This window comes from Chanodichthys erythropterus, chromosome 23, assembly GCF_024489055.1.
Source record: "Chanodichthys erythropterus isolate Z2021 chromosome 23, ASM2448905v1, whole genome shotgun sequence".
NCBI lineage: Eukaryota > Metazoa > Chordata > Actinopteri > Cypriniformes > Xenocyprididae > Chanodichthys > Chanodichthys erythropterus.
Window position 1 is genome coordinate 18,653,373 of NC_090243.1, and position 59,619 is coordinate 18,712,991.

The 59,619-nt window shown below is 39.2% G+C and overlaps 3 protein-coding genes, 2 pseudogenes and 2 gene segments (V, D, J or C); 6 read left to right on the forward strand and 1 right to left on the reverse strand.

Moving 5' to 3' along the window:
* Positions 1–10,476: 10,476 nt before the first annotated feature.
* Positions 10,477–15,151, forward strand: LOC137013472 (uncharacterized). The gene is made up of 3 exons (XM_067377253.1): positions 10,477–12,795; positions 12,885–13,014; positions 14,352–15,151. The coding sequence occupies exons 1-3, from the start codon at positions 12,747–12,749 to the stop codon at positions 14,806–14,808; spliced, it is 636 nt and encodes a 211-aa protein (XP_067233354.1). The 5' UTR covers positions 10,477–12,746; the 3' UTR covers positions 14,809–15,151.
* A 4,314-nt stretch (positions 15,152–19,465) lies between these two features.
* On the forward strand, positions 19,466–20,136 carry LOC137013475 (Ig kappa chain V region 3547-like). The segment is given in 2 exon segments: positions 19,466–19,535; positions 19,644–20,136. Coding segments are annotated over 2 exon segments (372 nt in total).
* A 2,152-nt stretch (positions 20,137–22,288) lies between these two features.
* On the forward strand, positions 22,289–23,325 carry LOC137013474 (immunoglobulin kappa variable 4-1-like; annotated as a pseudogene).
* A 231-nt stretch (positions 23,326–23,556) lies between these two features.
* Positions 23,557–26,717, forward strand: LOC137013473 (immunoglobulin kappa variable 4-1-like; annotated as a pseudogene).
* A 4,487-nt stretch (positions 26,718–31,204) lies between these two features.
* On the forward strand, positions 31,205–37,622 carry LOC137013703 (uncharacterized). Its single transcript, XM_067377661.1, has 5 exons — positions 31,205–31,937; positions 32,027–32,159; positions 33,492–33,790; positions 34,790–35,134; positions 37,264–37,622. Exons 1-5 carry the CDS (start codon positions 31,889–31,891, stop codon positions 37,620–37,622), a joined length of 1,185 nt encoding a protein of 394 aa, XP_067233762.1. The 5' UTR covers positions 31,205–31,888.
* Positions 37,623–41,743: 4,121 nt separating this feature from the next.
* Positions 41,744–42,278, forward strand: LOC137013990 (Ig kappa chain V-VI region XRPC 24-like). The segment is given in 2 exon segments: positions 41,744–41,821; positions 41,911–42,278. Coding segments are annotated over 2 exon segments (384 nt in total).
* An 879-nt stretch (positions 42,279–43,157) lies between these two features.
* On the reverse strand, positions 43,158–45,925 carry LOC137013704 (tripartite motif-containing protein 16-like protein). Its single transcript, XM_067377663.1, has 5 exons — positions 45,784–45,925; positions 44,868–44,900; positions 44,709–44,780; positions 44,317–44,456; positions 43,158–43,574 (listed from the first exon to the last, which is right to left on the reverse strand). Exons 1-5 carry the CDS (start codon positions 45,923–45,925, stop codon positions 43,158–43,160), a joined length of 804 nt encoding a protein of 267 aa, XP_067233764.1.
* Between the last annotated feature and the right edge of the window lie 13,694 nt (positions 45,926–59,619).

A 59,619-nucleotide genomic window follows, 5' to 3' on the forward strand; every position in this document is an offset into this window, starting at 1 on the left:
CCAACCAATCGTGTAACGAGACGTCAGAGACGGGTGACGTCACAGACCAGGAAACTATAAAGCATGCCCGGATGCAGAGAATACCAGCTTCTGTGGAAAATCTGAAGCAAGCACTCGCAAGCATGCAGGGGTACGGCAAGAGACGCAGCGTCTCGTTCCCTTACTCAGGGAACCAGGGTTACATCTGTAACCCGAGACATTCCCTTTCGTGGGAACTATCGACGCTGCGTGAAATGCATTGGGAACGCAATCCCAACTGTGCCGCACTTCAAATGCTTGTTCATGTTAGCTCGAAAGTACGGAGGAGCCCGGAGTGGAGCCCACATCAAGGTTATAATATCTGATAAAAGTATGCTGGCTTGACCATCCAGCTGCATCACAAACGTCACTCATAGAGACGCCAGACATCAGAGCTCTTGATGCCGCCATACCCCTTGTGGAATGAGCACAGACGTTAAATGGAGAAGGCTGTCCGGCCGCTTTATATGCAAGTGAGATGGCCTCGACCACCCACTTACTCATCCTCTGCTTGGATGCCGGTCCGCCTTTACTAGGGGAACCATAACAGACAAACAGTTGCTCTGTTTTGCACCACAGGGCAGCTCTGTGGACATATGCATCCAAAGCCCTCAATGGGCAGAGCGGATTCAGTTTTTCCTGATCCGAGGATGTAAATGGAGGAGGATGGAAGGCTTGAAGCACAATAGGACCCAGGACATTGGTGGGGACCTTCGGCACATAGCCAGGTCTAGCATGAAGAAATGCTCTCACCATTCCTGGAGCGAACTCCAGATACGAGGGGGCCACTGAAAGGGCCTGAAGATCTCCAATTCTTCTTAGAGAAGTAATAGCAAGTAAAAATACAGTCTTTAAAGTCAGAAACTTTATAGACACCTCCTCCGGTGGTTCAAAGGGAGCCTCGGCTAATCCTCATAGAACCACTGACAAGTCCCAAGCCGGGGTCCTTGTGCGCACTGGAGGCCTCAACCTCAGTGTACCACGGAGGAAGCGTGACACGAGGGGGTCTCGGCCCACCGAGGAATCCCCCCCAACATGATAGGCTGATATAGCCGCAACATAGACCTTCAAGGTTGAATAAGATAGGCCTTCCGAGAATTTTTCTTGGAGAAAGCATAGCACAGAGCTAATAGGAGCATGGACAGGGTCCGTTTTATGTTGTCTACACCAGGTAGAAAATAAATTCCATTTATAGGAGTAAAGCTTCCTCGTGGAGGGAGCCCTGGAGCTAAGTATGGTCTCCACAACCTCGGTTGAGAGACCGGCCTCTATGAACCTGGCCCCCTCAGAGGCCAGGCCCACAGTTTCCATAGTTCTGGACGGGGATGTATTATCGCGCCGCCCGCCTGAGATAGAAGATCCGGCCTTAGGGGAAGCTCCATTGGAGAGCCGTCTATCATGGACACCAAGTCCGAGAACCATATTCGGGTCGGCCAGTACAGGGCCACTAGTATTAGGCTGACCCCTTCCTGGCGTACTTTCTCCAGGACTCGTGGGAGCAGAGCGAACGGGGGAAATGCATACAGACATAGCCTTGGCCACGTCTGTACCATGGCATCCAGACCCAGAGGTGCTGGATGCGTGAGGGAGTACCAGAGAGGACACTGGGTTGACTCTCCTGAAGCAAACAGGTCTACTTGTGCCTGACCAAAATTCTTCCAAATGAGATCCACCACTTCCGGATGGAGTCTCCACTCCCCGGGCCTCGGCCCCTGCCTCGACAGGGCGTCTGCCCCCACATTCTGACTCCCGGGGAGTGCAGCTTCCCCTGAGACCACAGGAGGATCCGACGGGCCAAGTAATTTAGTTGGCGAGACCGTAGACCCCCCTGATGGTTTATATAGGAGACCACTGACATGTTGTCTGTGCGGACCAGCACATGGTGGTCTCTTAGGTCCGGGAGAAAGTGTTTTAGTGCTAAAAACACCGCCGATTTATGTGCCAAGAGAGTTGATGGTCCTCCCAAAGACCTTGAGCTGAGCGACCACTCATGATTGCTCCCCAGCCCGTGAGGGAAGCGTCTGTCGTAAGCATTGCGTGTCGACCAGAGGCCCCCAACACAGGTCCCTGGGACAGGAACCAGGGGTCTTTCCAGACTGTTAGAGCACGAAGGCATCGTCGTGTGACTTTGATCATACGGAAAGGATTTCCCCTCGGGGAAAACCCCCTGGTCCTGAGCCACCACTGTAGGGGTCTCATGTGCAAGAGGCCAAAAGGAATTATGTTGGACGCGGCTGCCATTAGACCCAACAGTTTCTGAAACTGTTTCACAGTGAGTGACTGGCCTAACCTCACCCCTTTTACGGCTGACAGAACAGAGCTCACACGGGCAGGAGTCAGACGTGCCCGCATTATTGTGGAATCCCACATAACACCTAGATAATTGGTGGTCTGAGCCGGAGTCAGCACACTCTTCTTGGCATTGAGCCTCAGCCCAAGCCTTTTCATGTGAGACAGAACAACATCTCGATGTTGAACTGCCTGTTGCTCTGAGCGAGCTAGACCAATCAACCAACCAATCGTTGATATAGTTCAGTATGCGGATGCCCTGGAGTCTCAAGGGAACCAGGGCTGCATCCACGCACTTCGTGAATGTGCGGGGTGATAATGATAGGCCGAACGGAAGAACCTTGTACTGGTAAGCTTCGCCCCCGAAAGCAAACCTGAGGAACTTCCAATGAGAAGGATGGATGGACACATGAAAGTATGCATCTTTCAAGTCTATCGTCACAAACCAGTACTCGGACCTGATTTGGGGAATGATCTGTTTGAGTGTAAGCATCTTGAATTTTAGTTTCTGTACAGACCGATTTAACACACGTAAATCTATGATAGGACGAAGTCCTCCATCCTTCTTTGGAACTATGAAGTAGCGGCTGTAAAAACCTGACAGCTTGCTGGGAGGAGGAACCCTTTCTATAGCTCCTTTTTGCAAAAGTGTCATAACTTCCTGTTCCATAACCAGAGACTGCTCGGGGGTCACCACTGTGGGAAGGACCCCGTTGAACCTGGGCGGGCGAGACCCGAACTGTATTCTGTAACCCTTTTCTATCATGAGCAGCACCCAATTTGATATATTCAGTAGAGTTTTCCATTCTTCTAGAAAATCTACTAAGGGAACCAGTCTCTCGAGACTGGCCTCTGGTGTTTCTTGAGCACTTGGCTCGGCGCTCTGAAAAGGCACGCCGGCAGAAGTCAGCCGAATCAAGTGACGACCGACCTTCCTCGGAAGGTCGGTGGGGACCTGACGCACACTGGATGACAGATATGGCGTGGTCCCCGGAGGGCGCTGGAGGGAAGTGTATTAACGCCAAGCTTACCCACAGATATCAGGACCGCTTTTTAGAAGCCTTCCGCGCTACAATGACGGCCTGCAGGTCCGTCTTGCCCTGGGAAGGCTTCTGTTGTGCGGCTCGCCCCTGTCCCCAGAATCTACGTGGGGGAGCACGGGCGGCCACACTCACTTTTTGTTGCACTCTGTGGTGCGCTGAGGAGCTTGTTGCGGACCGAGACTGCTCCCGTTCAACAGTCTCGGCGGGGACTTTAGACCGGCGGGGGAGGAACCTCTGAAATGCCGCAGATTGTTTCTTGGTCTCCTGGAACCTCTCGACGACAGTTGTAACTGCGTCGCCGAAGAGGCCCGCAGGAGACAGCGGCGCATCCATAAGGGCAGCTTTGTCTCTGTCCCTTATGTCAGAGAGGTTCAGCCACAAGTGCCTCTCCGTGGCCACCAGGGCTGCCATAGAACGGCCCACTTCTTTAGCCATCTCCTTAGTGGCACGGAGAGCCAGGTCTGTCGCCATGCGCAGTTCCTGGATGCACTCGAATGTGGCCTCCCCGCTGGTATCAATTTCCCCCAGCAGGTCGGCTTGGTAAGCCTGCAGCAGCGCCATGGTATGAAGACACGCTGCCGCCTGACCTGCCGCCACATAAGCCTTGCCCACCAAGTTAGATGTAGTTTTAAGGGGCTTGGTGGGCAGCGTCGGTGCTTTTAGGGACGATGCCGACTCAGGCGAGAGATAGCCCGCGAGCGTCTCTTCAACCCGGGGCATCGCTGCATAACTGTTTCAGCCCCACGATGTTACTATAGACCGAAGTCTGGGGGCTGAAAACTCGATGTTGGACTGGTCTGTTCCAAGATCTAGACACCTCAGTGTGTAGATCTGGAAAGAACGGTAAGCACCGATGTTGGGGTAGTGCATGCGCGGTGAGAAAGAATGCGTTCATCGAGCTTGCTTTTCTGTCTTACATCTCCCCGCTCTGCTTCTGGCCAGCTGATATTTAATTTGGCTACAGCTCTGGTCACTACCCCTAAGAGCTCCTCATGTGCGGGGGAAGAGGATGGCGGTCCCTCTTCCCCTGCGTCGACGCTCATCACATCAACATCCTCAGATGAAGATAGATGAAGCGCCGATGTCTCTCCCCGAGGGGAAGAAACCGCTGGGCATGCTTCCACCACGGCAGGAGAGACACTGGGTCTGGCAGCTAAAGGGAGAGATAAGGCGGGGTCCGTCTCATCCCCCGCTACTAGATCCATCTGTGAACCCCACGAATGGAGCCTCCGCTTCGCCTCGGCAGCAGCGGGACCCGATCCGCGGGGAACACCGACCGAGGCACTCTCTTTATTATTAAAGAGTGCCCGGCGAGACCTCAACACTCTGAGGGTGAGCTTTTCACAATGCACGCAGACAGCTCCCTCGAGAGCTGCCTGCGCGTGCTCAACCCCCAGGCAAACGAAACACATATCGCGTGTATCCCCGTCAGGAATGTAGCGAGTACAGGGAGAAGCACACTTCCTGAATCGCTTGCCTTCATCCGCCATTTTATATATTGTGTCTTATTATATATGTATATATATGTATAGTGTTGTGTGATACTCTTGTCCTCAGACAAAGAGAGGTCGGACAAACAAACACTAAATAAGACGCACAAACAGCGATCTCAAATATATACGGGTGTTGCTGGAACTCTTGTCCTCAGACAAAGAGTGAACCAAAAACAATGGGCAGACAGACAACAATAAATAAGACACACGGGATAACATGGAGCGCTTGCTGAAGATAGCAGAAGCTGGTATTCTCTACATCCGGGCATGCTTTATAGTTCCCTGGTCCGTGACGTCACCCGTCTCTGACGTCTCGTTACACGATTGGTTGGATACAGGAGTGCTTCAATGACGATATCACGCAGAAGGTTCCCAATGTGTTTCACGCAGCGTCGATAGTTCCCAGGAAAGGAAACAGATTTATGCCTGAAATGCTTTGCTAGCGATTAAAGCAATTTTAATACATTCTGGTGATCTCTGTAATGACCTTGGCCTCTCATGGAGTTCACAGTGACATACTTGTTTCTCTTAGTGATGCAACTTTGTCATTTGATTCATCAGAAAGCCTGACAACACAGACATTCAAAATACTACAAACTGAAAACATTCTTTTAGAAAAGTTCAGATCACTGTAAAGCAGAATCACAAATTTAACAAATGTAGCTGTAAACAGAAGTTGAGTTGAAAATGTTCATCAACCCCTGTCAATCATAACACAAGAGCAGCATTTATAAATGACTGTTTCAGTAAGAATATTTTTTTGGCATCCCTTCATCACTCCATCTCGCTTTAATTCACTGCAGAAGTCCTGATGTACTTTGAGCTCAAGTCGAGTCGAGTGACAGAAACAGATCCTCCATCATGGATACAGGACAGGTGTGTCAACGCTCACGACCAATTCATACGTATTTTAGGAGCTGGCTCATATGAATTCACAGTTTGTCTAAACTGCAGGATGGGTAGGTTTAGGTGCGGGGTTAGGGGTTACGAGAACGAGTTGGATGTGCAGCATTAGTGCAGGTGATTTTGCAGCGACTCTTTACGCAAGTTATATCTTTATGCAAATAGATGGCGATAAGACACTAAAACTGGACTGATTTGTATAAAACACTGATTCATTCAGCAACGAAACAAGGGACTGTATTCATGAGTGAATCACTGAAACATTCATTCAAAACAATGATTCTTTCAGGAACTACTGTCGTTGCATCCGAAATCACATACTACTATAAATCTACTATATAGTAGGCAAAAAACAGTATGTGACAAAAGAAATATTTCTGAATTCACAGTACTCGTAAAATTGTAGGCAAAAAAGTACCTGGATGACCTACTACTTCCGGCAAGATTCTGAAGTGTGCTGTTACGCCCCGTTCTATTAAAAGAAGGGGCTGGCGTGAGGTTGTTGGATATCAGGGAAACCGACTCCAGCCGACAGATCACCACAGACAGCAAACTAAGATCCACACAAAATTTATTAAGGTGGAACACAAGGAAATCAAATAAAAGGAGCCATGGCTTCAGGGTGCCCCAAGGCCAAAACAATAAACATAACAGCTTAAAAATAAAATAAATAATTACCCTAACAAAAGAAACAAAAATACAATCAACTTCCCTAACTCCCTAACATAAACAAATCGCAAAGAAAGTCAAAATAAATGGCAGGACACCCCTACGCTCCTAAAGCATAAACAAAACGTAATTGAAGCACTTTAAACAAAACAGAAACTGTGGTTCGCGATCTGCCGACGGGAGAAGGAATCCGGAGCTCCTCACGCCAGCAGGCCAACGCCAGAATGAGCTCCCCATCTTCCGAGAGCGCCGCCCTTTTAAACGGAGCAGCCGCAAGCTCAGCCAATGACTATCTGTTCACAGCAGCCAATCCCTGCACAGACATTTGAAAGGGAAAAAACAAAACTCCACACATAAAACAAGACAGATGCCGAATACCGTAACACCCCCACACATAAAGAAAAATCAATACAAATTGATTTTAAACAAAACTGAAAGAACGAGATAAGGCATCTGCTAATACATTGTCCTTGCCCTTTTTATAATGAATCTCAAGATTGAAATCTTGAATAAACAAGGACCAGCGCATAATTCGCTGATTTGCATTGCGCATTCGAGACAAGAATACCAGTGGATTGTGATCAGTAAAGACAAGCACCGGAATAGAACTTGATCCCACGTACACTTCAAAATGTTGTAACGCCAATAATAAAGCAAGAGCTTCTTTTTCGATAACACTATAGTGTAACTGATGTTTCAGAAACTTTTTTGAGAAGTACGCTACGGGATGCTCAACTCCGTGGATGTCATCTTGCAAAAGAACTGTTCCGGCTCCAGTAGCACTAGCATCAATGTCAAGTTTAAACGCACGTGAATAATCCGGTGCAGATAACACTGGAGTACTACATAACAAACTTTTCACGGCTTCAAATGCGTGTTGACAGTCATCAGTCCACGGGAGAAGATTAGTTAAGGGCAGAGCCACATCAGAGAAATTTCAGCAGAAGGCTCTATAATAACCTGCCATTCCTAAAAAACGGCGAAGATCACGCTTGGTTTGAGGTACAGGAAAATCAACAATTGCTTGTACTTTCTGGACGACAGGACGCACTTGTCCCTGTCCAACTCGCTTTCCCAAGTACATGACGGTTGCTTTGGCAAATTCACACTTAGCCAAGTTCAACATGAGGGAAGCATTAAGCAAACACGTAAAAACAGTGGTTAGAGTGTCTATATGTTCTTTCCAGCTAGACGAATACACCACGATGTCATCCAAGTAAGCTTTACAATTCTTAACATCAGCCAATATGGTATTCATTAAACGCTGGAACGTTGCTGGTGCGTTCCGAAGCCCGAAAGCCATCACAGTATAATTTAGAAAATTGTCTGGGGTGACAAAAGCAGAGATTTTGGCTGCACGTTCAGTTAAGGGAACTTGCCAATATCCCTTTAAAAGATCGAGTTTTGTAACGAACTGAGCCGACCCCACATTATCCACACAATCTTCCATTAACGGTAAAGGAAATGAATCAGGCTTTGTGATCGCATTTACCTTACGGTAATCCGTACAGAATCGATAGGTACCATCCGGCTTCGGAACAAGTAAACAGGGCGAGCTCCAAGCACTTGAGCTCGGAACAGCCAAACCATTATCCACTAGATACTTAACTTCAGAGTCAATGATTTTTCATTTAGCTGGATTGACACGATATGCATGTTGCTTAATAGGTGGATGGTCGTTCACCTCAATATCATGTTGAATGACGTTTGTCCGGGTAGGCACATCCGAAAACAGTCCAAGAATAGACTGGATCAAATTCACAATGTCAGCACATTGATTCTCAATTAAATGAGACAAATGAGAATCAAGATCTGACAAAATTTCAGAATTATTCAGTCTAACACCAGATACTGGCATACTCCGTAGGTTTAAACCATCTTCATTCCCACAGGAAGGTGGTACCACCGAAAGAGAAGCAACTGGAACAGTAGAGCTCTTTAACTCCACTTGTTCACCCCGAGCAACATAACGCTTCAACATATTGACATGGCACACACGGGTCTTTCTCTGTCGATCATGAGTATAGATAATATAGTCAGTATCGCTGAGCTTTCACTCCACCACATAGGGTCCAGAAAATTTTGCTTGCAGAGCAGAGCCAGGGAGTGGTAGTAAAACTAAAACTCTGTCTCCCTTCACAAAAGAATGTGCAATTGCATTTTTATCAAAACGCTCCTTCATCTTCACCTGAGCGTTTAATAGAGCTGACTGAGCAAGATCTCGAGCTTTATGTAAGCGTTCTCTAAACGAGCTAACATAATCTAAAAGATTACAAGTGGGCTTTTCTTCAGACAACCAATTCTCTTTTAGCAGCTTAAGTGGACCGCGCACCACATGCCCAAAAACTAACTCCGCGGGGCTAAATCCCAGAGAATCCTGAACACTTTCACGCACAGCGAACAGCAGCAACGGTAATCCTTCATCCCACTCTTTTTCTGAATCAACACAGTAAGTTCGTAACATAGTCTTCAATGTTTGATGGAATCGTTCCAGTGCTCCCTGAGATTCAGGGTGATAGGCACTGGAAACGACATGTTTAACATGCAACTGGGACAGGACTTGATTGAACAACCGGGACATAAAATTCGTTCCCTGATCTGTCTGAACGACCCTTGGAAGTCCAAAAGTAGAGAAAAAACACAGTGAGGGCTTTCACAATTACTTTAGCTCTCAACGAACGAAGTGGAATTGCTTCGGGGTAACGAGTTGCTGTGCACATAAGCGTAAGCAAATAAGTATGCCCTGCTTTCGTTTTCGGTAGAGGCCCCACACAATCTAATATGATGCGCTCAAATGGTTCTCCGATAGCAGGAATCGGCTTGAGAGGTGCTGGAGAAATAACCTGGTTGGGCTTCCCAACCATTTGGCAAACATGGCATGATCTGCAGTATTTTGTAACATCCGATTTAATCTTAGGCCAAAAGAAATGACGCAGAACACGATAAAGAGTTTTAGCCACACCTAAATGGCCAGCCACATTATCATGCGCCACGTTTAACACTTGTTCTCGAAAGCATGTGGGAACAACGACCTGGTACAATGTGTCCCGACCTGAATTATCCGACACTGAAGGTGTCCATTTCCGCATTAACACTCCATCCTCAAAGAAATAACCAATTGGCTTGCTCATAATTTCTTTTTTATTTACAGCAGACTCTCGACAGAATTCAAGCGACTGGTCTTGCCTTTGCTCTGCTGCCAATAACGTACGATCTACAGATAGTAACATATCAGCGCAATCAACTTCAGCCCCACTGCTTGCGGACAGCGGCGTAGACGCGGGCATCTCAGGTTGGTGCTTCTTGGCGGACACATCTGACTGTAACGTACCCGATTCAGTCACGTTCTTATTAACGAGAAAACTATCAGAAAGATCAATCACGGCCGGAAATTTTTGAGATTGAGCTCGAGTAATGACACAAGCGGGAAACACCGACAAATTTGCTTCTTCCTTACACACAGCGGAAGCTTCGTAAAGTGGATTTTCGATGACTTCAGGGAGAGGGAAAACTTTCCCACCTGCCAGGTCATTTCCGATAATCAGAGTTACTCCATTTATAGGTAATTGTGAACGAACGGCCACTTTTACGAAACCAGTTACCCACTCAGATCGAATATATATTTTGTGCAAAGGAACCTTTTCTACTCCCATTTCAATTCTTTGGACTAGCACATCAAAACCACAATACGTTTTCCCTGAGAACGGCAACGCACTTCCTAAAATAAATGACTGCGCGGTACCAGTGTCACGCAACATGGTAGATGGCACGCGATCGTTTTCCAAATCAGTTAAAGAAATCATTCCCTGCCGAATGAAAGGTTCAAAAACTGCATCTATTTCTGGCTTCGATTATTTTTCTTTTTCAAAACGGGACACGCCGCAATTAAATGGCCAGCTTCGTGACAATAAAAACACTCACGAACATCAGATTGCACCGAAGATTTCAAAAATTTAGATGATTTTGAAGTTCTCTCAGAACTCACAAAGTTTGATGACTCTCGGCGAGCTGGTGCCACGAATACATTTTTGTGCGTTAGTACAAATTCTTCAGCACACACAGCAGCCTCAGCAAGAGTCAAAACCTTTTTGCTCATTCAGGCACACCACAATTTTATCCGGTAACGAATTCTTAAATTCTTCAATCAAAACAAGTTCACGAAGCTGCTCAAAATTCGTCGTTTTGCTGGCCTGACACCACTTATCAAAGAGCACGCTTTTCTTACGCGCATACTCAACAAACGTTTGATTGACATTTTTCACATGCAAACGGAACCTTTGGCGATAAGCCTCGGGGACAACCTCATAGGCTCTTAACACAGCGGCCTTCACTTTTTCATAATCGAGACTATCAGTAAGGGACAAAGCGGAACAAACTTCCTGGGCTTTTCCAGTTAAGCGACATTGCAACAAAAGAGGCCAAACTTCCTTCGGCCAACTCAACGCAGCAGCAATGCGTTCAAACGCTCCAAAATATGAATCAACCTCGGCCTCCCGAAACGGTGGGACGAGGTTGATCTGTCTACTAATGTCAAAATCCGGAGTGGTTACAGAAGGCATAGGCAACGATGAATCAGAAACATGTTGCAAGCTCTGACTGGTTCGACCAGGTATAGTTTCTGCTTTAGACTCACCGGGCAATCGGCGACCAGTATGTGACTCCAATTCACATTGTCTAAAGCGTAAAAGTTGGGTAGTATGTTCTTGACGTTTAATTTCCAAATCGAGTTGTTTCAATTGGATAGCTAGTTTCAAATCCTCCGTGCCTACCCCACTCAATGAACGAAACACCGGATCACTACTCGGAACCTGCTCTTCATCGCTTGCACTTTCCCCTGTCTCCCCACTTTCAACGTTTTGAACTGCTGTTAACACACCCTGTCGAATCAATGCAGCTTGTATTACGTCCCGCACTTCTTTCTTACGAGCCGATTTTACTACAGAAATGTCATAATAATCAGCAATCAAGTACAAATCCTCCTTACGACATAATTCTAATGCTTCATGCGAAGGCTTTTGTCGAAACGCCTCAATACTAAATTCCATTATTCTATATCCTTTTCCCCGATACTCAAGAAAAAACTGCCAATCAAACGCAAACACCAGCAAAACGAAGAAAAAAAAATTATACATACCATACGACGAACATGTTACCATCGAACGCGTCCCAATTCCTTACGAGCGGACGAGCCCCCATTTGTTACGCCCCGTTCTATTAAAAGAAGGGGCTGGCGTGAGGTTGTTGGATATCAGGGAAACCGACTCCAGCCGACAGATCACCACAGACAGCAAACTAAGATCCACACAAAATTTATTAAGGTGGAACACAAAGAAATCAAATAAAAGGAGCCATGGCTTCAGGGTGCCCCAAGGCCAAAACAATAAACATAACAGCTTAAAAATAAAATAAATAATTACCCTAACAAAAGAAACAAAAATACAATCAACTTCCCTAACTCCCTAACATAAACAAATCGCAAAGAAAGTCAAAATAAATGGCAGGACACCCCTTCGCTCCTAAAGCATAAACAAAACGTAATTGAAGCACTTTAAACAAAACAGAAACTGTGGTTCGCGATCTGCCGACGGGAGAAGGAATCCGGAGCTCCTCACGCCAGCAGGCCAACGCCAGAATGAGCTCCCCATCTTCCGAGAGCGCCGCCCTTTTAAACGGAGCAGCCGCAAGCTCAGCCAATGACTATCTGTTCACAGCAGCCAATCCCTGCACAGACATTTGAAAGGGAAAAAACAAAACTCCACACATAAAACAAGACAGATGCCGAATAGAGAATCACCATCCAGAGGAATCACTGTGACTCAGCCTGAAGCTGTGACTGTTTCTGAAGGACAAAACGCCAAAATAGAGTGTAAAACTAATACTGGGATATATAGCTGGTATTTAGCTTGGTATCAGCAGAAACTCCTAAACTCATCATTACTGGTATAAATTATCGCTATGGTACCATTTCCAGTCGATTCAGTGGGAATGGAAGATCTGGAGGGACTGATTTCACTCTGACCATCAGTGGAGTCCAGACTGAAGATGCTGGACATTATTACTGTCAGAGTTATCACTACATCAACAGTAACGGTGTGTTCACACAGTGATAAAGAGTCGTACAAAAACCTCCGTCAGTCAGAGTCACAGTGACTGAACTGATACTGCAGCTAATGTATTCAGAATTGAATGATGCCATTTTTTAACAGTTTCATTCAGGTAAATGATCTGGAGTGTGTTTGCATATTGATCAGATGCTTCAGTGCTCTGAGAGTGTTTATAGTGCTGTGAGTTTAACACTTCATCACTGACACACACAACAATCTTCATCAACATGACCTTCATCATCATCTTCATCTGGACTCTCACAGCGTTTGCTCAAGGTTTGTGGAGCACAAGTTTGATATCAATTCATTTCTTCAAGTATATTGTCAAAGTTTTGAGTTGATTTTCTTCTTGTTGTGTGTTTCAGAGTGTAGAGGACAGATCACCGTCACTCAGAGTCCCTCAATGACAGCAGCTCAACCAGGACAAACTGTGAACATCAACTGTAAAACCAGCAGAGATGTGTACAGATGGAGTGGGAATGATTGTTTAGCCTGGTACTTACAGAAACCTGGAGAAGCTCCTAAACTCCTGATTTATTATGTAAAAAAACTTGAGTCAGGAACTCCATCTAGATTCAGTGGCAGTGGATCTAACAGTGATTTCACTCTGACCATCAGTGGAGTCCAGACTGAAGATGCTGGACATTATTACTGTCAGAGTTTACACTGCAGAACAGATTCAGATGGTGATTGTGAGGGTGATCTTACATTCACACAGTGATAAAGAGTCGTACAAAAACCTCCGTCAGTCAGAGTCACAGTGACTGAACTGATACTGCAGCTGCTCACACACTTTCACACACTTTCACACACACTCAACAACAGACACTAAATCATAAAGAGATTCTCTCAGAAAGGTTTCTTTAGATCACTGTAAACTGAACACAATCACAAACTTCAGCAAATGTAGTTGTAAACAGAAGCATGTATGTTCATTCATCTTCAGCTGTCAATCATAACACAAGAGCAGCATATATAAACAGCAGCTTACGTCACTCCAGTGAGAATATTCTTCCTGCGTCCCTCCATCACTCCATCTCCACCTTTATGTCCATTTTAATTCATTTCAGAAGTCCTGATGTTCATAGTCGAGTCTTGTGACAGAAACAGATCCTCCATCATGGACACGACAGATGTGTTTACCTGCAGCATTAGTGCTGGTGATTTACAGACCCTTTCTGCAAGTTACATCGTTACGCCAGTAGATGGAGACAAGAGACTGACTTTATGAATGAATCAATGAATCATTAATCAACTAATTTGTTCAAAACACTGAATCATTCAGGAAAGAAACAAGCATATTTGATGGCTCTGTCCCAATGAAGAGGCTGCATGTTCGTTCTGAAGATCAACCAATGAAATGATCCTTCACAGCCGCACTGAAATGTTATTGGTTCACGCTATAGTCAGTCTCTGAAGGCAGGAAATCAACTCCTTTTTTTCCTTATTAATTTAATTATTGCCTCCAATCCTCTTGACATCATATAATTTTATTGTATTTCATATATATATGGCTCAGAATATCAAGTCAAACAGTGAAACTGAGTGGAGTTAAACTCATTTGCGTCACATTTGTGATTGTGTTCCTCTGAGAATTGAGCAGATCTCGTTTCATCATGTATCTGCAGGTGTTTTCATGCTCCACTGAGTGAAGTTTATTTATAAAATATGAGCTAAAGCCCTGATACAATGAAAGAGCCGAAACAAAAATGACACAAAAAAGGACATAATGTTACAATTATGTTTTATTGACTGAATTGTAATAAAATCAAGAGTGTAAAAGCACACATATAGTCAGCAGATCTACTCTGAACACTGCTGTCTCCTCACAGTGTCTCCAGTGGACGCAGACTGGCCGCTCCGTGTGTCCTCACAGCTCACCGAGACGCTCTTCATCCACTCCTCCTCAGAGAGAGTCAGGCTGCTGCTCCAGCTGTACAGACCGTCCTTCTCCAGGAGCCCAGCGCTGCTCTCCTGAGACCTGCTGCTCCCGTCCACCTTCAGCTCAGGCTCCAGTCTGACGGGAAGCCCTTGTTGGCCACACACACCAGTGTCGCTGTGTTCAGAGAGGAGATCTCTGCGCTGGAGGGCGGCAGGACGCTCACTTTAGGAGGAGTGACGCCTGAGAGAAGCACAGAGAAATCAGTTACCAGTGGCTTTCCATTAGGATTCAAGAGAAAACTAGGAGAAATTCTCCAACAGCGAGAGAAACAACATGAAGAAAACAGTCAAAGAAAATCCCATCATTATTCCTTTAACACATTAATGCTCACAAACTCCTACACATGAAAAGAGAAAATGTTCAGAATTCATTTCACATTCTGGTAAATACGCTGATTAATTATTAAAGCTGCAGTCTGTAAGTTTGCCTCTTTGTCTCCATCTCTGTTTGAAACCTGCAACTGCAGTTATTTGTGGAATGATCTTCCTCACATGGGTTGTGCGTCGGCACGGCTCCTCAGCGCGGACGAATCTGATGTTTTGAGGTGTTTGTGTGGCTGTCAGTCACCGCACCAGTGTGGATCTTCACTTACTTCACAATTACAGATTCCACGTCTTGGAAGTTTGTTCAAAATAAGAAGTTTCACCGGAAAATGTCATCTAAACAAGTACGTAACATTTTTGCCACTTTTGTTCTGAACGGCTGAGGAAAAAATAGTTTTACAATAAATCGCACTACCGACCTTCTTTATGAATACAGACGTGACGTAATGACGCAAACTCCAATTTCCCACAGAAACTGACCCGAACCTCAAATCACAAAACATTATTACAATCTTACCGTTGTGAATCGAGCTAATGTAAGAATAGTTTTCAACCCTGATTGGTTATGTACTTGCTCAGTAATTCATTTGGGATCAATTTTAAAGAAAATAAGATACGAACAGCAGCTTTAAATAAATTTAAATGAAAATATCATGGAAATTTGAATCGCCACAAAAACTCAAGCTTTCAGTCTATATGGAAACTTAAAAGAAACGCAGCATTTTTAGAGTGAAAAAGACAAATAAGAGTCTGAACGAAACAACAAATTAGAAACAGAAGTACTATTATTTCTCTATAATGTTTGTACTTGATTCACTTTATCAGCATTAAACTTTCAATTAGTTGATCTGAATGTTTTTAGAGAAGAATTTGATGAAAGTCATATTGCAGTAATAGATTTGAAGGGTCATTTTCATGATCAACTTCACTGAAACTCGCTTTGGTTAAAAGAGTCAAAGATCAGATGTGAAGAAACACAAGAACTGCAGGAATTCACTACAATTTAAGATGGACAAAGAAATCATGAAGGAAACATTGTGTGTCTCGTCCACTAGAACTTTAAACTTCATTTCCACAAATATAAACCTTTTCACTCCTCAGAGATGCTTTATTCAGAGAAAATACAGTCAAGAGTTTGGAAATATTGAGTTTAACCATTTATAATTGAATTATCTGTGAGGAAAACAAAGATCCAATGACTATAAAACATCTTTACAATCATTCAATGTGAACTAACTGCACAAAATAATATTAAAAATATGCTAAAAAGGGCATCCTTTCTATAAAGTGCTACAAAGTATTTAACAGTCAGCTGTTGTATTAAAAACATTAATATTAATATCTGATGATTTACTTACTGCCAACATCCAGTTTGGTTTCTAAATATCTCACAGCAGATATTCAGATTAATATACTGAAGTTGGTCTTGATGATTCAGAAATGAACTGAATGATTTTTGTTAACAGTTTGTCTAAGATTGAATGATATGAAAAAGACTGATTTTTACTAGATGTTCACTTCAGTAATTGTATTTTGTGTCTGTTAATGAGTGACTGTCTTCAGGTAAATGATCTGGAGTGTGTTTGCATATTGATCAGATGCTTCAGTGCTCTGAGAGTGTTTATAGTGCTGTGAGTTTAACACTTCATCACTGACACACACAACAATCTTCATCAACATGACCTTCATCATCATCTGGACACTCTTATACTGCTTTATACTACAAGGTGAATAGCATGTATTTGGAACAAGTTAAATTGTATAATTTTAACAATTTTAAAATGTGAAAAATAATATATTTTAATGACTGATAAATGGTTTGTTTTTCAGGCTGTAGAGCTCAGATCACAGTGAACTCCTGCAGTGAAAACTGTTAAACCAGGAGAAAATGTTGAGATGAGCTGTAAACTCAGTAGAGCTACACACTGCAGCCCAGCCTGTGTGTCCTGGTACTTACAGAAACCTGGAGAAGCTCCTAAACTCCTGATTTATTTGACCAAAAGCCTCCAGTCAGGAGCTGTTTTCACTGATTTCAACTGATTTCACTCTGACCATCAGTGGAGTCCAGACTGAAGATGCTGGACATTATTACTGTCAGAGTTATCACTACATCAACAGTAAAGATGTGTTCACACAGTGATAAAGAGTCGTACAAAAACCTCCGTCAGTCAGAGTCACAGTGACTGAACTGATACTGCAGCTGCTCACACACTTTCACACACTTTCACACACTACTGACACACAGAGGACAAACACAGGAACTACACATGTGCTCAAAACTGATTAATGCCTGAAATGCTTTGCTATTTTAATACATTCTGGTGATTTCTGTAATGACTTTGGCCTCTCATGGAGTTCACAGTGACATACTTGTTTCTCTTAGGGTGCTTTCACACCTGCCTCATTTAGTTCGGTTGAATCGTACCAGAGTTCGTTTGCCCTTTTGGTGCGGTTCGTTTGGGCAGGTGTGAAAGCAGCAATCGCACTCGGGTGCGCACCAAAAGCGGACCAAACAAGCGTACCGAGACCTGCTTGAAGAGGTGGTCTCGGTACGCTTTCAAACGAACTCTGGAGCGGTTCGCTTGAGATGTGAAAGCAATCCGACCCAGTTAACGGACCAACGAACCAAATGATATCATTTTCATAACAGAAAATATGATATAAAAAGCAGTAATGTCTGATTCTGTGAGTGAGCACATTATTTACCATATCTGAAAACCAACGAGCGCCTCTGTTGTGTAATTACACTTCTCCGTGCAAGAATGCTGTCCCGACAAAGTCTCAATTCCTGCTCTGCTTCATTATAAAATTCAGATGGTCTCTCTCGACAGACACACGGACAACAGGTCGCCTACTAGACAGTGCTGGGAAATCCAGAGACGGAGAGAGAGAGAGAAAGAGCGCGGGTTTGAATTTGCCGCAGCAAATATGAATGGAGTTTATAATTTAACTGCGGGAGAGACGGTTACATTTATAAAGTGTTTGTGTGTGTCTCGACAGTTACAAAAAAGCCACAATAAGCTCATGGAGCTAGCTTGTCAATCATTATTTTGATGGATGACGCAGCGAAAACTCTGACCAATAAGAGGACAGTTGTACTCGCATGTGACTTGCCTGAACGCATTTTGGTACGCTTTGAAATGTTGCCATGTGAAAGCGAACCGAACCAAGAAGAAAATGCAACATTGTAACAAATTTAGTCCCTGTTTCGGAACAAAACAAGCGATCCATAGGTGTGAAAACACCCTAAGTGATGCAACTTTGTCATTTGATTCATCAGAAAGCCTGACAACACAGACATTCAAAATACTACAAACTGAAAAGATTCTTTTAGAAAAGTTCAGATCACTGTAAAGCAGAATCACAAATTTAACAAATGTAGCTGTAAACAGAAGTTGAGTTGAAAATGTTCATCAACCCCTGTCAATCATAACACAAGAGCAGCATTTATAAATGACTGTTTCAGTGAGAATATTCTTTTGGCATCCCTTCATCACTCCATCTCGCTTTAATTCACTGCAGAAGTCCTGATGTACTTTGAGCTCAAGTCGAGTCGAGTGACAGAAACAGATCCTCCATCATGGATACAGGACAGGTGTGTCAACGCTCACGACCAATTCATACGTATTTTAGGAGCTGGCTCATATGAATTCACAATTTGTCTAAACTCCAGGATGGGTAGGTTTAGGTGCGGGGTTAGGGGTTACGAGAACGAGTTGGATGTGCAGCATTAGTGCAGGTGATTTTGCAGCGACTCTTTACGCAAGTTATATCTTTATGTAAATAGATGGCGATAAGACACTAAAACTGGACTGATTTGAATAAAACACTGATTCATTCAGCAATGAAACAAGGGACTGTATTCATGAGTGAATCACTGAAACATTCATTCAAAACAATGATTCTTTCAGGAACTACTGTCGCTGCATCCGAAATCACATACTTCTCTACTATATAGTAGGCCAAAAACAGTATGTGACAAAAGAAATATTTCTGAATTCACAGTACTCGTAAAATTGTAGGCAAAAAAGTACCTGGATGACCTACTACTTCCGGCAAGATTCTGAAGTGTGCATATGATGGACACTTTACTATCCCATGAGGACATGGGAGAGGATTTGTGAATGGCAGTGATGATTACATTCATTCTACACATTCATACTGTATTGAACATACTTTTTTAGCAGCCATTAAGTAATTACTAATTCAAAATAAGTACCTACTCAAGAGAGCATGTGATTTCAGATGCAGCCTGAGTTGTTCAGAGACACTTTATTCTACTGTGATTAATTTGGAAATATTTCAGCCGAACAAAAACAGACAAAGTAACTTGCAGAATTGTAAATTACTAAAATGTAAGTTACTCAATAATAGCTTCTTGTTTATTAAACGGTTTCATACAGTAAAAGCAATATCACATTCACAATCTTGGTGTTGGTCTGATATTCAGAAGCAACATCTTGCTCATGTGATGTTGCTTTATATCAGTAAAGGATTATATTAACATAAACTTTTGAAATGTTTTGTGAATGAAACCACATTAAACCATCTTAAACCTGTCCTTCCTGAAGCGTTTGCATAGAGAGAGTGTTTTACATGAGCGACACACGCTTCAGTGCTCTGCATGTGTTTATAACTCTGTCAAACATCAAACATGATCAACAACTGTTTTTCACTAGAACTGAACCTACAACCAACAAAAATGACTTTCAGCACCATATTGATCTGGACGCTGGCTGTATTATGTCGAGGTTTGTGTCAGTAAAGATTACAGACATTATTTACTTGTTATTTTTATGTGTTGTGAAGATATATGGTTGTAAAAGTGTTTGTGATTTCTAATCTTTCTCTCTTGTCAGAATCTGTTGGTCAGGTGACAGTGACTCAAACTCCCTCAGAGCTGCTCTCTCAAACTGGACAATCAGTCACTGTGACCTGTAAAACTAGCAGTGATCCAGACTGCTGTTATGCTTTAGCCTGGTACTTACAGAAACCTGGAGAAGCTCCTAAACTCCTGATTTATGCAAACAGCCGTCAGTCAGGAACTCCATCTAGATTCAGTGGCAGTGGATCTAACAGTGATTTCACTCTGACCATCAGTGGAGTCCAGACTGAAGATGCTGGACATTATTACTGTCAGAGTTATCACTACATCAACAGTAAATATGTGTTCACACAGTGATAAAGAGTCGTACAAAAACCTCCGTCAGTCAGAGTCACAGTGACTGAACTGATACTGCAGCTGCTCACACACTTTCACACACTACTGACACACAGAGGACAAACACAGGAACTACACATGTGCTCAAAACTGACATACTGAAATCAGCTCTATTAGACTGTGATCTGTCCTGTGACAGACGGGTTTGACTCAAATATGCTCAGAATCAGAGAAAACAGAGTGTGTAAATTAATATGAAATCAAACTAACAATAATGGCGTCATATGTTGTTTTGTTTTTGTACATTAAACTACACTAAAGTCATGGTGTATCAGTAACATGCAGATGTTTTTCAAGCAGCTCCTTCATCTAAAGCTGTTTCTAAATGTATTACTCATAACTCATTTCTCATGAGCAGAAGTGAAAGTGTTCCAGTTGAGAGCGTTGAACCAATCAAAGAGTGAAACTGTGAGTTTGAGGTGAAAATCACATTTGCATTGGCAGGTTTAGTGATTGTGATCCTCTCAGAATAGAGCAGCTCCGTCTCCAGTGACCATGTTCAAACCCCAAGAGCTTCATTTGACATTTCCTGCTAAATGCAGCTGTTCTCAACTATTACAATCAATCAAAAGCAGCTGAAACTTTAGTGCAGGACTTTGAATGAACGACACACTGATCAATGATGCAGTCGGACACAAATGTAACGCGTTCAGAAGCTTTATTGAATGAACAGCAATGGCAGCACATTGAAAGACTGCTTCAGTATTGAGCTGTAAATCACGTGACTGCTGTGAATCCTGCCGGACGCTCGGATACGGCTCGTCTGGACCGGAGAAACATCAGCACTGGGAGCTCTTGAGGAACGAGGCCTCGTGATCAGCTCCGTCATGTCTTACTCTGCAGACGAAGCGATCCGCGCCTTCCCAGCGTGCTTTGCTGAGGCTCAGGACGCTGCTGCGGCTGTAGCGTCCGTCCCGCTCGCTCTCTGTGCTGGTCTGAACCCCCTCGCTGACCTCTGACCCGTCCAGCGTCCAGCTCACCGTCGCCCCCTGTGGAGAGTAAGAGCTGAGCAGGCAGAGCAGTGCGGCTGAGTCTCCAGAGATCTGCAGAGAAGAGGGCGGCAGCAGAGACACGGAGGGCTTCACTGCGGGACCAGCTGCACAAACACACACAAACACAAACAAACAACACCAACGTCTTTAGATGATCAATTAGTCAGATGTCACACACAGTAATGGAGGAAAAATCACAATCATTTCATTTTTACAGAAATTCCACATCACTGCTTTCTTTCATAAACCACATAGTAATGATCCTGCATTTACATTTCAATATTCTCAGTTCAAATAAAATATTCACTGCTACTAAATATATGAAGTATAAGATATATGAATAAATATAAATCAGTTCTCTGAAGCAGACATGATATACAGCAAATATTACAGTCATTTCATCTTTTCTGAATAAGGTTCAGTTTAATCTCAAACTCATTTTAAAAACATTGTCCACAAACTGATGATTTATATGTAGAAAACAAATTTAAATGATCATTATTAATGTTAACCATAATTATCATTAAATGTAAGCTCAAGTTATGGTTTTTTCAGATCTGTTTCTTTGTCTGATGATGACGTCTACAAAATTATAATTATTTTGTCCGTATCATCAAACTTTTGTTTCATGCATTACAAAATTTCTGAATTATTAAATTTACCAAAAATTATGGACACAATTATGTATTTTAAGAAATAATTGAAAAGATAAGAAAATATTGCAATCAATATATTAAAAAACAAACAATGTTAGTTATTATAATATCTGAAATACACATGTAAAAATAAATAAATATATAAAAGCAACATAAAATATATCATATTCAATATCACTGAATATGAATATGTATTTCTTAAATAGTAGATAGATTATTATGAAACAAATTCGCCATGAAATATTACAGTTAATATTTTTTATTTAAACTATTTTATAATTTTTAAAACATTGTTGCAAACTGCTTGCTTGAATAATCTAAAAACAAAACAATTATATATAAACATTTTTAGAGAATTTTAGAGACTTACTGATGGTCAGTTTAGTTCCTCCACCGAAAGTGTACCACAGTGCTTCATTCTAGTGAAAGCGTCGTACAAAAACCTCCGTCACACTCAAATGAACACAAACTCCAGCAGAGAAAGAGACGAACGACACTCACACACACTGATATGAGACTCAACAGCAGCTCTTCTCAACATTAAATAATGATTATTGGACTGAAGTGACTTTCACAGAAACAGCTTCATCTCTAAATGTCTCTTGATGCATGAAAACTATTAAATCTGAATAAATAATATAATCAGAAAGACTCAGTACTGATCATCACACATCTGAACTGTGAGTTTCTAAATGATCATGTATTTCTCAAAGCTTTTTAATAAGTTTTGATGACCTTTGACCTCTGGAATGACCTTTGACCTCTCACGGAGTTCACAGTGAAATACTTGATTCTTTTAGAGATTCAACTCTGTCATTTGATTCATCAGAAACCTGTAGTCTGAACCAGAGACTGAATGAAATAGAAATGATTTATGAAAACACTCGTCTGTTGGATCATGAGAATAAAACACATTTAAAGCCTCAAAACTGATCAGTTTCATCTGCATGTGCTCATTTTCACGTGTGTTTTACTCCAGCAGGGTTTTTGCTCAGAGAGTCACTTTGCATCGGCTCATGCTTCAGCGCTCCGAGTGTTTATAGTGCTGTGAGTTTAACACTTCATCACTGACACACACAACAATCTTCATCAACATGACCTTCATCATCATCTTCATCTGGACTCTCACAGCGTTTGCTCAAGGTTTGTGGAGCACAAGTTTGATATCAATTCATTTCTTCAAGTATATTGTCAAAGTTTTGAGTTGATTTTCTTCTTGTTGTGTGTTTCAGAGTGTAGAGGACAGATCACCGTCACTCAGAGTCCCTCAATGACAGCAGCTCAACCAGGACAAACTGTGAACATCAACTGTAAAACCAGCAGTAATGTGTACAGGAATAGTGATGGAGATGATTCTATATTCTGGTACTTACAGAAACCTGGAGAAGCTCCTAAACTCCTGATTCGTTATGTAAAATACTACAGTCAGGAACTCCATCTAGATTCAGTGGCAGTGGATCTAACAGTGATTTCACTCTGACCATCAGTGGAGTCCAGACTGAAGATGCTGGACATTATTACTGTCAGAGTTATCACAGTGGTGGTGTGTTCACACAGTGATAAAGAGTCGTACAAAAACCTCCGTCAGTCAGAGTCACAGTGACTGAACTGATACTGCAGCTGCTCACACACTTTCACACACTTTCACACACACTCAACAGTGAAGATTTTCATAAATAATAAATGAAATATAAAATATTCATTAAGTTTTTCACATGGTAACTATAACTCTCTTTATCTTATTAAATGTAAATAACACTGTATCTGTGAGGATCATGATTTGGCCGCATGTTCTCGTTTCATCATGTATCTGCAGGTGTTTTCATGCTCCATTGAGTGAAGTTTATTTATGAAATATGAGCTAAAGCCCTGATCCAATGAAAGACCTGAAACAAAAATGACACAAAAAAGAGCTTAAAGACACAATTATATTTTATATAATGACTGAAGTTTAATAAAGTCACACACATAGTCTTGTGTGAAAGGCAGAAAGCAGATGCAGATGAAGCAACTGAAGCTGATGGAGAATGAATGAGTCCCTCATGTGCTGCAGAGAAACACACTGTTGGTCTCCATGAGTGAGAAGAGCAGCAGATCTCCTCTGAACACTGCCGTCTCCTCACACAGGCCGGCCGCTCCGTGTGTCCTCACAGTGTCTCCATCCACTCCTGCTGCTGCTCCAGCTGTACAGACCGTCCTTCTCCAGGAGCCCAGCGCTGCTCTCCTGAGACCTGCTGCTCCCGTCCACCTTCAGCTCAGGCTCCAGTCTGACGGGAAGCCCTTGTTGGCCACACACACCAGTGTCGCTGTGTTCAGAGAGGAGATCTCTGCGCTGACGCTCACAGAGAAATCACACTGACCAGCGGCTTTCCTTTAGGATTCGAGAGAAAACTGGGAGAAATTCTCCAACAGCGAGAGAAACAACATGACGAAGAAAATCACATCATTATTCCATAAACACATTAATGATCACAAACTCCTATATATATGAAAAGAGAAAATGTTCAGAATATGGTTCACATTCTGGTAAATTTGCTGATTGATTATGAAATAACCTAAAAGGAAATATAATTGAGTAACTGATACTTGAGATGTTAAACTGTTCCTAAAATATGATACAATAATCACGTTTAAAGTGTATTTAAGATGAAGAAACCTTCATTTAACACAATTCTGCCACCATATTTTATTTTCACCTTGTGATATCTATATGTAATATACTTCACCAGCTAACACATTTTTGTTCTGAGAACGTTTTCCTCCAACATTATGAGAACATTATTAAAAACCAGATAACGTTGAACAAACACTCTATTAATGTTACTGGAAGAACGTTTGTTCGTAACTTTGAGAGAACATTGCCAGAACGTTAGCCAAAGTTACGAGAGCGTTGCCTGTTAGCTGTAGGAGCTTGTTCGAGTTCACTGAGAGAGCTCCACTGATCGGAGAAAGAGCTTTACCAAATCACCAAACAAATAACTAATCTAAGCACATATATGCAGTATAAAGCAGTAGTGCAGTTATAGTCCACAATAATCACAAGACTGGAATACTGTGTTTCACACTCACACACCCTTCTGATGAAACTGACCATCCTTTCCTCAGTTTCTCCTCAACTGAAACTTTGTGCACAATGGTGCAAATACCAGTAAGTTGACTAGCACAAACCTTAGTAAATCACCTTGCGTGATTCATTTAAATATTCTCCTTCCATAAATTTTGTGTCTGAAAGGGAAACTCCTACAAATGCATGTGCAATAATGTCAGGTGCAGAAATAACTGCTCACGCTTTTCAGCTCAAATTTTTCACTGCGTGTCTTTAGTAAATCCTGACAGTAGTGTTTGACTCAACTAGAATCAGAGAAACTGAGAGAGTAAACTGATATCAGATCAAACAAACAATAATGGTCCCAAACAGTAGATAGTTTTGTTTTTGTACATCAAACTCTGCACTGATCTGAACCTTCTCTGTGACCTTTGACCCCTCCAGCGTCCAGCTCACCTGCGCCCCCTGCATGTAAGGGAATATGTGTGTGTTTTGGTTCAATGTTGTGATCACGTTATCTGACATGACACAGTTCAGAAAGTCTCAGAGAAGGTCTGATGATGTTCTTTCTACAGAATAAACTCGACCTGTATTCAACCCCTGATGTGTTTTATACACGTTTGTTTCTCACAGCTATAGAAAGTGTTTCTGGATTGATGTTTCTGAGCTTAAAGGATCCCAAAGACAATTCAAGCTACATGCTAAACCTATTATGTTACCTTATTATGCTAGAGAGTGTACATGTGCATTAAAGCTATCCAAAGACCAAGTGTTTGTCTTATGTTGGCCATATACCCTGTTAAGTAAACTTTGCAGGGCTTGTACCCTTTGGCTCAAACAATGACTTTAGGTCAGAACTAAAGTACTGTTTGTGACTTTTGCAGCCGTTACAGTTACACACACAGGAGCCCGACTGAATAATTCATCACTGTATTAACTGTACTTGTTAATCTCTGTCCTGTTCATCAGTGTGTCTGTCTGTTCACACCACCCTCTAGTGGCGCAGTGATGTAGTGCAAGATAACATGAATAAAACTGTTGAAGGGTTTCTGTCATCAGTACAGCTGTGATCACCTGTGGTCTCGTACCTGCAGCCGAATTACAGTCGAGCTGATGAAGCTTAGATAATGATAATATAGTTTTAAAACATTTCATCTTATCCCAATTTAAATTGGTCCTAAATTGAATGCTACATTTAGAGCCTCATTTAAATACAGAATGAGTTCATTTGCATATTGATCAGATGCTTCAGTGCTCTGAGAGTGTTTATAGTGCTGTGAGTTTAACACTTCATCACTGACACACACAACAATCTTCATCAACATGACCTTCATCATCATCTTCATCTGGACTCTCACAGCGTTTGCTCAAGGTTTGTGGAGCACAAGTTTGATATCAATTCATTTCTTCAAGTATATTGTCAAAGTTTTGAGTTGATTTTCTTCTTGTTGTGTGTTTCAGAGTGTAGAGGACAGATCACCGTCACTCAGAGTCCCTCAATGACAGCAGCTCAACCAGGACAAACTGTGAACATCAACTGTAAAACCAGCAGTAATGTGTATTATCATAGTTCTTATGGACATTATTTAGCCTGGTACTTACAGAAATCTGGAGAAGCTCCTAAACTCCTAAACTGGTTTATTTAGCAAGCACCCTCCAGTCAGGAACTCCATCTAGATTCAGTGGCAGTGGATCTAACAGTGATTTCACTCTGACCATCAGTGGAGTCCAGACTGAAGATGCTGGACATTATTACTGTCAGAGTTTACACTATCCAAACAGTAAATGGGTGTTCACACAGTGATAAAGAGTCGTACAAAAACCTCCGTCAGTCAGAGTCACAGTGACTGAACTGATACTGCAGCTGCTCACACACTTTCACACACTTTCACACACTACTGACACACAGAGGACAAACACAGGAACTACACATGTGCTCAAAACTTACTTATGACTGAAATCAGCTCTATTAGACTGATCTGTCCTGTGACAGACGGGTTTGACTTAAATATGCTCAGATTCAGAGAAAACAGAGTGTGTAAATTGATATGTAGATTCATATGTTGTTGTTTTGTTTTTGTACATTAAACTACACTAAAGTCATGGTGTATCAGTAACATGCAGATGTTTTTCAAGCAGCTCCTTCATCTAAAGCTGTTTCTAAATGTATTACTCATAACTCATTTCTCATGAGCAGAAGTGAAAGTGTTCCAGTTGAGAGCGTTGAACCAATCAAAGAGTGAAACTGTGAGTTTGAGGTGAAAATCACATTTGCATTGGCAGGTTTAGTGATTGTGATCCTCTCAGAATAGAGCAGCTCCGTCTCCAGTGACCATGTTCAAACCCCAAGAGCTTCATTTGACATTTCCTGCTAAATGCAGCTGTTCTCAACTATTACAATCAATCAAAAGCAGCTGAAACTTTAGTGCAGGACTTTGAATGAACGACACACTGATCAATGATGCAGTCGGACACAAATGTAACGCGTTCAGAAGCTTTATTGAATGAACAGCAATGGCAGCACATTGAAAGACTGCTTCAGTATTGAGCTGTAAATCACGTGACTGCTGCGAATCCTGCCGGACGCTCAGATACGGCTCGTCTGGACCGGAGAAACATCAGCACTGGGAGCTCTTGAGGAACGAGGCCTCGTGATCAGCTCCGTCATGTCTTCAGAGGTGGAAAGTCCAGGGGTCAGAAAGTAAAAGTCTTGCCATATTTTTATTCCACCCACTGAAGCATTAATGAGATAATTAAGTGATTAATTGAGTGATGATTGACCATTATTGAAGACATTCAATAAAGGAGAAAATCACAGTTTTTAAGTTACCATCATCGAGGTCAGGGTTTGTTTTAGTTGAGCTCTTGACCCTTGAATTTTTAATATTAGAGTTTGTTTGAGCTGTTGTAACTGCATTAAAACCAACCAGATGAGCAAAGTTAAAAGATGATCAGGTGGTGTTGGTTATGTTTCCACATAATCATTATTTGACTTGAATCACTGAACTCATTTAGAGCCCAATCTCTGTGTTAGATTTACATTATTGATTACAGCAGCACTGAGATTCTACAGCAGAAGATCCAGTTTTTTCAAAATAATCCAAAGGTTTATCAAAATTTGTTCCAAAGAAAAAAGGCTTATTTAGACACACATAGATCAAGAATCATCCTGTGAATCTCAACAGTGGTGAGGATAATAAAGCATGTTGCAATGCATTCTGGGAGCCACCAATCAAAATTCATCCATGGCTCCCATCATGCATTGCTGCATGAATAAATTATGAGCTAAATTGTCTTAGTAATTTTCTTTATTCTCATATTTTATTTTGTTCTGTTTATGTGACTTTTTAGTAGCTTGTTTTCTAATGTTCAGAGTTGATCTGTTGATCAGAATATGTTGCTTGTCACCGTTGTTGAGATTCATACACTGATTCTTGATGTCTGTGTGTGCCTAAAAGAAGGATTTTTTTTTTTTTTTTGATCAGAACAACTTTTAAGATATCCTTCAGATTATATTGATAAAGCTGATCTTCTGCTGTAGGCTACTCAATAATGTAAATCTAACACAGAGATTGGGCTCTAAATGAGTTCAGTGATTCAGATCAAATAATGAGTATGTGAAAACATAACCAACACCACCTGATCATCTTTTCTCTTTGCTTGTCTGGCTGTTATAACTCAGTTACAGCAGCCAAACAAATTCTAATATTAAAGAGTGAAGGGTCAAGAGCCCAACTAAAGCAAACCCTGACCTCTGTGATGGTGTCTTAAAAATTGTGATTTTCTCCTTTGGTGATTCTGCTTGTTATCATCAGGTGTCTTCAATAATGCTCAATCATCACTCAATTAATCACTTAATTATCTCATTAATGCTTCAGTGGGTGGAATAAAAATATGGCAGGACTTTTACTTTCTGACCCCTGGACTTTCCACCTCTGCATGTCTTACTCTGCAGACGAAGCGATCCGCGCCTTCCCAGCGTGCTTTGCTGAGGCTCAGGACGCTGCTGCGGCTGTAGCGTCCGTCCCGCTCGCTCTCTGCGCTGGTCTGAACCCCCTCGGTGACCTCTGACCCGTCCAGCGTCCAGCTCACCGTCGCCCCCTGTGGAGAGTAAGAGCTGAGCAGGCAGAGCAGTGCGGCTGAGTCTCCAGAGATCTGCAGAGAAGAGGGCGGCAGCAGAGACACGGAGGGCTTCACTGCGGGACCAGCTGCACAAACACACACAAACAACACCAACGTCTTTAGATCATCCATTAGTCAGATGTCACACACAGTAATGGAGGAAAAATCACAATCATTTCATCTTTACAGAAATTCCACATCACTGCTTTCTTTCATAAACCACATAGTAATGATCCTGCATTTAAATTTCAATATTCTCAGTAAAAATAAAATATTCACTGCTACTAAATATATGAAGTATAAGATATATGAATAAATATAAATCAGTTCTCTGAAGCAGACATGATATACAGCAAATATTACAGTCATTTCATCTTTTCTGAATAAGGTTCAGTTTAATCTCAAACTGATTTTAAAAACATTGTCCACAAACTGATGATTTATATGTAGAAAACAGATTTAAATTATCATTTCATTTTTAATGTTAATCATAATCATAGTTATCAGCAAATGTAAGCTCAAATGATGTATTTTTTCAGATCTTTTTCACTGTCTGCTGATGACGTCTACAAAATTAGCATTATTTTGTTCGTATCATCAAACTTTTGTTTCATGCATTAGAAAATTTCTGAATTATTAAATTTACCAAAAATTATGGACACAATAATATATTTTAAGAAATAATTGAAAATTTCAGAAAATATTGCAATCAATATATTAAAAAACAATGAATGTTAGTTATTATAATATCTGAAATTACTCTTGTAAAAAGAAATAAATATATAAAAGCAACAAAATATACCTTGCAATGAAAAAAGATAAATATCATGAAATATCACTGAATATAAACATGTATTTGTAAAATAGCAGACAAATTTAAAGAAGTTATGAAACAATTAAATTCACCATGAAATATTGCAGTTCATATTTTTTTTTATTTAAACTATTTTATAATATTTAAAACCTTTTTGCAAAATGCTTGTTTGAATAATCTAAAAACAAAACAATTATATATAAACATTTTTAGAGAATTTTAGAGACTTACTGATGGTCAGTTTAGTTCCTCCACCGAAAGTGTACCACAGTGCTTCATTCTAGTGAAAGCGTCGTACAAACAGAGGTGGAGATTCCAGGGGTCAGAAAGTAAAAGTCCTGCCATATTTTTATTCCACCCACTGAAGCATTAATGAGATAATTAAGTGATAAATTGAGTGATGATTGAGCATTATTGAAGACACCTGATGATAAAAAGCAGAATCACCAAAGGAGAAAATCACAATTTTTAAGTTACCATCATCGAGGTCAGGGTTTGTTTTAGTTGAGCTCTTGACCCTTGCCTTTTTAGTATTAGATTTTGTTTGGGCAGTTTTTAACTGCATTAAAACCAACCAGACAAGCAAAGTTAAAAGATGATCAGATGTTGTTGGTTATGTTTTTTCAAAATCATTATTTGATCTGAATCACTGAACTCATTTAGAGCCCAATCTCTGAGTTAGTTTTACATTATTGATTACAGCAGCACTGTGATTCTACAGAAGATCAGCTTATACGATACAGAATTTTTTTTTTTTAAAAAGTTGTCCTTATCACAAAAAAAAAAATTCTCTTAGGCACACACAGACATCAAGTATCAGCCTGTGAATCTCAACAACGGTGACAAGCAACATATTCTGATCAACAGATCAACTCTGAACATTAGAAAACAAGCTACTAAAAAGTCACAGAAAAACAGCAAAATTTTAATAGTGAGAATAAATGAAATTACTAAGACAATTTAGCTCATAATTTATTCATACAGCAATGCATGATGGGAGCCATGGATGAATTTTGATTGGTGGCTCCCAGAATGCACTGCAACATGCTTTATGATGGCCACCACTGTTGAGATTCACAGGATGATTCTTGATGTTTGTTTGTTTAAATGAGCTCTGCTTTTTTTTTTTTTAAATCAGAACTCAGAAAATATTTGTATTGTAAAAGCTGATCTTGTGCTGTAGAATCACAGTGCTGCTGTAATCAATAATGTAAATCTAACTCAGAGATTGGGCTCTAAATGAGCTCAGTGATTCAGATCAAATAATGATTTTGAGAAAACATAACCAACACCTGATCATCTTCTAACTTTGCTTGTCTGGTTGGTTTTAATGCAGTTAAAACTGCCCTATCAAAATCATATATTATAAAGTCAAGGATCAAGAGCTCAACTAAAGCAAACCCTGACCTCGATGATGGTAACTTAAAAATTGTGATTTTCTCCTTTGGTGATTCTGCTTGTTATCATCAGGTGTCTTCAATAATGCTCAATCATCACTCAATTTATCACTTATTTATCTCATTAATGCTTCAGTAGGTGAGATAAAAATATGGCAGGACTTTTACTTTCTGACCCCTGGAATCTCCACCTCTGCGTACAAAAACCTCCGTCACACTCAAATGAACACAAACTCCAGCAGAGAAAGAGACGAACGACACTCACACACACTGATATGAGACTCAACAGCAGCTCTTCTCAACATCAGCATGATTGAGCTGAAAACACACACTAAATATTCATCTTTAAAAAGAAATACTTGTTATTGCATGAAGGAGGAAATTTTATAATTAGTCAAAAACTACATTCATCACATTTACAAACACATGTGATTTAAACTCTGCTAATTCTAATGACCTGCTTCATAATGAAATCTTTAGCCAGATTTAGATGGTCATTCTCTATTGGATGACCTTTGACCTGTTCTACAGTATCATGATGATATCAAATCTGCAGCACAGGTATTAAATGCTCTCAGCATCAAAGTCTGAATGAAACTGATCATTAAAACAGTGTTTAGAGGGAGAAGATCCACCCAAAATAACATGAAGTCAATCAGGAGTGTCTGTTTCTGAAAATGATCAATAGAAATTTATTAGCAAAGATACTAAATGACAAAACAGTGTTTCTGCTGTCTTCAGGTAAATGATCTGGAGTGTGTTTGCATATTGATCAGATGCTTCAGTGCTCTGAGAGTGTTTATAGTGCTGTGAGTTTAACACTTCATCACTGACACACACAACAATCTTCATCAACATGACCTTCATTATCATCTTCATCTGGACTCTCACAGCGTTTGCTCAAGGTTTGTGGAGCACAAGTTTGATATCAATTCATTTCTTCAAGTATATTGTCAAAGTTTTGAGTTGATTTTCTTCTTGTTGTGTGTTTCAGAGTGTAGAGGACAGATCACCGTCACTCAGAGTCCCTCAATGACAGCAGCTCAACCAGGACAAACTGTGAACATCAACTGTAAAACCAGCAGTAATGTGTACAGGGATAGTGATGGGGATGATTATTTATTCTGGTACTTACAGAAACCTGGAGAAGCTCCTAAACTCCTGATTTATTTTGTAAAAAAACTTGAGTCAGGAACTCCATCTAGATTCAGTGGCAGTGGATCTAACAGTGATTTCACTCTGACCATCAGTGGAGTCCAGACTGAAGATGCTGGACATTATTACTGTCAGAGCTTCCATTGCAGAACAGATTCTGATAATGATTGTGAGGGTGATCTTACATTCACACAGTGATAAAGAGTCGTACAAAAACCTCCGTCAGTCAGAGTCACAGTGACTGAACTGATACTGCAGCTGCTCACACACTTTCACACACTTTCACACACACTCAACAGACACTAAATCATAAAGAGATTCTCTCAGAAAGGTTTCTTTAGATCACTGTAAACTGAACACAATCACAAACTTCAGCAAATGTAGTTGTAAACAGAAGCATGTATGTTCATTCATCTTCAGCTGTCAATCATAACACAAGAGCAGCATATATAAACAGCAGCTTACGTCACTCCAGTGAGAATATTCTTCCTGCGTCCCTCCATCACTCCATCTCCACCTTTATGTCCATTTTAATTCATTTCAGAAGTCCTGATGTTCATAGTCGAGTCTTGTGACAGAAACAGATCCTCCATCATGGACACGACAGATGTGTTTACCTGCAGCATTAGTGCTGGTGATTTACAGACTCTTTCTGCAAGTTACATCGTTACGCCAGTAGATGGAGACAAGAGACTGACTTTATGAGTGAATCAATTAATTATTAAACAACTGATTTGTTCAAAACACTGAATCATTCAGGAAAGAAACAAGCATATTTGATGGCTCTGTCCCAATGAAGAGGCTGCATGTTCGTTCTGAAGATCAACCAATGAAATGATCCTTCACAGCCACACTGAAATGTTATTGGTTCACGCTATAGTCAGTCTCTGAAGGCAGGAAATCAACTCCTTTTTTCCCTTATTAATTTAATTATTGCTCCAATCCTCTTGACATCATATAATTGTATTTTATTTCATATATATATGGCTCAGAATATCAAGTCAAACAGTGAAACTGAGTGGAGTTAAACTCATTTGCGTCACATTTGTGATTGTGTTCCTCTGAGAATTGAGCAGATCTCGTTTCATCATGTATCTGCAGGTGTTTTCATGCTCCATTGAGTGAAGTTTATTTATAAAATATGAGCTAAAGCCCTGATACAATGAAAGAGCCGAAACAAAAATGTTCAAAAAAGGACATAATGTTACAATTATGTTTTATTGACTGAATTGTAATGAAATCAAGACTGAAAAAGCACACATATAGTCAGCAGATCTACTCTGAACACTGCTGTCTCCTCACAGTGTCTCCAGTGGACGCAGACTGGCCGCTCCGTGTGTCCTCACAGCTCACCGAGACGCTCTTCATCCACTCCTCCTCAGAGAGAGTCAGGCTGCTGCTCCAGCTGTACAGACCGTCCTTCTCCAGGAGCCCAGCGCTGCTCTCCTGAGACCTGCTGCTCCCGTCCACCTTCAGCTCAGGCTCCAGTCTGACGGGAAGCCCTTGTTGGCCACACACACCAGTGTCGCTGTGTTCAGAGAGGAGATCTCTGCGCTGGAGGGCGGCAGGACGCTCACTTTAGGAGGAGTGACGCCTGAGAGAAGCACAGAGAAATCAGTTACTAGTGGCTTTCCATTAGGATTCAAGAGAAAACTGGGAGAAATTCTCCAACAGCGAAGAAAACAGTCAAAGAAAATCCCATCATTATTCCTTTAACACATTAATGCTCACAAACTCCTGCACATGAAAAGAGAAAATGTTCAGAATTCATTTCACATTCTGGTAAATATGCTGATTAATTATTAAAGCTGCAGTCTGTAAGTTTGCCTCTTTGTCTCCATCTCTGAACAAGTACGTAACATGTCTGCCACTTTTGTTCTGAACGACTGAGGAAAAAAAGTTTTACAATAAATCGCACTACCAACCTTCTTTATGAATACAGACGTGACGTAATGACGCAAACTCCAATTTCCCACAGAAACTGACCCGAACCTCAAATCACAAAACATTATTACAATCTTACCGTTGTGAATCGAGCTAATGTAAGAATAGTTTTCAACACTGATTGGTTATGTACTTGCTCAGTAATTGATTTGGGATGAATTTTAACCAAAATAAGTTATGGACAGCAGCTTTAAATACATTTAGATGAAAATATCATGAAGCTTTGAATCGCCACAAAAACTCAGGCTTTCAGTCTATATGGAAACTTAAAAGAAACGCAGCATTTTTAGAGTGAAAAACACAAATAAGAGTCCGAACGAAACAACAAATTAGAAACAGAAGTACTATTATTTCTCTATAATGTTTGTACTTGATTCACTTTATCAGCATTAAACTTTCAATAAGTTGATCTGAATGTTTTTAGAGAAGAATTTGATGAAAGTCATATTGCAGTAATAGATTTGAAGTGTCATTTTCATGATCAACTTCACTGAAACTCGCTTTGGTTAAAAGAGTCAAAGATCAGATGTGAAGAAACACAAGAACTGCAGGAATTCACTACAATTTAAGATGGACAAAGAAATCATGAAGGAAACATTGTGTGTCTCGTCCACTATTAAACTTCATTTCCACAAATATAAACCTTTTCACTCCTCAGACAGAGACACTTTATTCAGAGAAAATACAGTCAAGAGTTTGGAAATATTGAGTCCCTTAATGACAGCAGCTCAACCAGGACAAACTGTGAACATCAACTGTAAAACCAGCACAGATGTGCAGAGATGGCCTAGTGGAGATGAAGGTTTAGCCTGGTACTTACAGAAACCTGGAGAAGCTCCTAAACTCCTGATTCGTTATGCAAACAACCTCCAGTCAGGAACTCCATCTAGATTCAGTGGCAGTGGATCTAACAGTGATTTCACTCTGACCATCAGTGGAGTCCAGACTGAAGATGCTGGACATTATTACTGTCAGAGCTTCCATTGCAGAAGACGTTCTGATGGTCATTGTGTGGGTGACTATGTGTTCACACAGTGATAAAGAGTCGTACAAAAACCTCCGTCAGTCAGAGTCACAGTGACTGAACTGATACTGCAGCTGCTCACACACTTACACACACTTTCACACACACTCAACAACAGACACTCAATACAATACTACATAAAGAAATTCACTTCAAAACGTTTCTTTCGTTCACTGTAAATCGATCACAAAATTTTAACAAAGCAAGTTACATTGTTATGCCAGTAGATGGTGACAAGAGACTGGCTTAATGAGTGAGTGAATAATTAAGTCATGAATCTAATGCCGAGTTCACACTGCCTGATTTTAGCCCAACAGATTTTGCGAAATCGCCAACAAAAATGAAATCAGAGGCAAATCGGTGCTCATTCGCGCAAATGACAAAGCAATTCTTGCTGGCTAACATTTCGAGACTGGAATTATTAAAAATGACCTTGCATTATCTTTATCACTTCCCGCGTGTTTGGTTTTGAAACGTAGTTTGCGGACCAGAAAGAGTTGACGGCAATTCTTCCTAGTCATGCAATGTGAAACCCTCTGTCGCTGATCCATCATGTAGTGTGCACAGCAGTGACTGAACGCTACCCCAGGTAGTCGTGCAGTGTGAAATAAACAGTGATCTGATGACTTTAAAATCGTGCAGTGTGAACTCAGCATAAGCCTATGTTCCGCCATCAGTTTAATCCGATTAATTGTGTATCCAATTGAAATCTGATCTAAAATTATTGACATCCACACTGTGTATCGCAACTGTTCAGATCCGATTTGTGTGTCCATGCGGCTCTTTAGTTTTCCTGAATATCTGCATTGATTTCTATGGCAATGATGTTGCATTAGTAGACATACATTAAAAACAACAACAACCAACATGGAGGGGTTTGCAATACAGATGTTGTCTTATTTACAACATGACATTGTGAAGCTACTCCATCTTATAATACAGCGGAGGGAGGCTGGTATGTTTGGCTTTATTCTGCTCCGTCGTCTTCACTGGTCTCAAAACGTGTCTCCGTTATATTGTCATTTTCTGCTCGTCCCACATTTTGCAACAACACAACCTTCTTTCTGAAGCGACTTTCAACAAGACTCCTACAACAACTTCTGACATTTACGTTTTACGTGGCGTGAGAAAGTCACATAAACCATGCGAAATCTGATCAGCTAAAACGGATTTCAAGAATTTGAATAGGATTTCAAACCATATATGAATGAGCTCAAAACGGATTTGTAAAATTGCATTTCATGTGATTTTTGGCTGTTCACACCTGCTAAATCTGATTGGATTTAAATTGCACAAAAATTGGATTTGGACTGACAGTCTGAATGTAGCCTAAGTCAACCGATTCAAAACATTGATTCATCCAGAAACTATTAGGTATGTTTGACTTGAACAGCGTTGTGCAGACCGATGGGTGTGTGACATCAAAGTACAGGAAGAGATTAGACAGCAGATGGCTCTGTATGATTTCAAATGGCTCTTGTGATACTTTGATCTCATACACCGATCGGTCTGCAGCTCCGCTTCCAGTCGAACACACCTATTCTTTATGAGTGAGTCATTGAATCATTCTCTGAAATTATTGTTGAAAACACTGACTCATTCAGGAATGTGCTGTTCGTTTGGAACCATTTCAGCTGAATGAGCAAAAACAAAGTAACTATTGTCAATATTCAGTTTAATATGTAAATTACTCATAAGTCAATGTTGATCAGACATTTAGACCATCTGATGTTTCTTTATATCAAACATGGAGATGTGAAATGTTTTGTGAAATCTCAATGAAACCACATTAAACCATCTTAAACCTGTCACTGCTGAAGCGTTTGCATAGAGAGAGTGTTTTACATGAGCGACACACGCTTCAGTGCTCTGCATGTGTTTATAACTCTGTCAAACATCAAACATGATCAACAACTGTTTTTCACTAGAACTGAACCTACAACCAACAAAAATGACTTTCAGCACCATATTGATCTGGACGCTGGCAGTATTATGTCGAGGTTTGTGTCAGTAAAGATTACAGACATTATTTACTTGTTATTTTTATGTGTTGTGAAGATATATGGGTGTGAAAGTGTTTGTGATTTCTAATCTTTCTCTCTTGACAGAATCTGTTGGTCAGGTGACAGTGACTCAAACTCCCTCAGAGCTGCTCTCTCAAACTGGACAATCAGTCACTGTGACCTGTAAAACTAGCAGAGATCCAGAGTGCTGTTTTGGAGATGGAAAACCTCTTCTCACCTGGTACTTACAGAAACCTGGAGAAGCTCCTAAACTCCTGATTTATGCAAACAGTCGCCAGTCAGGAACTCCATCTAGATTCAGTGGCAGTGGATCTAACAGTGATTTCACTCTGACCATCAGTGGAGTCCAGACTGAAGATGCTGGACATTATTACTGTCAGAGTTTCCATTGCAGAACAGATTCTTATAATCAATGTGTGGGTGACTATGTGTTCACACAGTGATAAAGAGTCGTACAAAAACCTCCGTCAGTCAGAGTCACATTGACTGAACTGATACTGCAGCTGCTCACACACTTTCACACACTCAACAGTGAAGAAACACAAATATGATCTTAATATCAGCTTTGTTGAGCTTCATCAGTATTTCTTCAAATAATTATCATAATTTTTAGATCATTTATGGTTTATTTATCCTCATTTCCACTCACTCAATATTTTAAAGTCATTGATATTTTTGATCATGTACTTTTATTATTTTTTCTTCCTAATCTTAGTTATACAGTAAAGATCTGAGGAACTGAAGCTGTCGATCACACAGCAAGAGTTTATCTGGACACTTCCCAAAACTCCTGTTATAATCAGTGACGCTCTTACACTACACAATCAATCTCTGACTGGATTTACATCGTGTTTGCATTGTTAGTTATGGTGAAAGCATTTCTGGAGTGCAGAAATTTAGTTGTAATGACGAGATCACTGCATTCACACCATCAACAGACTGTCTGTCATCTGCTCAGTTTCTCATCACTGCAACCTTCCCTGTGATGAACAGATCGAAATATAAGACAATAATCAACACTTTTCACCATTCGTTCATTTAGACAGCTGTAATAGTTTTGCTGTAATTTATTTCTAAATGATGACAATTATTTGATGTAAAAATCATATTAACATTATAAGTGCACCTCAGGAAACATTATAAATAATAATAAATCAGTTGGTGAAGCGACTCAGACGCCTGCAGTGAAATCTGTTCATCTAGGAAACACATTCACCATGTCCTGTAAAAGCAGTCCTGACGTCTATCAGAGTTGGGATCATCAACCTCTATCCTGGTTCAGTGATAAAGAGTCAAAAACCTCCGTCAGTCAGAGTCACAGTGATTTGTGCTAGAAACACTGAATAAGTTCATTCACAAATATGAGGCTGCAGCAGATGAGAAGATTTGAAGTCAATAACATCATTTTAGAGCTTCAGACGACTGAGAATATCGAGCACAGGTGAGATTATCAGAGATCCAAACACTGAAGGGTTCATCCTAGACCATTTGTCTATTTAACCCCAAATTTATCTGTGTATCATCTAGATACCCTGAAGACATCAAACAAGTGATCAACAGAATTTGGATTCATCAGATTGTGGAGAAGATATAGTTTTATAAGTGTATTGAGCAGGGACGTGCACAGACATTTTGGGGGGCAGGGGCTCAAGTGGAAAAAAAAGGGCACTTCTATTTATTAAAAAAAAAAAATAAACCCTTAAATATATTAAGACAACTCCTGACTTCCCTTACACTCATGCAATTGTTTTATACTCCACAGATTTCTACAAAATAATTAATTCACATATAGAGACCATGGTCTTCTTTAGTATTCACTAGGTTTATCACAAGAGAAGGCAACAGCAACTATTTTCAAGCTATATATTTAGAATAAATGACTGCATCTAGGAGAGGGACATAGTTTCACTAATAATTTGTTTAAATCAATAAATCATTTTAATTTTTTTTTTTTTTTTTTGGTATTAATACTTCTTTCATGAAGTGGACAGTTTTAAGATTGTGGTCCATTTTTGCTGCCATGTCTTTTACTCTAATGGAAAGAAAACTCAACCCTAACCTACACATTTAGATGGTGTTTGTTTTAAGCCTACTACCCTCCATCTGTTTGCATCTGTAGATTTATTCTAAATTAACCAAAACAAGCTAATCTGCATATTTAAACACGTCAATAATTTGTTTTCCTGAACTGTTAATGCATTATATATTATAACAAATGCCGGCAGAGGGCACCAAAAGCGTGCTGATTTTTGTTGTTAGACAGCACAGCACAATCAAATACACGATCAAAGCCAACCATGATTCAAAATATGTTATTAGCAAAAAATAATATTCGGCCACTTCTTTGTGATAGAAATGCTACAGCCACTGTAATTTCTTCAACAAGAATATGTGGACACCAAACATGCAAAGACAGAGCGAGGGTTTAAACTTTTGTTGATGTATTATCATGTGCGTAGATTTAAGAATATAATTATGTAGCTAATGCTGTATTATGATTTTTAAATAGTTTTAATAAACCATGCATCCTTAGAAAACTGTCTAATAATGCGGTTCATGTGCGTCCATGGAATGATCCTCTTCTGGTATTGACAGCCCTACAGTTATCTTCACCATGGTTCAAAACGCAATGCATAGCACAGTAAAATAATTGAAATTATAATATAACATAAATTAGTATCAAATCAGGCAGATGCGTTGATGGTGGTCAAACTATTAATGCAGCGTTACATGTAAAAATAACCATAAATAGCCAAAATTTCAGGTTTGTGAACATAGGCTAGCCTACCTGAAAGAAATGCACGGGATGCATCCATCTAGAGCTTTTTTTCTTTTTCGCTTCTCATCGCCAGACAGCAGTTGCATTTTCACGGGAATAGCTGTCACAAGTTTTCAGCCAGCAGCAAACTCGAGGTGGGGTGAGGAAGGGCGGGGCGCGCGAGCGTGCGGGCATGAATGGCGCGTCGCGGAGTGAGGGCATCTGAACTCGACAATGCCGACCTGATATAGTATTTTTTTAATTTGTTTTATTCAGTAAATATATTTGTTTGACAGGGAAGCTGTGCGCAAAGAGGAATATTAATTTATTAAAAAAAAAGCACCCTAGAAAAAAAAGGGCACTTTCTCTCGAGAAAGAAAAAGGGCAGGTGCTCAAGCCCCTTTTTTGTCTATGTGTGCACGTGCCTGGTATTGAGCCATGGCTAAATGAACTATCTTCTAAACGCTTTGACTAATTAAAATCCTTTTGATAACTTTTGTCATTAGTGTCTATAGATGACGTGCAAAATTTCGTGTGAATCGGTCAAGTGCTTTAGGAGATCGAAAAAAGTTTTTAGCAACTCACAATGGCTGACGGACTACAACATGTTGTACTAATGTTGTCCACTAGAGGGAACCACAGGAGAAGAAATCTATTTTTCTATCAGTTTCCATCAGTTTGAATGTTTGAATCCAAAATTCACAGAACTTCATACACATGGACAACAAGACTTTCTGAGTAAACATGCAGAGTTTCAGGAACTTTTTTTAAATCAGTCATTTATATGAATGGGATTCAGAGATGAAGGTCATAACACTAATGCTGTCCACCAGAGGGAGCCACAGGACAACAAATCCTTTCAGATCTCTTTATGAAAGTCTGTAAATGGTTCAATAGATTGACTTGTAGTATAAAAAATGCATATAGGCCTAAATTCATTATAGTTTCATAAAGTTTAATAAAGCCCAATGTAATTAATTTGCAAAAAAAAAAAAAAAAAAATCTCCAAAACACTTACAGATCATTCATTCATCAAAGTGTTTCTGGATTGAAGTTTCTGAGCTGTAAAAGATCCCAATAACAATTCAAGCTACAAGTTAATCCTGTTATGCTAGAGGATGTTCATGTGCATTAAAGCTGTCTAAAGACCAAGAGTTTGTCTTACATTGGCCATATAACCTGTTACAGCCAGGACTACAGTACCTGTTTGTCACTTTGGGTGGCGCAATTGCACATAGTGCTATAATATATAGTGTTTAACCATTTAAATACACACTGGAGCCCCATCGAATAAATTCATCACTGCATTAACTCATTATTATTTACCTCGTCCTTTCCTGTTCATCAGTGTGTCTGTCTGTTCACACCGTCCTCTAGCGGCACAGTGATGTAGTGCAGGATAACATGAATAAAACTGTTGAAGGGTTTCTGTCATCAGTACAGCTGTGATCACCTGCGGTCTCGTACCTGCAGCCGAATTACAGTCGAGCTGATGATCACTAAAGCACTTTTGCTCATGTGATTTTGATTAGATGATGATAAGTTTCATCTACATTTCATTTTCACACAATGTTTTTTCACATGCTTTGAATTGTCCTAAATTTTATGCTACATTTTTAAAGTTCACAGTATATTGATAATTACATGATACATATTTGATGTTGTGATTGACAGGATGAGATGAACAAGCTCCTCCTGAACCTTCATTTAGAGCCTCATTTAAATACAGAATGAGTTCATTTGCATATTGATCAGATGCTTCAGTGCTCTGAGAGTGTTTATAGTGCTGTGAGTTTAACACTTCATCACTGACACACACAACAATCTTCATCAACATGACCTTCATCATCATCTTCATCTGGACTCTCACAGCGTTTGCTCAAGGTTTGTGGAGCACAAGTTTGATATCAATTCATTTCTTCAAGTATATTGTCAAAGTTTTGAGTTGATTTTCTTCTTGTTGTGTGTTTCAGAGTGTAGAGGACAGATCACCGTCACTCAGAGTCCCTCAGTGACAGCAGCTCAACCAGGACAAACACTTATAATACACTGTAAAACTAGCAGTAATGTGTACAAGGATAGTAATGGGGATCGTTTGGCCTGGTACTTACAGAGACTCGGAGAAACTCCTAAACTCCTCATTTATTATGTCAACCGCCTCCAGTCAGGAACTCCATCTAGATTCAGTGGCAGTGGATCTAACAGTGATTTCACTCTGACCATCAGTGGAGTCCAGACTGAAGATGCTGGACATTATTACTGTCAAAGTTTCCACTATCCAAACAGTCAACGTGTGTTCACACAGTGATAAAGAGTCGTACAAAAACCTCCGTCAGTCAGAGTCACAGTGACTGAACTCATACTGCAGCTGCTCACACACTTTCACACACTTTCACACACTACTGACACACAGAGGACAAACAGAGTGTAAATTGATATGAAATCAAACTAACAATAATGGCGTCATATGTTGTTTTGTTTTTGTACATTAAACTACACTAAAGTCATGGTGGATCAGTAACATGCAGATGTTTTTCAAGCAGCTCCTTCATCTAAAGCTGTTTCTAAATGTATTACTCATAACTCATTTCTCATGAGCAGAAGTGAAAGTGTTCCAGTTGAGAGCGTTGAACCAATCAAAGAGTGAAACTGTGAGTTTGAGGTGAAAATCACATTTGCATTGGCAGGTTTAGTGATTGTGATCCTCTCAGAATAGAGCAGCTCCGTCTCCAGTGACCATGTTCAAACCCCAAGAGCTTCATTTGACATTTCCTGCTAAATGCAGCTGTTCTCAACTATTACAATCAATCAAAAGCAGCTGAAACTTTAGTGCAGGACTTTGAATGAACGACACACTGATCAATGATGCAGTCCGACACACACTGGATTTCATGTTTGATAAAGGAAGCTTTAATGCAAAGTGAACTGTGTATTTCACACCTCAGCACTAAAACTCTAAAGTGACTTACAAAAGCAATTCATCAGAGAGTTAACAATTGTAACATACTGTACAATGCCAGGTTTATTATTAGACAATTTAATGTTTGTGTCTAAAACAAAACTTAAAGTTCAATATCATATATAATTGCAACAACCAAAGAGTAGTCTGAACTGTAAAACCATGTTACATATAGCTAATTTTATTTATTATATACATTTTTAATCCACAGTTTCTCTCCCTGACCTCTGTCCAGTTGTGTGATTTTGTCACCTGTTCTCCTCATTCCTCTTTGTTGAGTATTAAACAAGAGGACTGTCTTCCCACCCAGAATCCTGGCAGAATTTTCTCCTTTATGGGATTCTTAAACCTGTGAAGAAGTTTCACTTGTTTCTTCTGTGAATCTTGTTCTGTCTCCACGGCGTAGAAGCAGAGCAGGCCGGCGGGCTGATCCACATAGATTCCTATAGTGCAGCACTGATGAGCGTCCTCCACCCTGCTGTTGATTCCTTTATGCCAGGCTTCATAGCAGGATCCAGCCCAACCCAGACCCCAGGACTCCTCGTTCTCCCCGAGGCCACAGGGCCCGTCTCCTGCCCTCCTCCCCGCACCCTCGTATGCCGCCCCTATAACCACCCAGCCAGAGTACAGCACCTCCCAATAACAGCGCGACGCCCAGACAGACTCCTTACACAGCACCTGGACACACACACACAATTCATTATCATGAGAGAGACAAAGATATCAGAATTATGAAGTGTGTTTTTGTGAGTTGTGGCACATTCAGAATTTGAGAATTCTTGCAAAGTATATGGTTTTATATATTTATCACGCCATATTGGATGTAATAATATTTAATAATTTTATTAAAGATGGCAGAAATTCTGGAGTTGACATTGTCATGTCGCATAGCAGAAAAAAAATTCCAACATGATTACATTCTGCGTGGCACATCACAGAGCAGTGCAAGATGAGCATTTGTGGTTAAAAAGTATATCATTTTTTTTTTTTTTTTTTTTAGAAAATGACCGATCATTTCGCTAGATAAGATCCTTATTCCTCGTCTGGGATTGTGTAGAGCTCTTTAAAGGTGTACTGAAACTGACATTTGCACACAATGGTCCCCAGTGAAGTCCAAAATGTTTTACACAAATGTTTCCTGGAATGTTTTTTTGCAAAAACCTTCATTTCTTTTCCACTGAAGAAAGAAAGACATAAACATCTTGGATGACATGAAGGTGAGTAAATTATCAGGAAATTTTCATTCTGAAGTGAACTAATCCTTTAAGTAAGACTATTCTCTGTAATTCCGATTAAAATTCCAGTTCAACTTCAAACTAATGGAGACCATGAAAAATCACACTTATGATTTAAAAGGGAACCGGTTCTTAAATTCTGTCGTGTGTGTGTGTGTGTGTGTGTGTGTGTGTGTGTGATTCACCTGAGGGCTGTGGTCAAATCTCTCTGGTCTGTCCAGGTAAGGACACACCTCATCTGTCATGCGGGACACTTTAGCCCCGCCCTCTGTCAGCCACAGCATTTTATTGGCAGTTTGTTCATCCAGTGAAATATTGAACCAGTCTAAGATGAAAAACCAGTCAGTTACGCCAATTAATTTCAGTCCAGTTATAAAGTTTTTTAATCAGTTTTTAATTTTAGTTATTTTAGTACAAAAATGAAAACATTTCCTTGGCAACTGGCAGATATAAAATAAGGTTTATTATTTAATTTCAGTATGTTTTCAGCTATAGTTAACGATGATAACCCTGGTTCAGACCGGAAAGGAGCAGGTCAGTACTGCTATCTGACTCTTGTTCTGTGTGTGAGACTCACATTTCAGCAGCTCCTCTCTGGACGTCGGCTCTGGGATGTTCGGCTCATAAACTGGAAGCTTTTCTGAAGAGAGAGAATGTGAGAAATATCAGTGCAGATTTAGACTTCGGCAATTATCATTTGTAGGCATGCAGAGAGGATTTAGATGTTTAGTCATACCAGGAGGAGCATTTCCAGCTTTGATTTTCCTTCCTGGAAGAAAGAAAAAAGATGTTGAAAACAATCAATAAAGTGTGGGTTTGTGCCAATAGATGATCTTTTTAAGAGGACAAACAATGAGGACATGATTTATCCTGTCAAATTAAAGTAGTGTGCATGTGCTGGTCTGTTCTCAGTCTGACATTCAGCCAGCGAGGACACGTCATCAGACACGCGGCATGTACTGTAAGTGTGTGTGAGAGTAACCCACTGACCCAATAGCCCAGTTTAAAATCATTCAGCACTTGTTCAGACTTCTGATAATGTGGCAACCTGATACCAGTCGACGACACTGACACAAGATCACATCATACTTCAGAAAAATCATTCAGCATTTTTTCTGTAATTCTGATGTGCTATTATTAAAATGCATTCATGGATTTTACATAATGAATAAATGTCCCTATTTTATGCCTTTAAACCTGTTTTATTATTTAGATTTATAGCAGTTAAGCCAACTAAGTTCAGAGCAGTGTTATTTTAGTATAATAATATAGTATTATAGTTTGTGTTAATGATTCTATTTTTATATTTTAGTTTAAAATGCAACAGAAACATTCTGAGATTTATTGGTTAGTTAACTACATTGGTTAATAATGAACTGCACTTATACAGCATTTATTAATCATTGTTAATGTTAATTTCCACATTTACTAATGCATTATTAAAATCTTGTTAACATTAGTTAATGCACTGTGAACAAACATGAACAAACAATGAACAGCTGTATTTTCATTAACTAATGTTAACAAAGATTAGTAAATACAGTAACAAATGTATTGCTCATGGTAAGTTAATACATTAACTAATGTTTAACTAATGAACCTTATTGTTAAGTGTTACCGGTTAGTTCTTAATTATGATAGTAATGTTTTACCTGTCTTTTTGGTTTGAGGTGTCATCAGGATTCTTTGGCTTGAAGGCATTTTGATGATTGAGTTTGAGTTGGTCTGGATGTAATGTGTCTGGATATTGATCGTGTTGTGTGTAAGGCACAGCGGCTCTTTTATAGTCGACATATAATGGGCACGTGGCCATTAAGGAGGGCGTTTCCAAAGGCAAACTTTGGCCAAATAAAGGCAGGACATCAGAAACACAAATGCACAGACAGACACATCACTGGAGGGGGGAACGGATCACAAACTGGGTCAACTGACACACACACATACACGCATTTTACCCTATCTAAAGGGGCACTTGCCGCAGACTCTACTTTGAATAAAAAATAGAATAATTATTATTATGCTAATTAGTAGATTCCCAAACATGATCATTTAAACCTTATTTTTAATTTATTTTTCATATGTATTAAATTGAGCTTTTGTCAACTTTCTTGGACAATTTACAGCATTTGAAAATAGATTTTGGCTACAGATTCACAGACAACGTTTGTTTTGTTTTTGGTGGGGACTGTCCACTGTATGAGCTAAAAATATTATTTATCCTCTAAATCTAACCTTTAAAGAAAACTTTCTAGGTTTTCTTTATTTCATTATTAGGTCATAGGGAAGGTTGACTGTTCCTCATGTGGGCAAAAAAATTTCACAAGTGAATGGCACTAATGATAAATTGATATTGAGAAAGTAACGCGGAGTAAAGAAAGAAAAGGTGTGTGTGTGTGTGTGTGTGTGTGTGCAGCTGGTACATTTCAGAATTGATGGATTAAATTCCACAGACACATTCCTCTCACACTTTTATATGATCCAGAGATTAGCAGTTCTAAAATACATGCGGACACGGCACAGAATGCATGCGCATGTCTCCTCTGAAACTTTAACCTTCCCGCAGAGCACTTATCCTTCACTGAGGAAACAACATCCATGGATGACGACAGTATATCAGGGATAGTAAAAATTGTGAGTAATGTCTGTTTTAACCAATCATATCAGTATTGTTCCTGTGTCCAACACACTGAATCTCATATTTGTATTTTGTTTTATCTTTTTTTTTACTTGCATCATTGTGCATTTAATATAATTTTCATCTGCCTGAACTTGACTTGTATCCTCTCGGATTGTATTTGATGACTCTTACCGTTTTTCATTCTTTTTCTGTGCAACTTTCTGACATTCATCTAAACTGAAAGGATATTTTAGCATGGCGCTGCACAGCTGTTTTCAAAATTACAATTGTTTAATATATTAATATTTCAATTGTTACAGTTTTTTACAACTGCTTACACACAAAATCCTTACTTGTCACACAGTTTCTGAAACCTGACACTCAAACACCTGAACCACACACCAAATCTGCAAAACCATGCTCTAATTCTCGGCCTTCAACTCAGTTTTTAATTTCATAAAACACTTTTTGCAAAACACACCACACAATTCTCTATGTAACACACAAATCTAACAGTAAGTATCTTGATTTGCTTTTTCAAACACAACCATTGTGACTGAACTACACATGACTGATGTATTTCTTTGCTTTCCTACCGTGTAATACTGTATTCACAACCACAAATGCTTACAGTATTCATTAGTTTGGTTTCAATCTTGCTTTTGTGTTTATTGTGAATTTTGCAACATCTCTCTGCCAATTAGTTTCAGTCTTGTACAGAAATGTACACAGGAACTCATAAAAAGAAGAACTTTAAGTTTTGAATAACTGTGTATATGATATATCCAAAAACAGAATATTGTGGCAAAGGTGTTTGCAACGTAAGACAAATATTTGCTTTTGAGATGTGTTTGTGATATTTTGAATGCAGTGCTTCATTTTGCAATAGATGTAAGGCATTGTGCATTTTGTGTGTGCAATTATTGGATTTGTGTGTAAAGTTTTTAAAAAAGAGGCAAAATTTTTAAAATGTGTGTAAGCAGTCGAAAAAAACTGTAATGCATCATTCATTTCCCTTCTTGTGTTCATTCTGTGAATTCAGAGTCAGTTTTAAAATATAAATACACAGAACTTCACAAATAGACAGATGTGAGATGCAGTACGGTGTGTGTGTGTGTGTGTGTGTGTGTGTGTGTGTGTGTGTGTGTGTGTGTGTGTGTGTGTGTGTGTGTGTGTGTGTGGTATGTATATGGCTGTCATTGAGCTGTCATACTGAAACAGAATAGACATCGGACAACACATAAATCCTTCATCTGTGTGTGTGTGTTTAAATGTGTCAAAATGCCAAAGTGACCTTCTCTAACCTACTTAATAGTGTGTGTGTGTGTGTGTGTGTGTGTGTGTGTGTGTGTGTGTGTGTGTGTGTGTGTGTGTGTGTGTGTGTGTGTGTGTGTGTGTGTGTGTGTGTGTGTGTGTGTGTGTGTATACAAGGGAGAAACAAAATTAAGGAAGGAATTATTTCTATTCCTGCTACAATTTGACCCAAAATGCTTGTCTTCTTTTGTGACAAAACATTTAATGTATTCATATAGACTACAGAAAATGTGTACTTTTAAAAAATATCTATACAATTGAATGAACTATTTATATCCAGTGATCATGTTTTGTTTATTGGACAAACTGTGGAATCAAAAGAAAATAACAATCAAATTAAACATGTATAAAATATACTGTAAAATAAATTTGACTTTAAGGCCTTCCTAAAAGGTGATGCGCAAAGAGAAACAAAAAACAAGATCACTATGTTCAGAATGCAATACTGACCCAATACTGTACACTGTACTGCCTCCTATGGTTTAAAAATATCAAGTGCAACCACAGACAATATCCCATGACAAATGTGTTGAGTGAGTAGTATGCTACTCCAGATATTTCATGCATGAAGAAATTATACTCTTATGTACTGCAGAAATAGTATGGTAGTATGCTGTTTGTATCTGACAAAAAAGCCCTTAGCAGGGCTCCTTGATTAATCCTTGTTGCAATTTAATTAAATAAATACATGCATTGCATATTTTCAAGTGGAGTGCATTTGAAAATGTATTAAGACAGTAATTAAGTCATAAAGCAATAAAGATAAATATTGGTATTGTAATTTTACAGTTGTAAAATAAATGTAAAATAAAATGTCATTATTATTTTGAGTATATTATTTTTCTTACATGTCTGCTTTTCTTATTCTACAATGAAATATTACAATAATATGTGTTTAGAAATGCTCATTCTAGATGTTTGGTGTAGTTTGAACTCATTTATGACTTTAATTCAAATGCTGTGTCATAACCTGATTCAGACGCTTTAGACAACACTCAAATAAATCATTTCACACTACTCTAAGGACGCGGGGTTTGAAGCAATAGATTTTACACTCGCTAATGTATAGTTGTGCCATTCTAAATGAGGTCAATCTCTAGTGCATGTTTAGCGTGTTTGTCTTTAGTGTGTAATGCGATGACACCTGCCTCTGAAATCAGGTGTCGATCGGCAGCATGTGTGAGAGACAGTCAAGGACACGAGCATCACCTGCTGCAGCGCTCACACGTGTCACTTTACAATCAGCTGCACAACTTGAACTAGGCAGCATGAACACTTTACATTGACATTTTTTAGTCTAATTGGTCAAACACAAATTAGTTGACTCTTAAATCTGATGCAAATAGTTGCCTCAAGAGTTAAACCAAGGCAATATTTTACAGTGTGTGGAAACTGATTGCCTTAAGCATTTTTTCACTCAGAATTTAAGTTGTTAAAACAAAGACTTACAAAAGAGTGTTGAGACAATGATAGTTTCATTTGAAAGTCGCCATTATGGTGATTAGTTTGTTGTTGTAACTGTGTGTCTGTTAAAGACATTTGCTATGGCAAAGGAAGCTAAGGAAAGTTCTGGGGATGATGATATCATTTTATAACCTATAATTCAGGGATTATAATATTCTTTGAAGGCTGACATGCTATTATCACTGCTGAAGAACTGGTGTGTTACTACCTTCAATAAATTCTTCTCCCTTCAAGGTCAAGCTTACTTACTTACATTATATTTTAGAGAAATCTAATACATTGAAAAGCCACCCAAACAACTACTCAGCCAAATACAGCAAAATCTACACTGTTAAAAAAAAACTGTCAAATTTACGGTAAAATACCGGCAGCTGTGGTTGCCAGGAATATACAGTGAAAAAAATGTGGAATTTGTAAAAGACGGTATACTGGTTTTGTAACCCTAAATTTTACAGTAGACAACGTATTTTTTTTACCAAAATCATGGTAGAAAAAAACAAATAGATTCGTCAATTATACAGTAATTTTATGTAAAAAATGCAACTTTCCATAGCTTTTTACGGATATTTGCAGTAAAAAAAAAGTTATAATATAATAATATATACAGTAATTTGTTGTTAATTTAACAGTAATACACTGTAAAAAAAATCCCAGTAAAATTTACGGTAAAAAAATGGCAGCTGTGGTTGCCAGAACTTTACCGTAAAAAAATACAGTTGCAACATAAAAAAAAACTGTTAAATTTACGGTAAGATAAGGTATTTCACTAACTGATAAAATGTTAATTTACCAACCTAATGAAGTACTAATATCTGTTTTGTACCTTTATAATACACTGACAGTCACCAAACACAGTGGTGATGAGAGTCACATGATGAATCAAAGTTCATCACAAGCAGCTTTTCCACAAGCTGAGAAAGACAACACTAACATAAAGAATGCGCACACAGTGTCATTCACACACACACACTTAAACACCATCATGGTAACATGCAAGAAATTTTAAAAATGCAATAAACATTAATTTAACAACATTAAATGTAACATAAAACCCTAATGTACATAACTGATTAGAAAAAAATGAGAAAAACTAAGAAGAAACAGAGTTATTTCAACGAAAATATATCAAATGTGAAGTGTCACGCAGGGAATTGTGGGAATGTTAATTTATGGTTTTTCACTGTAATATTTACAATGAATTGTTATTTTTCACTTCCAAAAACTGTGAATTTAATGGTATTTTACCATAAAATTACATTAAATGTACCATTAGATTTATCACAGTTATTCACCGTATATAGTACGGAAACTTTCTGTAAACCAATTAATAGTTTTTCACCGCAGCATTTTTACAGTCTTTTACTGTTAAAAACATGGTCATTTTTTTAATAGACCCTATTATGGTAAATAACTGTAAAAATAACAGAAATATGTTAAACCTTATTAAAACCTTTGACAGTAAAAAACACATTTTACGGTAAATTCCTGCACTGTAAAAAAAAGTCAAATTCCAACGGTAATGGAGTGTAAAACCAAAAACTTCCTTTTACTGTATTAAATAGATTGAATAACCGTTAATTGTGAGACTGGATAAAACTTTGTTTTTTACTGTAATAAAATGTTGAAATTATAAATATTTTCTGTGAAAACAAATAAATATGCATACATTTTACAATTAAATATTGTAATGTTGAAAATGTCTAAAAACCTTAGATTTTATGGTATTATTTGAGTAAAACTACATCTTTTGGGGTTGTGTTAATAAAAAAACTGTCAAATTTACGGTAAAATACCGGCAGCTGTGGTTGCCAGGAATATACCGTGAAAAAAAATGTGGAATCTGTAAAAGACAATACGGTATACTGGTTTTGTAACCCTAAATTTTACAGTAGACGACATATTTTTTTTTTACCAAAATCATGGTAGAAAAAAACAAACATATTTGTCAATTATACAGGTCCACTATTTGGACGTCCAACCATGACCCAACTTGGACGTCATCTTGACGTTCAACATTTGACCTTTGAATGGGGTAATTTTTTGGGACGTAATTTGGATGTCAATAAGAGATGCAGGAAATTGACATGATTAATATGTAATATTTGTTTTATAGGGCCTATCAACATGATTAATACATGAAGAGCTCAGATGCCATCTCAAATTTTCTTCTAGAATTATCATTTTTATCAAGCTTGTATATTTAAGTTCAATAATTTCACTTAAATGGCAATGCAAATTATCTATTAATTGTCATTTAAGTGAAAGTACTTAACTATACCACAGCAAAATCTCCAGTGTTAAATTTACACCCAAAGTGAACATATGAGTCCATCTTACCGGGTGTTAAAAAGTAACACTGAATCAGTGTTAAAGTTAATGAGATAATTGATTGATGATTGATTGATGATTGACAATTAGTGGAGACACCTGATGATAATAAGCAGAATCACTGAAGAAACAACAAGAGAAAAAGAGAGAGACACAACAACTACAACTGTCTTCCAGCCATTAAACATTATTACACTTACTATTAACCAGTTTGATTTGATTTCTGTCATACATCAACAAAAGTTCTTATTGAGAATTAACAGATGTTTAGATGTTAATGTTTGAATGAAAGTTTAGTTTGAAGTCACCATGATGGTGAAAAGCATTTCCTTTAGCTGGTCTCTTGACTCTGTTTATTAACATTAATTTATCTCTGGCTGCTCCAACTTTGTGTTTGTAAAGCACTTTGTTATGGTCAGAGAAAATAGGATCTGGGCTGTGTTTCCCAATAGTGATGTGAACCAAAGGTTACCAGTTTAGGTTTACAATGCTTTGGGAATCACAGTCATGATGGTTTTGTTTTGTTTATGACATTTTTTGTGAAATGGTCCGATTCATTGGTGAAGTCCAGTGTTGTCAGTCATATAGATGTTTTATTTCTTTCTAGTAAATCTGTTACCACTTGAAATCTAGAAGAGCTTTTATAATCTGAAGAACAGAGAAAAATAAAACAAAACACAGACATCAAGAATCAGCATATGACCCTCAACAATGGTGACAATCAAACAAAGTGCTTCATGTTGCAGTGCATGATGGGAGCCACCAATCAAAACTCATCCATGGCTCCCATCATGCATTGCTGCATGAATAAATTATGCAGCTGAATTGTCCTGTAATTTTCGTAGATTGTTCAGGTTTGCTTTATTTCTCTGTTGTTTTGTTGTGACAGTAGCTTGTTTTGTGATGTTCAGAGTTGATCTGTTTGTCAGTATTTTGTATTTATTTATCGTCACCGTTCTTGAGAATCATATGCTGATTCTTGATGTCTGTGTGTGTGTGTTTGCTTGAGTAGTCAGATTATAAAAGCTCTTCTAGATTTCAAGTGGTAACACATTTACTGGAAAGAAATAATATAACATCTATTTGACCATCAATACTGGATGTCACCAATGAATCTAACCATTTCACAAAAAGGATGTCATCAAAACAAAACCACTATGACTGTGATTCCCAAAACATTGTAAACCTAAATTGATCAACTTTAGCTCACATCACTACTTGGAAACACAGCCCAGATCATAGTTTCTCTGACCATAACAAACGTGCTTTACAAACACAAAGTTGGAGCAGCCAGAGATAAATTAATGTTAATAGAGTCAAGGGCACAACTAAAGGAAATGCTTTTCACCATCATGGTGACTTCAAACTAAACTTTCATTCAAACATTATCATCTAAACATCTGTTCATTCTCAGTAAGAACTTTTGTTGATGTATGACAGAAATCAAATCAAACTGGTTAATAATAAGTGTAATAATGTTTAATGGCTGGAAGACAGCTGTAGATGTTGTGTCTCTCTCTTTTTCTCTTGTTGTTTCTTCAGTGATTCTGCTTATTATCATCATCAGGTGTCTCCATTAATTGTCAATCATCAATCAATCATCAATCAATTATCTCATTAACTTTAACACTGCTTCAGTGTTACTTTTTAACACCCGGTAAGATGGACTCATATTTTCACTTTGGGTGTTAATTTAACACTGGGGATTTTACTGTGGTATAGTTAAGTACTTTCACTTAAATGACAATTAATAGGTAATTTGCATTGCCATTTAAGTGAAATTATTGAACTTAAATATACAAGCTTGATAAAAATGATAATTCTAGAAGAAAATTTCAGATGGCACTTAGAGGCTTTTGCATCTGAGCTCTTCATGTATTAATCATGTTGATAGGCCCTATAAAACAAATATTACATATTAATCATGTCAATTTCATGCATCTGTTATTGACGTCCAAATGATGTCCAAAAAAATTACCCCGTTCAAAGGTCAAATGTTGAACGTCAAGATGACGTCCAAGTTGGGTCATGATTGGACATCCAAATAGTGGACCTGTATAATTGACAAATATATTTGTTTTTTTCTACCATGATTTTGGTAAAAAAAAAAAAAAATGTTGTCTACTGTAAAATTTAGGGTTACAAAACCAGTATACCGTATTGTCTTTTACAGATTCCACATTTTTTTCACGGTATATTCCTGGCAACCACAGCTGCCGGTATTTTACCGTAAATTTGACAATGTCTTTACCGTGAATTCCAATGTGCACAACCCCATAAGATGTAGTTTTACTCAAATAATACCATAAAATCTAAGGTTTTTAGACATTTTCAACATTACAATATTTAATTGTAAAATGTATGCATATTTATTTGTTTTCACAGAAAATATTTATAATTTCAACATTTTATTACAGTAAAAAACAAAGTTTTATCCAGTCTCACAATTAACGGTTATTCAATCTATTTATTACAGTAAAAGGAAGTTTTTGGTTTTACGCTCCATTACCGTTGGAATTTGACAGTGTTTTTCTGTATATTTTACTGACTTTGTTTACAGTGTAACACTTTTTAACATTAGGTTATTTTTTTTCTGGTTGTTTTACAGTTTCCCTTTCAAAATCGTCACACTTCCTACGGGTTGTTGGTCCCAGATGTCTTTAGCAGCCTTGGTAGGCCTTTCACGGAAGGCCTCTTTTAGGCTCAGCTTGGGCTGTTGGCCGTAGGGAATGCTGTTATGGACAGCCTTGGAGAAGTGGCTCCCGGTTTTTCCCTGGAACTGCCGGATGTTTGTCCAGACTTTTTGGGCATGCACTCTCCTCTAGCATGGCGGCATTGGTATATCGTTCCCCATAGCACAATCAGCGCAGAGTTGAGTTCCCTTTCGAAAGGGAACATCTCAGGTTATGCATGTAACCATGGTTCCCTGAGAACAGGGAACAAGACTCTGTGCTTCCCTGCCATGCTTCGGAATGCCTGCTGAACAGTCCCTCAAAGACGAGAAGGTGTTGACTACTTCCCCGGACGTTCCCTTTATACGTCACGGTTCGTGCCGTTCGATGTCATAGGCTGTCGCCGGCCAATAGGATTGGAGGGTTGTGATTCTTGGCATTTCGAACACCTGTCACGAGTGACGGTTCCCCATAGTTCTCAGGGAACCATGGTAACCTGAGACGTTTTCTCAATTGCTATAGCACTAAAACCCATTGGCTGAACAAAGTTTTCAGTTGCCTGACCACATTTAGCTAATTGTGCAGTCTGTTGTCAATACCTAAACTATTTCACATGGTAAAACACAATATGCAGATCTTAGACTTTTCAGCAAAACTCTAAACACATTCTCATTCTCAAAACACATTCTGCACTCTAATGCACACGTCATCCATACTGTAAACTACGGCGGCCCAGTAGTGCACAACACAACAAAATTAAAAAAGCAAACATAAGTTCACAACACAACAGAATCGAGCCACAACACAACGGAATAAAGCCACAACACAACGGAAATGCTCCCGACCACTAGGGGGCTCTCAGAGCTCATTAAAGTTAGTTTTCCTTGCCACTGTTCTAAAGAGTCGGCAGTAATATCAATACCAAGATTAGTTTAAACAGTATGTAAACATTTTATATTATACGTTTTAACCACTTGGTGGAATTGGTGGATGTTCCCTTTATCAAGCAGTGTGGTATCGCGTCAAATCATTCACAAGTATAAATATGAAGCTATTGTGAACGTAGTGTTTGTGATTCCGTTGTGTTGTGGCTTGATTCCGTTGTGTTGTGGCTTTATTCCGTTGTGTTGTGGCTTTATTCCGTTGTGTTGTGGCTTGATTCCGTTGTGTTGTGGCTTTATTCCGTTGTGTTGTGACTTTATTCCGTTGTGTTGTGGCTTGATTCCGTTGTGTTGTGGCTTGATTCCGTTGTGTTGTGGCTTGATTCCGTTGTGTTGTGGCTTGATTCCATTGTGTTGTGGCTTTATTCCGTTGTGTTGTGGCTTTATTCCGTTGTGTTGTGACTTTATTCCGTTGTGTTGTGGCTTGATTCCGTTGTGTTGTGGCTTGATTCCGTTGTGTTGTGGCTTTATTCCGTTGTGTTGTGGCTTTATTTCATTGTGTTGTGGCTTGATTCCGTTGTGTTGTGGCTTGATTTCGTTGTGTTGTGGCTTTATTCCGTTGTGGCTTGATTCCGTTGTGTTGTGGATTGATTCCGTTGTGTTGTGGCTTTATTCCGTTGTGTTGTGGCTTGATTTCGTTGTGTTGTGGCTTTATTCCGTTGTGTTGTGGCTTGATTCCGTTGTGTTGTGGCTTGATTCCGTTGTGTTGTGGCTTGATTCCGTTGTGTTGTGGCTTGATTCCGTTGTGTTGTGGCTTTATTCCGTTGTGTTGTGGCTTGATTTCGTTGTGTTGTGGCTTTATTCCGTTGTGTTGTGGCTTGATTCCGTTGTGTTGTGGCTTGATTCCGTTGTGTTGTGGCTTGATTCCGTTGTGTTGTGGCTTGATTTCGTTGTGTTGTGGCTTGATTCCGTTGTGTTGTGGCTTGATTTCGTTGTGTTGTGGCTTGATTCCATTGTGTTGTGAACTTATGTTTGCTTTTTTAATTCCGTTGTGTTGTGCACTACTGGGCCACCGTAGTAAACACAAGTGGCAACAAAATAGAGAACACAAGTCATTGATTGAACACAACCACTCAAATTTGTAACCTGTTTGAAATGATGTGACACCACAATTATATAAGCCAGAAAATCAGAGAATGGATAGAAGAAACAATGTGAGAGGATGAGGATGAGTGCGAATGTGAGGTGGGTGATGAGGAGGAAGAGGAGGAAGAGAAGGAGGAGGGAGGGAAAAAAAGAGGAAGAGGAGGAGGAGGAGGAAGAACAACAAAAAATTACAAAGAGCTAAGCAGAGTAGTAATTTCTGATCAATTTTGAGCTACTGATAGAACATGTTTTCGTTTATCAAAAGACAATGACGGAGAAATATTACATTTGTTTTGTACTTCTCCCTGAGAACTATATGTGTTCTGTTTTGTGGTGTATTGTTTACTGACTGCTTAATAGTGTATTTAATTTTGATCACTTTGTTTATGCTTTGAGAGCAGTGCTTGATTTTGAACACAGGTAAAACTGTTTTGAGTTTCATTTTGCAAGAGGAGTCAGAGGTTTTGTAAATAGTGCTTGAAGATAAGGTTTTGTGTTTAATGGTTTCAGAAATTGTGTTTTAGCAATTGAGAAAAACTTTAATATTACTATGATTTATAAAAGATGAATCACTGTCTGGCCATCTGGGATTTTGGTATGGAGGTAAAGATTAGGATTATAATTTTTTGGTAGTATTACAACACATCGTGTGTGTATATTAGCACCGTTTGTTGTTTTTCTTGTGGTATGAGATAGAGCGTTGTTAAGTCTGCCGCGTGACGTCAGACTTAACAACTGAATAAGGCACATTGTTGTGGCAAATAAAGCCCAGAAAAAAAAAAGAAAAAAAAAATCAGTGATTCAATGGTTGATAATAACATAATCTCCACATTGTAGTCTGAACCAATGATTGAATTCAGAGTCTGATTGTTGATTACATGGGTGATGTGTTCTTACATTATTGATTATAGCAGTTCTACAATATGAAATATTACACAAAAATGATTGAACTGTTTTAGACACACAGCTCATCAAGAATCAGCATATGAATATGAAACAAAATATTCAGGTTAATAAAACTAAAAGTGACAACAAAAACAACAGCAAAAATAGAAGCAAATAATAAGAATAAAAGAAATTACTAAGACGATTCAGATCATAATTTATTCATGGTGCAATGCATGCTGGGAGCCATAGATAGTTTTGATTGGTGCACCCATCAGAATGCATTGCAACAAGCTTTCTGATCGTCAGCATTGTTGAGATTCATACGTTGATTCTTGATGTCTCTGTGTGTGTACGTGATAGAGTAGTTCAAACCTTTTTTGAGCAGAACAACTTTTAATATGATTAAGAATCACAGGCCTGTTATAATCAATAAGATAAAACTAACTCACAACCAGAAATTAAATCACAGATTTATCTCAGAATGAAAACAGTTAATTAGGTCACAACATGATGATTATGTCAAAACAACCAAAAACACATGAACAGATTTTTGCTTGGCTTTCTTTGTCATACAATAACGTGCTTTAAAAAACACAGTTACAGCAGCCAGAGAAAAAACAATGTTGAAAAGTAGTAGTGATGGATGATTTCGAAACACTGCTTCATGAAGCTTCGAAACCTTTACGAATCTTTTGTTTCGAATCAGTGGTTCGGAGCGTGTTTCAAACTGCCAAAGTCACGTGATTTCAGTAAACGAGGCTTCGTTACATCATAACTGTTTCGAAACTTTCAAAATTTCACCAGTGATTCACCACAATCTCTGTGAACCCATGAATCATGCAGATTCACTGAGATTGCCCCACAGTGGTGAATCACTGAACAACCTGATTACCTGAGTATTAAAGGTGCCCTAGAACTTTTTTTTAAAAGATGTAATATAGGTCTAAGGTGTCCCCTGAATGTGTCTGTGAAGTTTCAGCTCAAAATACCCCATAGATTTTTTTAAATTCATTTTTTTAACTGCCTATTTTGGGGCATAATTAGAAATGAGCCGATTCAGGGTGTGTGGCCCTTTAAATCTGGTGCTCCACGCCCCAAGAGCTCGCGCTTGCCTTAACATAAAAAAGTTCAAACAGCTAATGTAACCCTCAAAATGGATCTTTACAAAGTGTTCGTCATGCAGCATGTCTAATCGCGTAAGTACAGTGTTTATTTTGATGTTTACATTGATTCTGAATGAATTTGAGGCTGTGCTCCGTGGCTAACGGCTAATGCTACACTGTTGGAGAGATTTATAAAGAATGAAGTTGTGTTTATGAATTATACAGACTGCAAGAGTTTAATAATGAAAATAGCAATGGCTCTTGTCTCCGTGAATACAGTAAGAAACGATGGTAACTTTAACCACATTTAACAGTACATTAGCAACATGCTAACGAAACATTTAGAAAGACAATTTACAAATATCAATATATAAATATCATGATATCATGGATCATGTCAGTTATTATTGCTCCATCTGCCATTTTTTGCTATTGTCCTTGCTTGCTTACCTAGTCTGATGATTCGGCTGTGCACAGATCCAGACATTCTGCCCTTGTCTAATGCCTTTTTTATAATGTTGGGAACATGGGCTGGCATATGCAAATATTGGGGGCGTACATCCCGACTGTTATGTAACAGTCGGTGTTATGTTGAGATTCGCCTGTTTTCCGGAGGTCTTTTAAAAAAATGAGATTTATATAAGAAGGAGGAAACAATGGAGTTTGAGACTCACTGTATGTCTTTTTCTTGTTATTTATCTATGCCAAGGTAAATTCAATTTTTGAACCTAGGGCACCTTTAAGTGTCTAAAAGTGTCTATTACCTGATCACTGATTAGTTTTACACATTTACAGACGTTTTAATGAGGTATTTGTATAATTAAAAGGAATAATAGTAGTCTCTGTTTAGCTGACCCTTCCATAGAATAAACAAAACAAGCCCTGAAAAGTGATAAGAGAATACATATTACACAGACACTTAATATTTAGGATTAGTTGGTAGTATTTGATAGATTATACTTTCAATAAAACGCTTGCAATAGATTTTTATACATGTTTTGCATGAGTTTTTGTTGCATTTACACTGTTTTGCCCAGCAGGGGTCACCAGCATGTGGTGTTTTGAATGATTTGAA

Bases quoted from the DNA above. Each gene is read 5' to 3' on its own strand.
- LOC137013704 (XM_067377663.1), bottom strand. From the start codon at position 45,925: ATGTCGACTATAAAAGAGCCGCTGTGCCTTACACACAACACGATCAAT. The intron at 44,781-44,867 runs GTATGACTAAAC...TCTCACATTCTC, and splicing joins AGCTGGAAATGCTCCTCCTG to TCTCTTCAGAAAAGCTTCCA. The intron at 43,575-44,316 runs GTGAATCACACA...GTGTGTGTCCAG, and splicing joins GATTTGACCACAGCCCTCAG to GTGCTGTGTAAGGAGTCTGT.
- LOC137013703 (XM_067377661.1), top strand. From the start codon at position 31,889: ATGACCTTCATTATCATCTTCATCTGGACTCTCACAGCGTTTGCTCAA. The intron at 32,160-33,491 runs GTACTTACAGAA...GTCTCCTCACAG, and splicing joins GGGGATGATTATTTATTCTG to TGTCTCCAGTGGACGCAGAC. The intron at 33,791-34,789 runs GCACAGAGAAAT...TTCACTCCTCAG, and splicing joins AGGAGTGACGCCTGAGAGAA to ACAGAGACACTTTATTCAGA.
- LOC137013472 (XM_067377253.1), top strand. From the start codon at position 12,747: ATGACCTTCATCATCATCTTCATCTGGACTCTCACAGCGTTTGCTCAA. The intron at 12,796-12,884 runs GTTTGTGGAGCA...TGTGTGTTTCAG, and splicing joins TCTCACAGCGTTTGCTCAAG to AGTGTAGAGGACAGATCACC. The intron at 13,015-14,351 runs GTACTTACAGAA...GTCTCCTCACAG, and splicing joins GGGAATGATTGTTTAGCCTG to TGTCTCCAGTGGACGCAGAC.